At 34.2% G+C, this 63,265-nt stretch overlaps 1 pseudogene; it reads right to left on the reverse strand.

Moving 5' to 3' along the window:
• Positions 1-18,960: 18,960 nt before the first annotated feature.
• LOC110093583 lies at positions 18,961-59,452 on the reverse strand (annotated as a pseudogene).
• Positions 59,453-63,265: the final 3,813 nt, after the last annotated feature.

Below are 63,265 nucleotides of genomic sequence, written 5' to 3' on the forward strand. Positions count from 1 at the left end.
TTTACCACCCTATTTTTTCAAAAATATTGGCACATTATTGGTAATGATAGTTTTCATGCTATTTTAGATTTTTTTGCTGGTACTCCTATCCCTAAGTTTTTTATTTTTACTTCTATTATGCTTATTCCAAAAAATAATGCTATTACTAATTGGAATGATTTTAGACCTATCAGTCTCTATCCTTTCTTCAAAAAATTGATTTCTAAATTTATTGTGAATCGTCTGACTACTATTTTATCCAAAATTATTTCTCCAAATCAGATTGGGCCCCATTACTGATAATATCATATTGGCTTAGGAATTTTGTCATGGATGTTAAGGTTAGAGGTGGTAATTTAATTTTGAAGCTGGATATTACCAAGGCATATGATAATATTGATTGAAATTTTATTTACCTTATTTTAGAATTTGTTGGATTTAACTTTGTTTTTATCAAGCTTATCAAGAATTGTATTGAAATGTTCATTTTTCTATTATTGTTAATGGTTCTAACAATGGTTTCTTCAAAGTTTCTCATGGTTTAAGGCAAGGTGACCCCATTTCCCCTACTCTCTTTATTATTGCTGTTGAGTTTCTTTCTAGAGGTCCTACTAATTTATTTAATGCCAATCCTCATTTTTACTTTAAAACTTTGGGAGGTGTTCCTATATCGCATTTATGTTTTACAGATGATTTTATTGTGTTTGCTAATTGATCTATTAAAAAAATTTGAAAGCTTATGAATTTTTTTTATTATTTTGAGAAGGTTAGTGGTTTACCCTTTAACAAAAATAAATGTTGTTTCATTACCTCTAAGAAAATTGCATATGATCGTACTTTATCTATTAGTAATCTCATTGGCTTTTCTTAGGCTCATTTACCTATTAATTATCTTGGAGTGCCTCTTTTCGCTAGTAGAGGGAAATATTTTTTGTTTGATGATCTCATCTTGGAGTGCCTCTTTTCACTAGTAGAGGGGAATCCTTTTTGTTTGATGATCTCATTGCTTCTGTTCAAAACAGACTATTGTCTTGGGAATCAAATTTCCTTAGCTTTGGTGGTTGGGTTATTCTTATTAAAAGTGTTCTTTGTGCTTTTCTGGTTTATATTTTTCAATTTATTTTTCCTACTCAAACTGTTTGTGATAGACTTCACAAGATTAATAATGAATTTTTCTAGAGAGGCACTTCTTCTAGTTCTAAAATTTATTGGGCTGCCTGGGAGAAATGTTGTGGTGTTTTAGTTGAAGGTGATCTTGGGTGTAAGAACTTTAAGGACCTTGCTAAGGCTTGTTCTTTTAAACTTTGGTATAATTTACGTGCTAATGTTAGTCTTTGGGCTAATTTTATAAATTCTCAGTATTGTAATGGAAAACATCCTACTAATTGTTTTTCTATACAAGGTGACTCTAGAGTTTAGAAAAGGCTTTGCAGGATTAAATGGCAGGTTGAGCCCTTCATCTCTTGGGGCCTTGGCAATGGTAATATTTTCTTTTGGCAGGACTGTTGGTTAGGTAAAAATTCTATTGAATCTATGTTGAACTCTTCTTCTACTTCTTCTATAAGGTCAATACCTTTTTTAATAATAATTCATGGGACTATAATAAGCTTGACAATGAGGTCCCTGAATGTATCCTCCATAGTATTTTAAACTTACCTATCAATACTTCTTCTAGAGATATTTTGTTGTGTGATCTTTCCAAAGATGGTGGTTTTCATTTAATGAGTGCTTGGCATACCTTCAGAGATAAAAGAAATAAAGATAACATCTTCTATAATATCTGGCATAAAAACATTCCTTCTACTATTTCTATTTTGTTTGGAGAGTTCTGCATAAATTTATTCCTGCGGATTATAATCTTATTAAGAAAGGGTGTATCTTGGCCTCTAAATGCCAATGTTGTTTTCATATGGAGAGTATGCACCATGTTTTTTTTAGCTGGGCCTGTTGCTGTTAGAACATGGGTTTATTTTGATGATTTGTTTCAACTGAACTATTTTAACTCTCATTTGTCTCTTAAATCTATGCTTAAGTTATGGTTTATTAACTCCAAAGGTCACATACGTAACCTTAAACCATCAGAATGTTATTCAAAAATTGAAGGACATGGTGTTAGCTCTGGTGGTTGTTAATTTAATTTCTATTAAGAACTTTAAAAATTCTTATTTTGTTGGTAATTCTTTAGGTTTAAAGTTGGAGGGTGTTCCTGCCATTTCTAATGTTATCTACTAGCATAAACCTCCCATTAATTTCTTTAATCTTAACGTGGATGGCAGCAATACTGATCTATTTGGTGGTTGGGTGTGGTGTGATTTGAGATAGTAATGGTGCCCTCATTGTTGCTTTTGTGGGTCCTATTCAGAGTAACTATTATACTGCTATTCTTAAGGCCATTTTGTATGGTATTCAATTGTGCATCTCTCTTAACATTTCTAATTTGCATATTGAGGTAAATTCTTACTTGGATTTTCACCTCTTTCAAGATGAAGTTGAGATGTGTTGTTCCCCGAACCTCTTCTATATGGTTAGAGATATTAAAAATCTAATGTTGTCCCTTAACTATTCTTTTCACTATATCAGTAAGGATGGTAATGCTTGTGTCACTTGGTTGGCGATGTGGGGTTGTAGTCGGACTAGCTTTACTGATTTTATTTGGGACACTTTCCCTGCCCATCTTCATGGATTACTTAATCTTGATGCTTGTGGTTGTCCCTATGTTAGATCTTAACTTCTATTGGTTGGTCTTTGGTTTTTATTTTTTCATTTGGTTGTCTGTTAGCTTGCCCCTATTTTATGACTGGGTTTATTGCTTTAGCCTGCTGTTTGACTGGGATGTTGTTCTCTGTTCCCATAATTCCTGGAATTTGCCTTATGTTGGTTAGATTTTCTGTGGTGAGGAGACCGTTTACATTTTATTTTGGCCTTCTATAACTGTTGCTTTTATTCTTCTTGTTTCTTTGTCTTTCCCCTGCTGGGGGGATCATTAACTGGAAGATTTTTTTCTGTTTTTGCCTGAGTTTTTCTTTCTAGGCTGGGCTTCTCCTTGCTATTTTATTGTGGTTTGGGACTCTCAGTGCTGGTCCTTTGCATGTGTTTTGTTAACTATGTTCTGTTGCGCCCAGCTTTTGGATCTCCCCTTCTTAACTGCTTTTCATGGGGTTCCTTTCGATTTGTTTTGGTTGGTTCGGTCAGATTTGTTCGTTGATTATGTTGTATGTTTGGTTATGGATATGAACAATGATTGTAATGCAATTTGTGCTGAGAGAATTTTCCTTTGGTGCTCTCCCTCCCTCAGGTTTCTTCTTTGGTTAGTTGGGAATGGTTCTGTCCATTTGGCTGGGGTTCTTGTTTCTTTCGACTGTCTCTTTGCTGGGAAGTTGGGGGAGCTGATTCCTCAGTTTAGTTGCTGGAATGACTTTGGCTGTCCTTATGGTAATTCTGTGGAGGGTTTAGTCTTTGCTCTTCATAGCTGGAAGTTGTATTGCTTGACCTTGGATGGTCTGTTAAGGTGCTATTGTGCTTTTGGGTTGGATGATTCCTTTTACCTGTAATGGATTTCTGTCAATTATGCTTCCTTCTTAGGCTTGGGTCATTTAAAGAACTGGATGATTTATGCTTCTGAGGGTTGGATCAAATGGCATGTGGATATTCTTGATTAAGCTAATTATATTATTTTCCTCAGCTCTTATAATCTATATCCATGGTCTGACTTTCAGTGGTGCTTTGATCATTTCTATTTAAATGGTTTTGTTCATCTTTTTTATCTTCTAATTTAACTTTATGCATTTCTATTTCATATACTATTTGTTGTTATAATCTTCTCCTTTGAGCATTTTTGTTTTGCAGGTCATTTGGTTTAAAGCTGTTATCAACCCTCTTTGTAGCTCGAGCTTCATTTCTTCATCTACGTCTTTTTTTTTTTGGATGCTTCCCTGTAGCATCTGTAGATTGTTCCAATGTTCTTTTGTAATTTTTCTTAGTGGAGACTTTTTGCTTATAGGTCTTTTCTTTTTTGTTGCTCGTTGGAGCATAGTGAGCATTTAGTCTCCCTTAAGGACATTATAATTGTTTTTATATTGTTAACACGTAGGCCCCTCTGCGGGTTTTAACAAAAAAAAAAACACTATAATTCTATAACTAATTCTATTAATTTTAAAAATATTATCCTTCGAACTCTTATGTATAATCATACTTACAATACTTTTAGTATGAATCCTACCATAATACCTTAGTTTAAATCCTAAAATATCTATCTCCATAGCCTTCTCTCCAACCCATTTAATTTTTTGAATGCATAGAATATTTATCCTCTTATGAATCATAATATATGTTAATTCCATTAATTTTCCTATAAGGGAACATATATTCTAACTTCTTATCCTAATTTTAGTTTCATGTACTAACTTAGTTGCCTACATTTGTCGATGATGTGGGAACCCTTGCCTATTTAACACTACACCCGAGCGCAGGTGTAGCGGCCCTTGCACACTTGTTATTGTATTCAAGATATACAGTATGTCGCTTCTAGGGAATGCCCTAACATGAACACAAATATTTAAGAATTTATGTCATGAATATTTGACATGTTTTATGTTGGCCATCAACAAACTAACGCAACCCTACACTTTTCTCATCTATGACTTAAGACATGACAACGACAGTGTTTTATACAAGATTTCTACATTAATGAAACTTTTTATTTTAAATATATAAGGAACTTGCTACTCACCAAATTTACAAGATAGAAAAGATCACCAAATCTCTTCTAGTTTAAGGCATTCAAGCCCCCTCTTATTGCAGGAAACTCCAAGGTTTGAAACACAACCAACGACTCTTTCTTTTTTATTCCATAAAGCTTTAAATAGTCCTACAACATTAATTTTAAAATACATAACTGGAAGGGAAATGGAGACAGAGGGGATGGCAACCCTAGTGTAATATATATATATATATATATAGAGAGAGAGAGAGAGAGAGAGAGAGAGAGAGAGAGAGAGGGAGAGAGGGAGAGAGAGAGAGAGAGAGAGATGCAACCTCCAATAACAATTCCCTTCTTATTTTGGCTAACCAACCATGCATTAGCAACAGGTTTTGTTTAAATTATTTTATTCAAAAAAATATGTGCACATATTGAATTATCACATTCCCTCCAATATTTGAATATCAAAATTTTAAATATTGAAATATTTTTTATTTTCAAAATTCAAATTCTTAATTTTTTTTTTTACATTTTCACTTTATAATTTCTACTACATCCCAAAATCATAAATTTTTAATTTTGATTTGTACCTATAAATTATTTCTATAATAGAGGGAAAGTCTAACCGTACTCAATTGAAGTAGAGAGTTAATGGTCTGCTATTGTTTAGCTTGTATACCTAATGTAAGATTATGGGTTATAGTAGTGAATTACTTGAGTGGAGAGATTGAGTTTACCTTAAGGTTTTACACCATTTGTGCTCCTCATTGCTACTTATTTCAATAAGTACTAAGCACCTAGAATTGATAGGAAATGAGGTGTGGTTCACCCAAATTATGTTGAATGAAATGATATCAAGTTCTTGGTTAAGGTTGGCTCTTAAAAGTATGTGTGTTGATATCAAATTCATGACACTATTTTATCCTTACACATAATGAATATAAAGAAAATACGTCTCCTTCTCCAACCTGCATCCCTAGCCACTATTGTACACCTCATGGTATTGACTTGGCCTTCAACAGGATGATCTACGTCTTTATCTATAGTGATATAGGGTTTGTGAAAATGCTAAAAAAAGATTCTACGAAGGTGGGAGAATGTAAGAACCGATTGTATAATGGACCAGTTCAATTAAACTAGCCTAATATACATAAGGTTCTTAAAATTTGAAAATAGGTATGAACTATTTTATTATATATTCAAATTAAAAAATAATTTTAGTGACTCCTTAATTATATTTGGATTAGTTTATTGAGTAATTTTTATTATTGAAGGAACTTTAATATTAGTTCCACCGTCTATTCCTGCCCATTAATTTGAGCTTCCGGGCTTGGTTGTGACAGAGAATATGCTAAAAAAGATTAGAAATTAGGTAAAAAAAAAATATAAAAAAGATAATTTGGTCTTCCAACAAGAAGAAGCTAAAGAAGGGGTTGGCCACCAAATTGTCAATCTTAGGTACTCGTTAATTGTTGTCAAAATATAAAAACAACTTTTTTAATTCATTCATGAGAATATTTAAACCATTACATCAGTTCTATAATTCAAAATAGTATTAAAATAGTTATGAAAGATGACAAATCAAAACTAGGAAAGTGAATAAAGAAGTAGAGAGACAACAAATGCAAGCAAAGCCCTCATGTTTGCAACCTTAACCGATAGTCGCGTGGGTCGACATGGAACTGCTTGTAGATGCTTGTGCTAGTGAACAATCCTACATGTGTGTGGAAATCCCAAATTTAGCCACCAAAGAGATCAATGCTACAGGTTCTTGCACTTTAGGTGCTTGTGAACATTCCCCAAAGGTGCAGAATTTAGTTTTTCTTCATAACAAGTGTCCCAACCCCATTGCCTAGTAGTATGATTCTATCTCCAAACAATCTAGCTACTCCTAATGCATGGAAAAGGAGGTAATTCATCAGCATTTTGATTCCAAACAAAGACAAAATTATGGCCCATGATGGTATTATGATCTCCCTTGTCATGGGGGCGGTTTATGACAACACACAGAAGTTGGTGGGCGGTTTATGACAACCTAATCTTCTGTGATAAGGTTATTCGGCAAATGAATTCCTCTATTCTATCTCAATGTTGAACTAAATAAGAGATAGTTGCAATTTGGGTATTTTAAAACTTTATCTATTTTAGCAGACTATTTATTTTTGTGTTTGACATTTGTGATGCAAGAGATGCAATGCTTAGCATGGTCCTTGGTTTGTGAGTGGTTATCTTGTTGCTCTGGATAAATGGGCACCAAACCTTTCTCCAAATTATATGAGTGGGGTTTCTTCACTAGTTCGGGTCTGTCTACAAAACTTGCTACTTCTTTATTGGAATGCTTCTAACATGGGAAGAATTGCAACTATGCTTGGAGAACCAATCTGGATTGATAGCCACACTAGTGAATGGGGAAGGTGTGCATAAGCTAGTGTATGTGTGAAAGTGGATATTTCAAAGAAGCTTTTAACCAGGGTTTGGGTTCAAGGGTTGGGGGCTAGATTCTTCCAACCAGTTGCTTATGAAGTCATTGATCAACTTTTCTTCCATTGTGGCATGATTGGTCACAAAGTTGGATAATGCCCCTCCCAACAATCTCCCACCGGGGGCAACACAATTAACGTGGTTGAAACAAATATTCAACCACATCTATAAAAAGTCAATAGCAGATCTACCAACACACTTGGAGCTTCCTCTAAGGTGTAACAATAATAGAAAAATTATTATAAATAGCTGGGCAACAAATTTTTGAACCAACAAGCATGTAGTAGCCATCCTCCAACTGCTAGAAATGAGGACTATGGGTCATGGACCCTTGTAATTGGAAGGAAAATATCAAAGTAAAGAATCCATAGGGTGGATAGTAGGAAGGAGGCTATGGCCTTCAATAACAATAGTGATTGGCTATAATCGATTGTGTTTTCCACCGAAAAAAAAAAATCAACAGTTGAAGGAGCCTTTTACCAAGATTTTTAATCTCAACAAGCGACAGAGCAGCATCTCCAAGGCACACTTTGAGAAGGAGCTTCTTCAATTGGGGTCTGTTGCCAACTTGCAAAATAAATTCAGTGTAATTTAAAATACACGATCTAGTTAATTTTTTGTGTATTTTAAATTCTTCTTATTTGGGAAAGTTTCAAATACACCAATAAAACATCCAAATTGCTTTTGTCCTCCGCCACCATGAGCTGGATGTCAACCATAGCCGGCCTAAGCTGAATCCAGCTGTCCGCCAACAACCATCGTTGGCCGCCACTTACATCCCCGCCACTGTCATCACTAGCCACCATAGTCGCCACCATCAGCCATTGGGTACCCACAACCGCCAATGTCGGCCACTGAACACTAGTTTTTTCTACATTACATTGTATTTATTTTATTGCAAATCAAATAAAAAAATATTCTTCTACAATTCTTTTACAATTATCTAAATAATTCCAAAATATTTCTTTTACACTGTATTCCCCTTTTAGGCAACCAAATAGCTATTAAATTGGGGCAAAGGCCATATATTAAAAATTAGCTACAAATAATGTAGAAAAAAATATAACCCAAAACAGTGAAAGAAAAAACTATAAAAAAAGTTACAGGACACAAAAAAGAAACCCAACAGTCAACTCAAAATACCAAAGGAAATGGCAAAAAGAGTAAGATTAGATAAAAGTAGGACACAAGAAATAGTGGCCTACAACCCATTCATCAGAGATCAGGGAAAAATGCAGGAGAAGGGCAGCAGTGATGTGGAAACAAAGTTAGTCGATCCGAATTGGCAGCATGAAAATGAAGGTAGCCCAGATTGTCGTATGGCTAGCCAAAACATCTAAATGGTTAGCACGAGGACCATCACATGAGAACCAAGAAGAATCAACCAGCAAAAGGCCATCAATAAAACAAATGGCTTCTACAGGGGTTATCCAAAAAAATAGGATGGTAGGGAGAGGCCTCCTTCATCATAGTCCAAAAGAAAATTCTTAGAAAAATTGTACAAGAAGCCAAAAAATTCTAGAAAAACTCTGTAACAATCTGGAAAATGATCCAGAAGTTTTTCAAAATGCTTCCATCTTTGAGTTTTAAGTTGAATAACATGTTTAATGGTGCAAACAATAGCTATAGAGCTTCTTATATGTTTCATGTGCATTAAGACAAAAAAAGCATTCAGGTTGTATAGGAATAGATCTCTTAATAAGTAAATTAGTGCATTTTAACATCTTAATTATTGTCATCCATGCATATGAGGGGAACCTAATAAAATGTTGCTTATGCCAAATATATTTAAACCAATGAACCTCCTCCAAACGAAAGAAAAGTTGTTAAAAGAAGGATTATTAGAACCATTTCAGGCTAAAGTCATTTGCTCTTTGATTGGCACTATGAGTATAGCCTCACGAATATGATTCGGGATTGAATCAGGAAGAACCCATTGATTGTCCCTTATATAACCATTAACAACCTGGCGAGAGTATCTTAATGGAAAGCTTCATTCAAAACAAAACAAATAACAAAATCGATTTTTGTTAATTATTAAATATTTTAAGCACTTTTCAAATAAGAATTGCCAGAGATTTTATAGGACCATTCTATCAATATAATTTTTCAATAAATGAAGCAGAATAATAGAAGTAAACTTAATAGGATTACAAACCCAAAAGTTAAAATCATCAGTGATGGTTCAATCAGCCTTCTTAGGCTTCATTTGGAACGGCTTTCTTACCGCTTTTTAAAGCAGCTTTTTAATACAAATTTTTAAATTTTTTTACTAGGAAACTGCTTTAAGAAGCAATAAGAAAGCCATCCCAAACGAAGCCTTACTTGAGCCAAAAAAGTTTTCAAAGCACCTTTAACTCCTTCACAGTCTATTTACAAGTCTCACAAGAACAAAATACAGCAAGCTCACAACAATGGTGGCATTATCTACTTAATCCTACTGATGTGAACCGCCATTAATACACCTTCCTGAGCTTCCAACATCTCAAAATAACAGACATCACCTACATTCAACTGATTATATTGAGCAAATTCCTTCCATCTAGAAGAAAACCCAACTGAATTCCCCTGAACAAGACAATGAACAGGCCAAGTTCTCTCCTTGCCATTTAGTTGCAGAACTCTGCCGCTTGCTCGTGGAAGATATTGAATGGAAAAAGCTATGGGAATGGTCTACAAAGGTAATATGAAAGCAGATGTAAGTATTTACAATGATATCAGAGGGGAAGAACAAATGAAACAGTTTGGTTCATGTCCAGAAGCAGTGATTGAGATGTTAGTTGATTGGAAAGGCCCACCACGAGGTAATATGAGCTCTCTCTCTCTCTCTCTCTCTTTTCTTTTATATTTTCATGCAAAGCTCCATCTATAAATCCTTTTTGATTACTTGGATTAACTGTAGAGAGTTCAGGCGAAGCAGGAGAAGAGAAGATGAGGCTCAACTGAGTGTTGCTTTATGGAAGAAATCAAGAGTTACTTCTGTAAAGAAGCTCGAGCACAAAGGAAGAAATGAGAGATTATTCTGTGCGGACACCGGACAAAGCTTACCGTCCAGAGACCAATCAAGTGCAGCCACGTCATCAGTACCGAGCAATACCTAGCCGCAGTACATAGTAGGGGTGATGTGGCGCACTTTCATTGGGCTCTGAACGGCGTTTGGTATCCACACCTAATAATTTCACGAAAGAAAGAGGAGTAACAAGAAGTTCTCAAGTGGTTCCTAAATAACTCAAAATAATAAAACCATTCAAAAGCTTGTTTCCCGATGAGCAGTAAGAATTGGTGGCATGATTTCTTCTGATTCATGTTTATCTCTCTTCTTCTATCTTCAACAAAGTGATTACATGTACTAATCCCTTAATGTATGAAATTTCAGTTGAGAAAGCTTTCAGATCAAAACATGGATAACAAAAAAATCAAAATCAACAAGTTAGATGACAAGACATTAAGGGTTTTAGAATATGCATAGAGAAAACTCTTCCAGAGAAGACTCCATCAATAGTTGAAAGGGCTAAAGCCACAACTTGTTAAAAAAGAAGAGTATGAGTTGATGGAAAAATAAGCCTAGAGAGTCATCGGACCAGCCATTAACATGAACATCAAATCCCAAAAAAAAAAAATTAAATATTGTACATAAGATCAACCATAGATCCATTCTTCTTAAAATTTATGTATTGCAATGGTTGCACAGATTATTAGTTGGATATTTGCAGTGGTTAAATTAAATTTTTTATTTTCAGAACAAAACAAATAAACTAAATAGACTCTGATATAATTTTAATTTAACAAATCGATGTTTTAAAATGATTATTAATTTTTTTGAAAGAATATAACTTAAATATAAAACATTAAGCCTTTAAACGTATTTTGTATTGCAGCAAAATGGTTAAGAGTTTAATATGAAACTGAATTGGACAGAGTTCGAATCCCACCATGCGCACGGGCAGGCGGGCAGACCAGCGGGGCAGGACGTCCGGGCAGTCATCTGTCAGGGTGGGCATGCAGCGGGCAGCGTGGGATTGAGTCCGGGCAGTCGGGTAGCGGGCAAGCTGGGCGGGTCGTCCGAGCAGTCAGTCAAGGCAGGAATGCAGCGGGCAGTGTGGGATTGTGTCCGGACAGGCGGGCAAAGAATTTTTTTTATTTTTTTTTTAATTTGACCGGCAATTTAAGACTGCCGGCAAGCCGCAAGAATAATTTGCTGCCGGAAAAAACCCCAGAATTTATTTTTCGGCGCCATTTTTACCGGCGGAATATTAACCGCCGGAAAACCGCATGAAAATTACAAAACCGCCGGAAAAGGCTCAATTTCTCCCGAAAAAGGCTGCCGGAAATGGGTGATTTTCATGTAGTGAACAGCTTTATTATTGCTTTCTAAAGCAGCTTTTTTGTGCAAAAATTTCTAATTCAATTAATTTTTGTTTTAAAAATTACTTTAAAAAGTAGTAAAAAGTAGTTATATTAAATAAATTTTTAATAAATTATTATATTTAATTAAACTTATAAAGGTTTATATATTTTTAGTTTAAATTATTAAATATATGTATTTAATAATAAATATTAAATATTATATTTTTAAACTATGAAAAATTTTAAGAAACAGTTAATATACTAATTTAATATTTAATTATGATTTAAAATATAAGTTTAAATATTTAGTTATTATTTAAATTCTCTCTCCCCCCCTCTCTTTTTCCACTAACATCTCTCTCTCTCTCTCTCTCTCCTTCTCTCTCCACACATAAGGGAATTACACCAAACCTAATAGAGTATTCTCAGTGCGCTAAATATTTTGGCGTATTATAGAATACGTGTTTTTGTTGTTTAACGTATTTGCTCTTATTTAAAAAAAATTTAATCGATGCTCGTTTTACTAATTTTGATGATTATCATGCTTTTTTATAAAATTTGTCCAAATAAATATAATAGTGCTAGAAAATTTTATTTTGTTAAGGTTTTCATCCTTGAAGAAATTTGATGCATATGAACTTTTTTTTATTGTTCTTTTTTATTTTTTGAAGAAAATCATCTCTTTATCATCATCTAATAATAAATACCATTCTGAAATAAATCAAACATAAAAAAGTTGGGCCAATATGCTAATTTGGATTAAATTTAAAATTTTGAAATTTGTTTGAGTCATGGCCTAATGCCAAATCTAATTAATGGCTCAATTGATTATTCATAGATAAAGATATATATAAGTGTAATTACATAATATAACACTTAAATTTTGATTATTTATAAAACCAACCCTCACTATAATTTTTGAACCATCAAATTCCAATATTTGCACATGCCACAATCAAATCGTTGAGAATTTGACAAAAATCAACATTAAGCTGCCAAAATTATATTTTAACAATTTATTTTTTTGAGATTTTCTTAGCAAATTTAATTATAAATTTACACATATAGCATATACAAAGTCTCAATATAAATTTTTTTTTAGGATAATTAAGGCAAACTCACTCACACACATCACATACATAAGATTCAAACCCAAGACCTCTTAGTTATTAGTCAAAACTCCCAACCAATAAACCCAGATGAGCTATGTCAAAGCCTCAAACTTAATAAACTTTTTTTTTTTTAGACATGTAGGCCAATTAAGGCAAATGGACACACACATACGCAAGACTCAAACCCTAAACCTCTTGGTTGACAATTAAAATTCTCAAACAACAGATCAAGGAAAGCTACGTTAAAGCCTCAAACTTAACAATCTATATTAGACATTTAGGTCAATTAAGACAACTTACACGCACATCATTTACGTAAGACTCAAACTCAAGACCTCTTGTTTAGCAGTCAAAATTCTCATCCAATAGACCAAATTGAATTGCGTAAATAAATAAATAAAAACTATAAAGATATCATAGATTTTGGATCATCTAAAACCTCCATTTCAATCTTCTACATATGCTCCAAATTTTGCGTTCATCTTTATGATTTTCTTGAAGTGATCTGAGTAATCAACACCTACTTTAAAGTTAGTTGCATTTTGTCACATAAAAAGAAAATAAAATATCTCAGACGCGTCTATTTGTCAGTTCTTCAACATTTTCCAATAGAGCAACAGCTCTCTTCCTAAGGAGTAATTATTACGTCCGGACAAAAAACTGAAAATCCGAACGTATACCGAGCAATACCGAGTGCTCAATATCTAGTTTTAGGTGACGTGGCATGTGATTTTTGGTCTCTGGACGCGTCCGGTGATCTGACGTAATAATTGTTCCTTCCTAAGGCACAGTCGTGTGATGGGGCCTCACCCAAATCCTTCTCAATGTTTATTGCACTAAAAATGATCGTACCTGAATATAAAAAATAGCTATTTTGTGAAGAAGTGAATAAACAGCCAAAGAACAAGAGAAAGAAATCAGAAAAATTAGAAAAAAAAAAAAAAAGTCGCGTTAAGCTATAGAGAACTATCAACTATCATTTCCTTTCCTTTACATAATTATTTCATGAAAATTTTGTATAATATTATTATTATATATATAATTGGCCCATTTTATAAAAAGCAAAACTTTGATTTTAAAAAATATGTTGCAAGAATAATAAATCAAATTGATAGGGAGAAGAGATTGTTTGATTTAATGACCTTATATCCATCAATTTGTTAAGTACAAAAAATGTATCAATATTTAATCTCCTCATGTATCATTTCTAAGTCTAGAGCACATATGTATAATAAGCGTAAGTTTCTCGATGTTTTAAATATTTCAGGAAGTACATTGCAAAGATCTCAATTAGAAATTTCATAGTACCAAGAACTAGAAAAGAGAATACAAGTATTTAAACTTCCCAATGCTTTGTAAGTAGTTCGAACAAATAAGTGTCGAAGAGTCCCATGAATTACAAGATGCAACTCTTCATGACCCATAACTTTAAGGCATTCTCGTGCAAAAATATTATGTCCCAACTCATGTAGTAAATCATGCATCTTGTACTATCCTAAATCTTTAAACTTGTCAAAGAAAAAATTTTTTGACTAAAATATCTAAATATCTTTCTCTCATATCCTCCATAGTCTCTCCTTGAATATGAGACGACTGAAAAAAAACCAATGCAATCCACATTCAGACTAAGGCTTTTTTGGGACGGTTTTTTTATTACTTTTTAAAGTTGCTTTCTAGTTAAAAAATTAAAAAAAAAATTGTGCTAGAAAGCTGCTTTAAGAAGCAGTAAGAAAGTCGTCCCAAACGAAGCTTAAATCATCTTTATTCAACACATGATTTTGTGGAAATATAGAACAAAATGAAAAACAAATTTGTAGAGATCTGGTAGACCTATATAGTTCAGTCTTAAGATGAAAAAGATATAATTCTGACCCATTGTTGTAGTACTTAATTGCTTTCTAGAACTGTCATCACCTGCCTTTCATCCGTGTTAGAATTTAGAACACCACGAATGACCTTTGCCGCCAATGGAGTTCCTGAAAGTTTATTTATTATCTCTCCAGCAATGGCTCTTAATTTTTTAAGATCATTAGGGTTCTCTACATGAGTTGAGAAGCTCCAAACACTAATCCTCCTTCAGGCCCTCTAATCTAAATATTTCTATCTTTTTAATGACCTTTGAGATTCATCCTTGATTATCCATTAGAGTTGCTTCGGCAATCATGTTGGTTAATTCTCTCGTTTTGGTCGTACAATTGTTTGGGAATTGGTTGGGACTTCTTCTGCTTGATTATCTTGTGGTTATCCTTTGTATGATTTTGGGCAGCTGCTTCCAATGGATGATCCTTAGTAGCCAACAGGGCGGCGAACTTTTCTATTTGTTTTGCAGGAAGCCTCTTGTTCCTAAGTCTGGTTTTTGGTTATTTTTGCTACCCACAGAATGTCTAAATTTTTGTTTATTTTGTCCTTTTGAGGTTGCTTTGCAACCTTTAGTTTATTTTGGTGATTAAAGCTTTGTGATATTAGTTTTGGCCTCCTTTTGGGCCTATGTTTATACATCCTTTTTTTATTTAATGAAATTTATAGCTATAGTAATGGATCTATTTATTTTTTTTTTTTCCATCAACTTATCCAAAAAAAAAAATCCTTGATTGCAACTCATAGTTATGGAGTTCAAACTAGTGGAGGGCATGTCTTTGAATATTCTTTTGCTAGATGGTTGCTTGATTTGTTATTTTTTTTTCTTAGATAATTTAATTAAATGTGGGATTATTACTGCTATAGAAGATTGTGAAATTTAAATTAGTGTTGCAATTACCTTAGTTCTCTGGTTTATATTTTTGCTAAAAAATTTGTTTTTCTTCTACTGATATGTTGTTCTATCTACAATAATGTGCTTGCTCAAATTAGGCTCCCATTGATTTTATTTTGTTATTAGTTGATGCTTTATGGCTATAAATAATAGAAATTAATTGGAATGTTATCCTGATCAAGTTCATTTATATATTTTCTTATCAAATTTGGATCAAATTTAAAGATTACCAGATTTTAATCTAGTTAAAACTTATTTTTAAGTTTTCTTTTCAAATAAATTTTCTTTTCAAAGTTCATGTCAAAAGCTAGATTTAATAAAACTAGTCAATTATACATTATTTTTAAATAATAAAAATATATAATATAATTACCAAACATGATTAAATTTATGAATTTTAATAAAAATGGATAATTATAAGCTTTTCAAATTAAGTCACCATCAACCAAAAAGAGAATATTCGCATTATCTTGCAAAGCTCCAAAAGCACTTCACATTCAGAAGCTCCAAAAGCACTTCACATGCAAAAGGTAGCATTGTCTGTCACTTAGGGGTTGTTTGGTTGCTTGAAAAAGAAATGCAGTGTAAAGTAGAAGCAATGTAAAGTAAATGTAGTGCATTCTAAATACTTTGCACCTGTTTGGTTGTCTGTAAAATAAACGCAAGAGAACTGTTTCTTTTGTTTGGTTAGGTAGATCCAGAATAAAGTAAAATCGATTTTTTTTTAATAATTTGAAAGAAACTATGGAAACTCATGCATCCATATGTTAGTATACCTTTTTAGCACAATTTTGTTATTGCTAAATAGTTTTTGAACTTAAATCTTGTTTCTTGTTTGACTAAGGCTTCGTTTGAAACAATTTTCTTATTGCTTTCTAAAGCACCTTATTAGCACAAATAATTCTTGAACTTAAAAATTTTTATATTATAAACCTGCTTTAGAAAGCAGGAAAAAAACCATCCCAAATGAAGACTAAAATTTTATTCGACTTACCAATTATTTAGTATCTATCCAACTTAACTAGAAAACACTTGAATCTAAATCTACAAGAGACTGATCAAGTGAATACGTACATACTTATATTTAGATATTTGAAGTATACTCGAACTATATGGTAGTGATATTATTTTTGAAAGCTAGCTTAGAGGATATTCTCTTACGAGCCTTACTAATATCACAAAAAATAAGTTAAAAATAGGTTTGGTCCCCATTAGCATACACTTCTTTATACAATTTGGCATTATTATGTATTCCAAATGTTCAACATTGCCCAGTTCAACTATAGCCAGTGAAGTACGAGCAAGCGACAATGCCAAATGGCAATCAATGCAAATGAGAGAATGAAAAACAAATGAGATATGAGTACCAAGAATAGGTGGATGAAAGAAAAACAATGTCAATGCCCCTCATTACTTTTAAATGATGTGATTTTGTATAATCCAATTTAACATATGACCAGGCATATATAAAAATTATTGGTTACAACTTATTTTTCTTATCCTTTGATCTTAAAGTAGACGATATAGTTTGCCTTTTAAACCAAAAAAAAAAGAGTATTTCAAAGATTCCATACCACTATTAAAAATCTATTAATTGCAGCATACCAACACCATAACTGCCTATAAACACATTGTTTATGATTGTTTCAGGATCACATGCTATTGTTACTCCAAGACGCATTAAATTTTACAATTAATTACTCCATACAATAACTTTTCAAGCTAAAATATTGAAATTTTAATTAAACATTCATCAAAATGCATCTATAAAACTGCAATGTACTTAAATACCAATAAGCTGGCAATAAAAAACTATGTATGTTAAACTCACGAGCAGAAAATTTCAAGAAAACCAACACATTCAAGACAAAAATCAGGAAGCAAGAAATGGCGACTGTATCTGTAGATCATTCCTGGCGTCAAACCATTAGAAGAAATGGCGTGCCCATCCAGGATAGAATCATAACTCGAACAGGCTTGATTAGGTTTCATTTGTACAGCTTCATCAGCCTTCAGCCGAGCCTCAAGCTTGCTTATACGATTCTCAATCCCCTTTTTATCAAATTTCAGCTTCTCAATCTCATGAATAATATCAGCAGACCCATTACCCACGATTTTGTAATCTATGCTATCGTTTTCTTTTTCACTTAAATCTCTGCATACAACAAAGCCAGCTTCAAATTTCAATAAGAAAAAAAAAAACTATTTTACTTACTATTTTACTCTCTGCCATGAAAAATAAAATAGAATTAGTCAATTTTACTGCAGATATCTGGCTTGGAGTAAATTAGAGGTCCAACATACAAGGAATCGTTTTGATGAAAAAAGAGTTGAGGAGAAGAAGATGCGTTTCCCACCTTTTGCTTCGCCTTCTACAGTGCAGTTTGTTCTATATTAGTCGCAGAGCGATAAATCTGGGAAGGAGAATACAACTGGTGGGATTCAGGTTTTGGCATCTGATCTTTGTGAATGTCACTTCAATTCGTTGTCTTTGATTTCTGTTTGATTGCAAAAATCTCATTTGTGGCTTGTTCTTCTGTTCGGATTGGTTTCGCCATTTGAAGCCGAACAGCAACTTCCGATCGGAAGGGTAAAGGCCAGAAGCAGTGTGATAAGAGCCAGCAGAAAAGAAGATATGGAGGGGAAGATGAAAGAACTCGCGAAAGGTAGAAAGTGTCGTTCAGAGATAGCAAGCTCTCGTCTTGCCTTCCGATCAAAATGTCGCAACTTCCGATCCGGTAGGAAAAGGGACGTCGTCGAAGGAGCGAAAGTCGAACAGAACGAAGGAGCCAAAGAAGCCACTCGTGCAACTTACACCTCTAAAAAGTTACCTTCAGAACCTGCGAGCTCCCGTCCTAACTTCAGATGAAAATGTCGCAACTTCCGATCGGACAGGCAAAGGGAACGTATCGAAGGAGCGAAGTCGAACAAGAACGAAGGGCCAAAGAAGCCTCTCGTGCATCATACACCTCCTGCGAAGCAAGAAGCCGACCAACACGACGATGATGCGAAGATATCTTCCAATGAATTTATAACCCGCTCAATATGAGCAGATTTCTATTCGCACAAAACAAGGCCGTTATTACACGCCTAATGCTTCCAAGTGTTTCTGTTTGTTCCGCTCAAAACTAATCAAACAATCAAATTTAGTAAATACGTGTTAATTATTTTACTTTACACTCCTAATTCGGGCAAATTCCTGCACGAATAATAAGACTCGAGAGAGAGAGAAAGAGAGAGAGAGCATCCAATGTAGGGGTGTAAACAAGTCAGAGTGGGCTCGAGGTCACCCCTAACCTTGAGTTTGAGCTGATTAATTAATCAAGTTTGAGCTACTCGTCAACCGGCCCGAACTTGTATAATAAAGTCGTCAGCCTCGAACTTGTAGAATAAAACATATCAATTTGGCTCGTCAACTAGCTCGAACTCATCTGTGAGTAGGCTCATATCTTATGAAAGAAAATGATTATGATTTAAACAATTATTATAATAAAATGATAAAACTAACGATAAATTATAAGAAAAATAATGAAAAATCACTTAATATAAAGAAGTGAAATATAATTTTACACATTTTTTTTCACAATATTATACTTAAAATCAAGAATGCTAATATATTTTAAGTGCATTTTATACTAATATGTTTTTAAACGAACCGGCTTGCGAGCTACCGAGTCGAGTCAAGGCTGACTCAAACTTGGTTCATTAGCTCATCGAAGCTCGACACACGAGCCATTGAGTTGAGCCCGAGCCAGATCACGAGTCGACTTTGACTCACTCGCACCTCTCCAAAGTGTTAGTCCAGCTGGGTTATATGAATCAATTTGTGCCTGCTACCATTCTGATGAGGAAGGCGGTTTCCATTGCTAATTCTTTGATCTGCAAGTATTTGCTGTCCTCAACAAGATCAGCCGAAAGATTGAGTACCACTGGATGTAATGGATCATATCTTGTCAGCTCACGAACTCTTGCAACCCATTTGGCTGCTTCCCACACTCCAAATCTGCAATACAAAAAGCAGATTAGATTAATAACAGTGAACTTAGATGACCGAATATGAAAGGAAGGCCACAATATTTAGGCTTCATTTGGGACAGTTTTCTCATTGCTTTCTAAAACCCTTTTTCAGTACAAAAAATTCTAATTCAAATTTTTTTTAACTAAAATACTATTTTAGAAAGCATTAAGAAAGTTGACCCAAACGAATCCTTAATGAGCATCAATCATCAAGAAAAATGAAACATTATAGAGTACAAAGAAAAACATATGGAGATGGGCCTTCTAGCAAAGCTTAGTCAACGAACCAGCACCTAATGAGAGGCCATATGGGAAGGGACCAAATCAGGTAATACCAGAATGGTAGATGCCAAAAAAGAGACCATTTCTCGATACTGGCATGCAAAGCTCCTTTGGATCTATAAATACTACATATATTAAGTGATCTATTGGATATTAGGTAGTAATTAGGTGTCTTATTGGGTAATAGGAGTCCTTAAGATCAATAAATACTGCTGATGTAAAGTATTAGGGAATCAACTAGAATGTAAGAAGAAACTAACTGGAATCACTGGCATCCTATAATAGTTATAATTGCCCAAATCCCATCTCTCTGCATAGAGTTTTAGTTAAGCCTACAATTGCCTAGTTACTTTAAGTATAATGTTATTCTCTGTTTTTCAATAAATTTCTACTTGGGTTCATATAAATGGTGCTCACCATGAGCCTTGTCGCTATTGAATCCACCGCTTGGGTGATAATAGGCGATTACACTATCACAGTCATGAACGCCCCTACTTTTGACCGAATCTTGTTTCATTCTCCAACATTCACCACTTCCATTGTGATCCCCTTTCAACCATCCTCGCTATGCTAGCCCTAGTGCCAATCAACTACATCATATCCGATCTCCACTCTCATTAAATCCAACACCAACCCTAGTTATCCACTTCCTCCACCATTTAAATTCAAGATCACCATCGCTACTTCTTCATTCGCCACTTTTGCCTACAAGCCTTGAATCAACATCTCCACCTAGATCCTCCAAACACGAGTTCACCAAATGTCCTGTCTCTCCATCTAGATTTGCCCATCATCCATCAATCGCTAGGGTTCAAAAGCACCAAAAAGAACCGCCTCAACTCAATCTCACAATAATTTGCTTGACCTTAAGGATAAGGTCATTGTGAAGGGATGACTAATGTTAGGAATAAATACAATAAGTGACCTAGTGGATATTAGGTAGTGACTAGATATTTTAATGGATAGTGAGAGTCCTTAGGATTTATGAATAATCCTTATGTGGAGTATTAAGGCATCAACCAAAATGGAAGAAGAAAATAGAACTTCATCGCATAGTTGTATTTTAATATAATGATTTTCTTATTTTTGATATATTTTTATTTGGGTTCATATTAATATACTATAAAGCAATAATATAATGATCTTTAAAAACTAATTTTGGGTCTATAGGACTTTAATAGAGAAGAAAACAGCTTGATTTATGTCTCCTTTGGGTAGTAATGAAAGGATTATTTGAGTAATGGTAAAATAAGAATTTAGATTTTTGATAGATTTGGAACTGAAATTTTTTAAGCCATCAAAAGATAAATTTTCCTTCGAAAAAATAAAGAGAAACTCAAGATTAAAGGTTTTGGATCTTAGAGAACTAATGGTAGTGTTTTTATAGATTTTGGATCAATGGTTAAGTAGTTACGATAGTTTTAATCTGGTTGCTCACTTTAAAAATTATTTCTCTATATTAGGATTTTGGCTGTGAAATCTAAATATTATTAGGGAGTTAGAGCCTTTGAATGTTATGAGGAATGTGTTGGAATATTTGGGAGAATTTTGAAGGGATTGGATGGATATGGAGGTTGGGCAAAGCTAGGCTCAAGGTTATTTATAGGATGTCACACCCCTAAAATGCATTATTTTAACCTTCAATTTATTTTTTTTTTAAAAATCATGATATCTAAACGAAGTACAAAATAATATCATTGTTCAAACCATCATTCAAAAGTTGAAGCCGACCAAAAATTTTTTATTTCCAAAATTTTCATCTACAGAGCAACAACAAGAGGAACCCAAAACATTTAGCTATGAATATATTATTAACCTCATGTCAGACTCTTCTTACATTGACAAATGTAAACATAAAATAAAAAATGAACATGATATATTCTAGCTCAACCTTATTCTTCTTTTTTCCAGCAATAACAGTTTGAATAATAATCTAGTGAACTACAACACCCACAAAGATATGCAACTCTAATGCAATAATCATGTATAATAATTCACTAATGAATATGAGCATCAGTAAGTAAACAACCTATACATGTAAAAAGCATGTATAAGCTACCAAAGTTTATAGTAAAAGTAATATGGAATAATATATAGGGTATGATTACTACCATGTAATATGTAAGAATGATGCTTGCTTGAATTACACATTCAATTACCTGCTGTATAACATTAATAGTATCACTTTAAGTCAGTTGTAGTTGTATGTGATCTCTAATTCATCCTATCAAAACATATAGTTATAGTTATAGATTTCCGTTCATTTGATAACTTCCTCTTTCAACCCCAAAAAAAGTCATGTCTAGATGTCTGTGTTTAGGTTTTTCAACCCATAGGCTTCCGAGGTTGCACTATCTCCATAGCCCTTCGGCTCTACTAACTATAGGTCCCATAGCTTGAAGGCTTCATTATACTGAGATCACATTGCCTCTACTGGGTGGCATTGCCCCACCTACCTATCTTCTAACATGACATTATCTTAACTTATTTAATCACGACTATTTCTTCTCTTCTTACAACCACATGATATGCATTACTTATATGTATGTTTACATGTATACATGCATATAGATAAATACGATTGAAATTTATATCAATATATAAGCAAGCATAGTTGTATAATTCATATATCATATTTTAACAGGATTACATGTGATAGCGTATATACATACTCACAGAACACAAGGAATGACATGTACAATAGCTGTATAAACCACGATTTAGGCGAATAATCACGATCACATAAGAGTTCATAAGTAAATGTCACTCATAAACTAATTTGCTACATAATAAAAATCATATATTACCTACTTGAGTCAAAGGCTGACCCAGTCAGACCCCTTGTACCTTCCTGCGCACATAGGACACCTATCAATCCAAATCATTAATTGATAATTCACACCAATTACCATTCACCTCATCCAAGTAAATTGGTTCTCAATCATACCTTCCAATTTTTAGGTAGCATACACGACTATAGACATTCACTCTTTCCGAATTATGAATATTATAATCAATAACAAAACACTTCCAAAATTAGAAATGTTAAATATACAACACTATAACTTGTTCTAGGACACAAATCTTTTCCTAAAGGCATGAAAACAAAATCATTAGCTCCTATTTATTTCTCTCCTCCTCCACTGATTTTCTTCCTTCTTTCTCCTCGCTCTTCTCCCAGTTTGCCAGCTTCTACCCAAGCTTCCTAATGCTCTTCCTAAGCTTGCCCCTATGGTGCATAGCCCTCAAACAATCCTCAAACAGTTCTCTAGCAGCCCTTAATCAATCTCTAATCCACTTCTACTCTCCAACAAACCCTCGACCAGCACACGCATATGCAAACGGCTAGCCCACCCAACAACTAGCTCCAGCCCTGACACCAACAAGCTCCAACAGTCAATAACCTAGCACAAAAATCTGCACTAACCTGAGAACTCACAAGGCATTTACCTTCAACACTTGCTCCAACCGCTCCTACGCCTACCAAGAGCTCCCACCTACTTCGGCAAGTCCCCATTCTAGCTCCTTGTGCGACTTCCAGCAGAACCAAGACTGCTCTTCATCCCACGCTGGTTTTTAATGAAGTGGCAATAAAATACTCTAAGGATAATGAATTGCCTTAACTACCCCTTCCCAAATCTTTGCATGCAAGCCACCTGTTAAAAAATTTTGCCCTTGCTACAGTATTTTAATTTTTAAATAATAAACCAATTTCTTAACTAAGAAAAAAAATGCAATTTAAATTTAATTCTCTAACTCTCAAATCACATTTAGACATGATGCTATATATCAAAATGCTCCATTTAACGAGTAAAACTCAATGACATACAATTTGTTAAATTTTGTGAAAGTTGAGAATTTGCGGTATTTCAAATTATGTCAAATGTGACACATATATAATCAAATGTGGATTTTACAAAGGAGACGAAATTTGTATCGAGAGAAAAGATAACTAATTACTCAACAAAGATCTGAGAATTAAACACAGTTTTACCAAAAAGGCCACTAAGCCTTTCAATATAAAAATTACACAAACAAAAATAATTTTTATTAAATGAATCAAAAAGTATAAAACAAAGTCCTATTGCAAGCCTAGACAACTTTAGAAAGTCTTTGGAGCCAAAAAAACACTATTGCATAAATTGATTACTTGTCCTAATACAAATGGAATAAAAATATGAGAAATAAATAAAAAATAAATATTTTAAACACATGAAAATTCGAATTTGTCCAATAAAACAAGTAGAGTGATCACAAAATCAATCAATTTATGAAACTATATTGCCTCCTTGACTAGTATGGCTCCATCTACCCATCAAAAGATCTTAAACTAAGCTTCTTACTTATTCTCCCTAAATCTATTCATATTGAAAAAAATGTAGTTTATTAATATTCTTTAAATGAAAAATTACATGCAAAAAATTATTTACACTTACAAAATGATTCTACATTGATTTTAATAACATTGAGAAATAATCAAAATTTGAACATGAGATTGTTTATGAATCTAAATCTCAATTAGAGTTTGCCCTAATTTTAAAACAAAACAAATGAAACATGTTAAAGTTAATAAATTAATCAAATAATTAGATAATGAATTATTTGCTAAAATTATATGTACACCTTTGAATTAATCTTATAGCGATTTTATTTTTGGTTACTGATTTTTTTACTTACATTTTCGTAAAAAGAACCTAATGAAAAAAATAAAATTGTACATCAGGATTTTACTAATAACAATTGCCTCAAGCAAACTTCAAAAATTATTCTATCAATCTGGCTGAATTTAAAGATAATTACTTCATCAAAATTAATCTTTATACCATTTGGATTGCTTTTCTTCAGAGAGGCTATTTTTCGTATGGTAAGAATTACTTATTTAAAGAAAATATATTTGTGTGATTTGCTAGTTATCAAGAGAACTTTACAGAACAAAATTAATATCGATTTACCTTTTATTCAATATCTCCTCCTCTAAGAATTAGTAATTTGAAAATATATAAGTATTTTAGCATGTTCCTTATATGTATCATATCTTTTTTTTTCAATTATTATAGTTCCATCTCCAATTAAGGAAACGTTTCTACGAATGTAGGAATAAAGTTTTCTACATCAATCCCTCCCTCGGCCTTGCATTGGTGGGAGCTCCATGGATTGGCTAAGCCAACTGTTTTAACCTCCAATACAACATTTGTATATTTTTCAGCTGCATACCGATCTATTTCATAAAGCTACTAATGTAAAGGAAATCATGCACATTACATACAGCAGATACCAAGGTATTTATGTCATGGAAAAGCAAACTCACATATGATAATTCTTAAATATCTTTATAGGAGATCTAAAATTTTCGCCTAGATATATTTGAAGCATATCAACTAAACAAATCATCCTAGTTGAATTTTCAAATTTCATTAGAATTGATGAAATGACTTCAATTCCTATTGCTAAGGAAGTCCTATTCCATGGCTTCTATTTCCCTATTTATAGGTAACATCCATATCGATGTCCATATGAGATATAATGTGAATTATCATTGTGGGCTTCTCCGTGTAGTTGTTCATATTTTACAGGCTTCTTATGGTTTTGGCAATATGTTCTATGGTTTCTTCCTTGACGGTTATATTCCTTTCATATTTGATGTTGCATGAGGATTATAAATAGGTATTCTTTAAGACTTAGACATAAAGGAGAATATAATAAAGACTATTTTTATGTGCATATCTTTTTTTTCTTTTCCATTCTAATATTTGATCAATTGTAATACTTAAAATATTCCAAAAAATTTGAGACATTGACGCAAGGTCTTCCAAAAGTTGAACTATTCTCATATATCCGTTCCGTTGACTTAATATTGATAAAACTCAAAAGTAGATTCGAAGATTGTGAGAATGTATTCATGAAAAATCATTCTTTTCTTTCAATATGCTATAATCTATTTTCTTTTCTATGCATGAAATTTCAATCGCTTGCATGATAGTCTTTGATTTCAAACAAGATGCTAACAAGTAGATAATTGTTTTGAAATTAATACTTTTATTTTTGCGTGAGTTGTGTACTTTTTTATCGGTTGATAAATCTGCATTGCTTAATAAATATGCATTAGGAATCCTATATCCTAGAATTTCCTACCCCAAAAAATTCATAAATTTATTTTACGCTCAGTGGTGATCACCTTATAATGTAATAATATATATTTTTTACATATCCAAAAGGAATTATTCTTTTTAACTTTACTTTAATCTTTTCCCTGATATGAACTAAATTTAAATCATTTTCATTGACTGTCGTGATCTTTAATTTCTCGTTGCTAATTTGTGTAAGAAATTAAAAATCTCACTTTAATGGAAATACAACATTAATAATTTTTATTTAATAAATAGTTGTTTTGATATTAATAGCTTGCTTTATATCATAAGTTGATGTTCATTCATCAATTGATTGGATCTAAACATGCATTGTGTGATATATTTACATCAAAAACCCTATCTCTTAGAACATCCTTTACCAAAAAGCTTCTCAATTTTATTTTACTAGCTTTTCACTTTTCTATAAACAATCAGAAAAATTCAATTAAGTTATCATACAATTGAAAATTCATTCAAGTGTCATGGAATAGTGAACTGTGTAATCTATTATGGTGATGACCGACATCTCAAAATGTGCACCAGTGATCACCATTAAAGTTGAGGAAATTAAATTAAAATGTAGGATCAACAAATTTCCGATGAAAAAGTTGTCTCTAAGAAAAACATACAAAAGCAATAACGAGATAATCTATTCATAAAGAGAAATTAATATACCTTGTATTAAAAGATGAAGTCACCAGCACAGATGGATAAAGGGCATCCTTCTTAATATTTTCATAAGGAGAATATTTTCTAATAGCAAGAAAATCTTCAACGTCCAAAGGATATCCAAACTCTTCATAATCAACTGCGTTGAGAGGCAAAATAGGATGGAGAAGGGTGTTTACTGCATCTAGGAAAGGAGCCTACATATGGACATGTGGAAACAAATAAATTCTGCAAGTTAAAACCAGTAATTGAAGTTTGAAATGCAAGTTAAGATGAATTGTTGAGGTATAAGGAATAATATATGAAAAAGCACCATTGCCTGGACCGAAGCAAATATTTAGCTACCATTAGGGAACATTGTTCAATTAATTAACATTTTAATGCATATTTTGAAATTTGATAGAATCGACTGAGTTAAATAGCATGAGTACAGTTGAGAGGGAAACCTTTATTTTTTCTTTTTAATTTCAGGAGCAACTATAATATGAGAAAGAATACAATATGGAACACCAAATAAACATGAACCATTAGCCAAAATAAGAACAATTTCCTAAGACAAGTGATAACACTAAAACTCCCCCATCAAATTAGAGCGTATATATCAATTAACTCTAGCATGTTACAAAGCTTTAAGCATTGAAGTCGTTTCAAAGCTTTGGCAAATATCTAAAAAGCTGCTTTGGAAACATGAAAAATAACAATATTTTTTGATAGCGCAATATCCCAATCATTCAGCCTCAATATATTTGACTCTTCCTTGAAATATAATTTCACGGGCAATGTAGATAGTGCATTCGTAGTGTAAAGAGTCCCCTCCCTAGGTACTTACAGCTATATTTGAGGATACAAATAACAACTTCCCTAAGTCTTTAATTGGAAGCTAGTATGTGCTGACTTACAACTCTTATAGCAAATGGTATATCCAGTCTGGTAGCAATATGGTAGATCAATTTACCAACTAACCTATAATAATGACAATAATTCTCAAGCAATTCTTCAATAATAAATTTTTTAGTGTCAAAACTAATGTTTGCAAGTTTACAAGCTAAAGACCAATCTCCTCTAATATATCAGTGTCATTTTTATATAGAGATAGTGAAACATCTATTTTATTGTAGGAAAACTCAACTCTATAAGTATTTTCAACAACCCAAATAAACGGTCGGAAAACATTTTTAAAGACTGTCTTTGACCTCAGTCACCATTTCTTGATCACTTTCTTTAAGAATATCATCAACATAGACTACCAAGCTAACACAAGTTGAGATATGTCTAACAAAAATGGAGTGATCTACAGTATTACCATGAAGGCTAACCTAAACAAAAACTTCACAAAACATATCAAATCATGCACGAGGGCTTTTCTTAAGCTGATAAATGACCTTCCTAAGCTTACAAACTCTAGTTATACCATGAACAAAACAACCTAGAGGATGCTTCATATAACAACTTTAGTTAGGTAATAAAGGAAAGCATTGCTAACATCCATTTGAAGTCAGAGATAACCTTGATTGACGAAAAAAGATGCCAAAATTTGGAAGGAATTAAATCTAGCAATAAGGAAAAAACTATTAAAACAATCAACAACAGCAACATCAAGCCTTTCTCCCACTACTTGGGGTCGGCTACATGAATCCTTTTTCGCAATTGTGTCCTGTTAAAAGTAACATTCTCATTTAAATCTAATAAAGAAAGATCATTTCTAATATTTTCTAACCAAGTCTTTTTAGGTCTACCTCTACCTTTCTTAACATAAATCAAATCTAATACCTCAACTTTCCTAACCGGGTCATCAGAAGGCCTCCATTTAATGTGACCAAACCATCTAAGGTGACTCTCTCTAATCTTATCTTCCACTGAAGCTACTCCAACCATTTCATGTATATGCTCATTTTGTATCATAACTTTAAGGGTAAAGCCACTCATCCGCCTAATCATCCTCATCCCTGCAACACTTAACTTAGTATTATGCTTCTATTTTAATGGCCAACATTCGGCACCTTAAAGCATTGCAGGTCTCACCACCATCTTATAGAATTTTCCCTTAAGTTTGAGGGAGACGTTTCTATCGCAAAAGAAGCCCGATGCATTCCTCCACTTCAACCATCCAACTTGAATGTCAAAACAATCAATCTCATAAATATAAATAAATGATTTGACAACTAATCAAGCTTCATACCAATCAATATATCTATTGGGATGAAATTTGATGATGCAAATCCATCAATATGTGAATCCATCAATAAGGGACTACTTTAATGTTGGAGCGACATTAAACAAAATTCCATGTGTAACATTTGTGTAATGTAGCCATTTCAATATCCAAAGACATTTCCATAGGGATTCTTATGGCCTCTTGATATGGTCTTAGGAATAGAAACTAAAAACATTAAAAAAAAAATCATCAATGATGTATATGATTGAATAAGATCAATACATGGATGCTTGTCTTTTTGAATGGTAATGAGCAAGTGGAGATCTAATAACTGATTGGGAAGTGGATGCTTGACTAGTTGGGACACATGAGAGAAGAAGGTATCAAGTGTAAACATTAAAAGTAGTTATACGCGTCATTGAAAGAAGAGGAACAAGTGATGAGGATGGTTCAGAGAAAGAAGAAAAAGAACTGAATGGACTCATGAAAGGTCAAATTTATGTAAATATAGGTGTGTTTGGTGAGCGGTTCAAAATAATAAGTCTTTCTAAGAATAAGAGTAAGCTAGAAAGATACTAGTAAGAACGCTTGTCGCCTGTATGAAAAGAATGCATAAAGAAAACAAAAAACATGTGGGTGGAGAGAGAACAAAGATTCCAGGTAGATAGAGAATACAAACAGGTGAAACTTCCCAAAGAACAATAAAGGAGAACGATTAATAAGATAGCATGCACTTAAATAAGACCAAAAAATAATAAGGAACATTCCGATGATACATCACAATACAATCAACGCCAAGTAGATGCTATGCTTGCACTCAAAAACCCTATTCTATTGAGATGTATGAGGATGGGAAGTTTGATGAATCATGCCATTGTCAATATACGACCAAAAATGAGAATGCATATATTCAAGAGCATTATCAATACAAAGAATTTCAATTATAAAAGAAAACTAAACTTTTATTTCTTAATAAAAAATATGAAAGGTGGATAAAACCTCAAATCCACAATTCAACAAATATACTCATGTAAAAAGAGAATGATCATCAATGATGAAAAATAAAATACTTAAAATCAAAATGGATAAAAATAGGATTAGGACCAAAAATTCGGAATGGACTTGATGTCAGTGAAGGAATATACTCAATGATATTTATAAAGCTCATAAGCGTTACATTCAAATTTAGATAAAGAGGACAAAACTGTCACAAAGTCTCAAAGTCATTGTGGGCTCCGAAAATTCCATTTGTGATGATGTGTGATCCCGGCCTCTCTGTGCCATCCATCTTTTTTTTTAGTGTTTATGTGACGATGACAGTAGAGAGTTTTTACAAGATAAGGTTCCGGGAGTTTCTATTCAAGCCGTGGAGTTTGTCAGCTATACAGTTATGGGTCAACAGCATGGTGGTGGAGGATGACCCACATGAAAATGTCACTAACATAGAGTAATGGTAGGTGAGAAAGTGAAGGGGATCGTGCTCATCAGGCAGTAAATTCCTCCAACTTCAACACCTACATCAATCATCTTCCTCGCACTAAGAATCTAAAAATTACAAAGAGGACATTAAAAGGTCACATAGCAATTGTGACAAAATCACTCGAAGCTAACAAATATATCATCGGATAAAACTTATAAATATATCATCGGATTTGGTCTTACTAAAAAATTCAATTAAAAGAAATCACCAAAAAGTAGTAATGTATAGGGCTTGAATAATATAGTAGACAAAGCTCTAGATTGTCAATTCACCAAATCCTTTTTGTGAAAATTCTCCTCTAAACAAGCAATAGTATTTTAAAAACTAAAAGATTCCTTTCCGGTGCTTAGTTCATCTTATGCCATTGTACCAATTGTAGTACAATACGACTATTTGGAGCTACACTTACCTCAACCCTCCAATTCAGGCAATAAAGGATAGTGTGCATTATTTGGTTAACAAAATATGGCACACTCAATAGATTAAAAATGGTTTGGTTCATGTTTCATACTACAGCTCCATATTCTTGGGTTTATTATTTGCAGGCTCAACTATCAATTGAACGGAGTCAACATGAAGAAAATAGATATATGTTATTTAAAATTCATGTTAAGTCAGGATACCTATAGATATAATGAGGTTATGATTCATTGATTGTGTGCAAATATACTAAGGTCATGACCTGACTCTTACCTGCTAAAATATTTCACTCCAAGAGAAATTATGAATTCATTAAAAAATATACATACGCCACCGGATCCGCAACATGTGTAAAAGCGGATATAAGGCGTTCATAGGCCCTTAAAAGAAATCTTGGGCATTTTGGGCATTACTAAATGAAATCACTTGCGTCGGTTGCTTCGTGAAGAGAAGCATCTATTCGAATTCTTCAACCCCCCCCCCCTCTCTTTTAAGTCAACATTCTCAAAAGCAAATAATGCACTATTTCTTGGAGCCATAACACATAGCATGGCGCATATTATTTTAAAATTGCTCAAAGCATTAAAAATATGAATAATTTATCAATAATTCTATAATATAAAAGAAAATATCTTGAAAGTAAAAAAAAGTAATGTCATATACATAAAATAAAAAATCGCTTTAATAAACATGAAGATTAATGAAAGATAATCATACTAAAAAGTAAAGTATCATGACAAACAATGTAATTAGATCTATAGTAAAAAATAATCATGGTTATAATAATGAATGATATAAGAACAAAACATTAAATTTAGAAAAGTTGTGCTCAAAATATAAGAAACTGTTTGCTAATAGTTTCATATTCATAAAAAAATTAAACTAGTCCTATTGAGAATCATCACCATCGGCATAAATAAAAATAGTCTTAACTCCTGCATCATTATCTCCCAAATTATATCCTTTCTCATCACCCTCATCATTCCCTTATGCAACTATAAATGTGTTAGACCTATCTGAAGACTCATTTCATTTTCATTTAGAACAATCTTGAATGTTGTAATTCCTCAAAGACGCCACTAGCTCTCACAACATTACTCCGTATCAACTTTTGCTCATCAAATACTTATTTATACTTTTTATCCAACTTAACATTCATTTTCCCTGTTAACCACTATTAGCATCATCTGTGTTATTAAAAAAATTGAGACTCCAATCAAAGTACTATCATACCTCACAAAAATTAAAAAAAAAAACACATGCTTGATTCCCTTAAAAAAATTAAGAAAATCAATAAAAAAAAAAACCAGTGCATGCCATTTTGCCATTGCACATGTCACTATGAAATAGTCCAGAAGGTGTGTGCCTTGTTGTACTATGGCATTATAGTACAAGTACGCAACTACCCAAGTGGAATTTGATCTATTGATAAGAAAGCTTATTGCATGCAATAACATTGAGAGTCAAAGATGGTTTGTACCTTCAAAATTGCCGCCCGAAATAAGTCTGGACGAGCATTGATTGTTGAAGCAACTAGTAGACCACCAGCACTATATCCCCACCCAGCAAGCTTATCTTTATGAGCAATACCCTTTTCTATAAGAAACTCTGAACATGAAATGTAATCCATGATAGAATTTTGCTTCTTCAAACCCATTCCATCATGATGCCAATTTCTACCGCATCCACCACCACCTCTAAACCATAGAAGTCTATTAGACAACAAAACAATTGGAAGGACTTTCAAAAAAAAAAAAAAAAACAACTGAAAGGAAAAAGAGCTTAGTGTTAAAAATAAAGGAAAAATGAGAAGATAAAATCACATAGTAGGAAAATCATCCTTTCAGAAGACGGTAATGTTCTGTTCTTTTTCCTTTCCAAAACAGCAGAAAAAATAAAACATGTGTTGAACATGTTGGCTCATTTAAGATATCCTTCATTATTTAATGACTAACGTAAATGATGTTTATTTTCACAGAGGTTCGGTAAATAATCTCCTTAAATAGCATGTTTGAAATTAACTGAACAAAATTCAGTTGAAATAAGTAAAGAAAAAGCTCAGTTGAAATAAGTAAAGAAAAAGCACTTGTAACTTGAAAAAAAAAATAATACAAGAGAATATTGTGGAGTTGCCACATTACATTTACAACTTCACAACAGCATATAAGTTAAAATAGTTACAAAACAAATGAAAGCAAGTTGTTCACCCAATCCTTAAAAAACACCAGAACGACTAAATTTACAAAAGAAAAATATTCATATGTTGCTCACTAACAATGATAGATTGTAAGTTGCAATGTTACAAAAAGTAAGATGTCAACAAACAAAATCAAAATTGAGTTTCAAAAGGGTAACAAGTGACATAATGGTTTTATAATCATAAAAATGCTCTAATGTCAAATGTGAACATACTTTACAAAGCTAATAAACCTCAAATTACGTACCTAACATCAGCGTATGCAACCACCCAACCCCGATCAAGAAGACTCTTTAACTCACTTCTCCACCGCTTGTCTAATAACTCGCCATAAGCCCCGTGTCCATGAAGTAATGCAGGACTACCCTCTTGCTTGTGCCTCTGTGAATAAACAACAGTCAGTGGAACCATGACGCCATCCCTGGAAGAAACATCATAATACTCGCAAGCATAAAACTCAGTCAACTCATTCCATGTTCCATTTGAACTGTCAGCATCATCTGCAACATGGAAGCCCTTTGAGTTCTGAGGTTTCGTACTTATGGAAGAAGCAAAACCATATAATGTTTTTGATCTTTCAAGAAGCACATTTTGTTGCTGGACTATGTTCCAGTTTCCATTTAGTAAGTTCTAGTCAACTACAGCATCAGGCATCTGTTAAATCAAGAGAAAAGCACACTACATTATATAAAGTTAAGGACAACCAATTTATCATATAACACTCGAGTTTAGATATGCAAAAGACAAACTGACTGTATGGAAGTTAACAGAAATCCTTATCAGTTAACATGCAATTAAATACAAGTTCAGGTTCAGAGTCTCAGCCAAAAGAGAAACCTACACTCAAGACATTTATGTTGACGTTTAAAACTATTGAAAATCAGATATTATTTTATTGTTGCATTTAATACTTTTAATAATATAATTTTACTGAGTTATGTTGAAGTGGCAATGTAAAAACATCAAACATATTAAGTATCACGTGAGTTAGGCTTTAGTCCAAGGAAAACTTAAGTCATTTTGTCACCTCATCAAAAGTCTAACTCATACAAGCTTGATCAGTCTCTAATATGGTTTTATGAAAACTACAAAATGACGTTACATCGTCCAATGAGCTAAAAAAATCAATAAGTCAACAGCCCTTGAGTTTCAATGGAGAGGTATTGACGCTTGAAACTAGTTTCAAAGCATTTTCATTAAGTGAATAGCCACCCCAGGGTATTCTTATGATATTTTAATTTCTCCGTGATTTGTAATGCTTATAAAGATCAAAAATGCTGCAATGAAACAAACTTTGACGAGCTTAAATCAAATTTGGAGAAGTATCTCCTTCCTTGCAAGTTTGTTTGGTGACAACTACATTGACCCTAGCTTCGTGTCTTTGATCACCCTCTTTGGTGAGAGGTTTTTGTATCCTTCTTGATGTTAGCATTTTATTTATTTTCTTTGATTTATATCTCTTTCACTCGTCCTTTTGATTCAGAGTTGCACTCTTAACTCATTACACTCTCAGTGCAAGTTATCCGTGAAATATTAACACCACTCAAAATCTTCAAATACCAAACAGTCAGTTTTCCTTTACCTTCACACAAAATCTCCATATAAACACCCAAAATAACTCTTTAGTCTTATTCCTAACATCCTAAGCTTTCCAAAAAGTATCCATACTCTTCCTAAATCTCAACTTAACACCCTTTACACTCCACATAATATCAGCTTTCCAAAACTAAATCAAATTCCCGCATGGCTCAAAATCATAATTTGATGCTCAACCTCCCAAAAGTCCATTAACACCCAAATCACTTCAACAAATAAAGTGATTTAGAAAGAGCTACTATCAAATAAAAATAGCTACTATCAAATTCCACCCCCCACAACACCATTATACCCATTGCATCACCAATCCATCAAACTTGGTGATCCTAAGTATTGATCCTTTTTCTCCGGTCATCACTCTCAATCATAACCAAAATGTCTAATACCAAAATTTGGGAAATAAGAAAAACTACGCAAACACAAAGAACAAAAAAGAATAACCAAAAACAAAAAAAGATCAACACACAAGAATTTTATACAAGTTCACACAATTGATGAAAATGTCATGTTTTCATCATTGTCTGAATCGATTGTGGAGAATAACAATCCTAATTCCTCTTACACAACATAAAATGTCCTGCTTCTTTACAAAGAGATTTTTTTAGAGCTAAAAAAATGTAATAAAATTTCTAAAAGGCTCTTAATGAAACAAGAGTAAATAATGGATACATTTCAAAGGCTCTGCCCCAAAACCGCTTGGAGATATCTCCCCCTTCCAACCATTATAGCAATTTTACTACAAAGGTAGACCTACAACTAAGTGTGCATAATACATCTTTTTCATAAGGCAAAAATTGGGCTTTAGAATATAACACTTCACTATCCTCCACACCTAACACATGCACTCTACTCACTACAACTCTTGATTCAATAAGGGTCCCCTCCCCCCATCCCACAACTTCCTAAATACTAGAAGTTCGTCTCTTCCCACATCCCCTTTTTCACTATTTCTCTGGAATCATCGTGAAAGCTAATTCACTCTCATTAATTGAATAACATGGGAAGACTAGTCTCATAATGGATGTAGGAACCTTTGCCAAACCACTTTAAATTTTAGGTGTGGTTGTTTGTTTGTTTGTTTCTCTTTATAATTGACATGCATGAATTAGAAATTTTTGAAATTAAATTCAGGATCATTCAAACTCTGATTTCAATAAACTTCTAGTCGAACTGAATGTCTCAACAAGACGAACCTAACAATACTAGAAATTATTTGATCCAACTCCAAATGAGCTCAAATCAAACACTTAAATAACAATTGAAAACTTTTGAACATTGATACCAATTGACCACCAATTATAGCATTCTTATTGTCAAGCCGGGACGCTCGATGAGACAAATCTAACGAGCTCGTGATCACTCAATTATGATATCATTAAGGTATTTGAATGTTTAATAAACAATCTATGATTAAGGGGATCAAAATGTCCATCTCAAAAAGACTATAAATAAAACTCAACTCTCTACAAAGGGGGGAGCTTCAAGAGCTGAGAAAACTAAAGAGCTCTCTTACATTTTCTAGCTATCATCGCCGACGACCACCACCAATAATTGCTATTGCCAAACTTATGTCATTATTTAACGTTGTTTGGTTTAACTTTTTTTTGTGGACATAAATTTATGCAATCCCTAAAAGGGAAATCACATATTTATTCTAAAATAATCACATCATCTTATGAGAAAAAAATGATTTTTGTACTGCTTAATATATAGTGGACTATTCAATTGGGCTAGGCCGATAATTCTTTCCTTTCCGGGTTATTGACATAAAAATTTTCTAATCTCCTGCAACTTTTTAAGCACATGTTGAATTTTTGTCAAAAGCTAAGGTATAAAACACCAACTCTACTGAAGCAAAGTTTTTAGCACGTAACAATAATTATTAGTTCTTCATATCTCATTCCCTAGTAGCACAGATCAAACACCTCTTTAAACTCCTAAGCAACTTAGATTTTTATCACTAATCAGTCGAGTACAAAAGATTAGTTTATTTGTGATGACTAATGAATTGCTTTGTAAGAAGCACAAAATTTATGTACTCATCTGCTTAATGAAAACCAAATGATAAATTTGTCGAAGTTCAATTTATCAAGCAGAGTTAACAAAGATCTATAAGTTTACATTAGGGGTGTCAACTTTTGACCCGACCCGAAAACCCGACCCGGACCTGACCCGGAAAATTCGGGTTGGACCCGACCCGTTTTATAAACGGGTCGGGTTCGGGTTCGCAGATTCGACCCGTTTGATAAAACGGGTCAAGTCGGGTTGACCCGGCGGGTTGGGGGGTCAACCCGACAAAAACGGGTCGGGTTCGGGTTTGACCCGAACCCGACAGGTTGACCCGAATTGACACCCCTAGTTTACATTCATTTAAAGCATCAAGAAAATAAATGATCAAATCAAAATTAAATAGTATCAATTTTTTTATTTTAGCTTGCAATGTTCAATTTCAACTAATTAGGACATCCATGTGATGATGTAGCCCATGAGATCAGGTCGTACTCTCTAATATGATGAAATTACATAGTTTGATTTGCCTCTAAGACTTGGATTGCCTTAGAAGCTAGGTTTGCATATATCCATCATAGTTTATGGTACCATGTGCAGGGGTGCCGTGTTTTGATTTTAGAATCTACTTTGACTACTTTATGGTTCATGTAACACTTAGAAAAATTAAGTATCGTTTCTTTACATGTGCGGTTCTCTCAGCACACAGTAGTTGCGACTTTTAGAAAGCCTATGTTTCTCCCTGTAATGCATGTGTCATCCCCGTGGCTGTGATTTTGTCATAACTTGCATCTCGCTTTGTAGCATTTGTATGGGTCTTTCATCACCCCTGTTTTGACTTCCAATAGCACGCAATTTCCATTATTTTCATCATATCGCCTATTATTGAGCTTTGACCTGATCTCGAGGGTTCAATTGGTTTCGTGCATTATACTACCCAATTAAGTTTGAAGGGGCGGTTCAATTTTGGATATTGATGACAATAAATAGATAAGTTGAGCCATATAAAAATAATAATATTTGGTTCAATAAATCTATTAATTTTCCCTCCTCAATTTTGGGTGCTTATTGGACGATGAATTCGTTTGAATGCATTCCAAGTACTAAAAGCAATTCTATAGGGAATATATCCACCTACATCTACATAGGCCAATATTTTCTTCTATTTTTCCTTAATTTTTCCTTAAATATTCATTTTTATCAAAGAGAGTATTTCTAATATTGATCAAATTAATTACAAATCAACTTTCAACTGTGGTGTAAAATTTCAATTGACTTGATTTTTTGTGAGTTAAATTCCTAAAAAACTTTATTTGCTTTAATCCATCATTTCTATTCTTGAATTTTTTATCTTACACCGAAAGAACGAGTCTTCAATCCATGAATCCTAGTTCATTTTACGACCTACATCAAGTGCTCACAAAGCCAATCAACTAGCTTATTAAATCCGTCTAAATTCACAACCAAATAATTAAATAAAATAACTTAAATTCAATCTATTCAAATTTAGAATATATGATATTTGCATTATTTAGAAATATATGGTTTTTCCTAATGAAAAGAGCATTTGATTCATTTAACATGAGAAATATTCAAGATTCTTTAGCCATTAAGATACATGCCCACCAAGCTAAGATTAAGTGGAATAAAAGTCATTCTGAAGTTACCCATCTCAAAGTATTTAATTGGTTTAAGTTCTTGAGGCTCAAGCAACTGTAAATTATATTTAGTAAGATGATGAATGAGCTATGTAAAAACTGCAAGAAACTCAGATCATGCCATTGACAACTTAAAACCATCTGGATGACTTTAAAGAAAGCATGTCATACCCAACATTTACTATTAATCTAAAGCAAGAAATAGTCTTAAACATAATTGCTAACATACCACTGGCGAGGAAATTGTAAAACGCATAATGGATGAGTAATAGTCATAGTTGGGTCCAGATTGTATCTGACAAACATGATTTGGAAGTGGCAGGAAGCATGGATGGAGACTTTCCAAATGCGCAGGTCCCTGCAAATGGGTGGCAACATTAAGTGAAGACAATTATTGAAGTGGGTAATGCAAGATCTCTCACATAATTCACTAATATTTTGTAATACTCAAAAACGTAAAAAGATAAGATCAAAATATAACTAAAAATTTTCTTCCAAATTTTCTCATTGCAAGGAAAAAATTAATTATTTTTAAAGGTTCTACATTTAAATTAACCATTTGGATATGTGTGCGCGCAAATATATATATATATATATATATATATAAGTTTATATAATTATTTTATTAAATAACTCATTTGTCCTAAAGTAATATATCATGCATTTGCTTTTCACCTAAAGCTGCAAGCAACAGCTGCTGCATATAATGGATGGTTGTGGTGGCTTAAGGAAATTTTATTTTATTAAACGCACAGCATTAACCCATCCTTATTTACTGTAATAAGCAAAAGGCCAAACAAAGGCCGTTGGAAAAGGGGTAAACCAGAGCGCTAAAAGCTTGTTTTTATAAGAAAATCCATATTTTGTGTTGTTTTTTCGCAAATCAAATTTGATTGGAGATTATTAAGCTTAAGAACCTTAATGACATTCCAAGCAAATATGTTTTGTGACAATCCAAGCAAACATGTTTCCAAATCACTTCATCTAGTTTTGTAAGAGTTAGGATGGGTGTTGAAGGAGAAACCTAAAACACTATTACTCAAAATGAAAAACACACTCCTCGGCATTATTAGGTAATTAACTTCCACTTCAATGAGTAAAATGTTAGGCCAGTTCAGCGAGAACCCTGAACCGGCTCAACTGGCCAAGTGGCCGGCCCGACATGTCTACAGGAGGCGGAAGTTTCCGCCTCCCTCTCCTAATCCCACCCAGTGGGCGGGCCCCACTGCTCAAAAATAATTTTGAATTCAAATGGAGGGGGCGGCAAGGGTATTTTGGGCTTTTTATGTATTTTTATTAATTGTTTGCTTTAAGTATGAGAGGGAGATTAGGGTGAAAGGACTTTTGGAATTATTGAGATTATTTCTCTCTTGTTGTTCTTTGGGGTGCTAGGGCTCTAGATCTGAGATCTAGAGATTTGGAGAGTAGGATCCTCCTCTCGAATAAAGGATCTTTGTATCTTTACTATTTTTCTTTCATCTACTAGTAAAATACAAGTTGTTTCTCCACTAATCTCTCAGATTTGCTGTTTTTTCCATTGTTTTCGCTATCATTTCTGCTGTGGACAGCAGGTTTCATTGAGAATAGCTTCAAAAGTTGTTAGGAAATACTTGATCAAGTATTTCCTATCAAATTGGTATCAGAGCAAGTCTTGGGACCAATAGTGGGCTGTTTTTGACCAATTTCAGTGGCTGAAATTATACCGGCAAAGGAGAAAATTGCTGAAATTTTTTTTCAAATCTTGAGATCTTCTCATAAATTACAAGCCGTAGGAGATGGCGGCTAAGAAGGTGGGTGCTTTGGAGGAGAGGATTGAAGGAGAGATGAATCAAATAAAGGAGATCGTGGAGGAAAGAATGTCTTCCATAGAAGGGCAAGTGACCGATCTACGGGATATGATGAAGAAGATGTTGGAGTTTCAAACTCAATCGGTGGCATCTGATGCAAAAGGTCCTGCAGCGAAAAATACCAACTCTGAAATCCATCGAGAGGAAGAGGAAGTGGAAATCGTGGAAGGGAGCCGGGAAAGGCCTCTTTTGGAGCCTTTCCAGAGAGAGGAGAGAGGAGGAAGATATGGGGAAAGGGAAGGCTATGGAGGAGTGGAACCAAGAGGTGCTGGTGGGGAGCATCGGGGGGGTTATCATGGACACCAGGAAGCTGTTTTTGAAAACCAGAGAGGAGATCTTGAAGGGGGATGGGGGCATGGTAGAGCAAGAGAAGATCGAGAGACATGGGGGGGCAGCACATGGGAGAGGGGAAATTATGAAGGATTAAGGGGAAACGGCGGAGATCGGAAGGTGAAGAAATTAAAAATGCCCATTTTTGAAGGGGAGGACGCCTATGGGTGGATTTACAAGGTGGAGAGATACTTCGCCGTTAACAGCTTAACGGAAGAGAAACTATCGGCAGCGGGCTTATGTCTGGAAGGGAAGGCACTCTCCTGGTTTCAGTGGAGAGATCAGAGGAGACCTATCCGAAGCTGAGAAGAATTCAAGGACAGTTTGATAGAGCGTTTCCAAACCGACCGGGGAGGAGACTTCTACGAGCATTTCTTTGCCCAAGTGCAGGAGGGGTCTGTGGCTTACTACCGAGAGACATTTGAGCATCTAGCCAGCAGGGTAGAGTGCTTGTCCGATACGGTGCTGGAGGGGAACTTTATGAAGGGGTTAAAGGCGGAGGTTAGAGCAACAGTGAAGGTTCTGATGCCCAGGGATCTAGGGGAGGCCATGAAGCTTGCACAATTGGTCGAAAATCAAAAGAATCTGGAGAAGGGAGCTAGGAGCAGCAGCTCAGGAGGCACTTACAGGTGGACGACTACCCACCCAGCCCCCAAGGGAGCATCCACAGAAGGAATGAAAGAAGTTCCAAAAGAAAAAGCAACATGAGGAGAAAATGGGGGGCAGTTCAAGAAGCTTACTAAGAAGGAAAAGCACGGGAAGAGGACAAAAGGACTGTGTTTCCGATGTGACAAAAAATACGTGCCAGGACATAAGTGCAAGGATCGAACTCTTCAAGTTCTCCTCGTTTATGAAGACGAGGAAGACGAAGAGGGAGGGGGAGCGGTTCTGAGGTGGAGGAAAAGATGCATCTGGATGTGGCAGAAGTCTCTCTCAACTTCGTAGTGGGATTCACTCCGAGTCACACTATGAAGGTGAAAGGAGATATAGCTGATCGTGAAGTTGGGGTGTTGATCGATAGTGGGGCAACCCATAATTTCATTTCCACCCAGATTGTAAAGCTGCTGGGGATGAAGTTAGTAGATACATGAGGCTATGGGGTGATGATGGGCACGGGGAAGGTAGAAATGGGAAGAGGAGTCCGTAGAGGGGAGGTGCTGAAGATCCAAGTATCCAATTGAAAGAAGACTTCCTTCCCCTAGAATTGGGAAGTACGGATGTCATCATAGGGATGAAGTGGTTGCAGACCTTGGGGGAAACCAAGATCAATTGGGGTACTCTGAGGATGGAGTTGGTGAAGGGAGGAAGGAAGTGGGTGATTCAAGGTGATGCGGGGCTGACCAAGACAGGGGTTTCTCTCAAATCCCTAATCAAGATAATTCAAGAGGGGGAAGGCTATTTGGTGGAATTACATAGATTATAGGGAGTGAGTTTGGAGGAAGGGAGAGACATACCCCTCTCTGTACAGCCTTTGATCCAAGAATTCTATGAGGTTTTTCAACCATCTCTAGGGTTTCCACCACCCAGGGAGCAGGAGCATACCATCACTTTAAGGGAGGGAGTGTCACCTGTCAGTGTACTACCTTACCGTTACCCTTAGTTTCAAAAAGACGAAATAGAAAAGTTGATCAGAGAAATGCTGGAAGCAGGGATCATCAGGCCCAGCACTAGCCCTTTCTCTAGTCCTATTCTATTGGTAAAGAAGAAGGATGGCAGCTGGCGGTTCTGTGTAGACTATCGCGCACTCAACAAGGAAAGTGTACCTGATAAGTTTCCCATACCAGTGATTGACGAACTGTTGGATGAATTGAGTGGAACAATGATTTTTAGCAAGATCGACCTGAAATTAGGATATCATCATATTCGAATGAAAAAAGAAGATGTACCCAAGACCACCTTTAGAACCCATGAGGGCCACTACGAGTTCCTAGTAATGCCCTTTGGCCTCACCAATGCCCAAGCCACTTTCCAGGCACTCATGAACACGGTCTTCAAACCGTAGCTCAAGCGATTCATTTTGGTATTCTTTGATGACATCCTAGTGTATAGTAGGACAGAGGAGGAGCATTGGGGGCATTTGAAGCAGGTGTTAGAGATTCTTCAAGAGAACCAGTTGAGGGATAATTTGAAGAAGTGCTGCTTCGCACAAGCCAGTGTAGAGTACTAGGGGCACATGGTATCTAAAGAAGGGGTAGCTGCAGATCAGTCCAATATTAAAGCCATGTTAATGTGGCCACTGCCTAAAAATATGAAAGCATTGAGGGGCTTCCTAGGGCTGACAGGATACTACATAAGGTTCATGAAGGGCTACAGTACCATAGCATGGCCACTCACTGAGCAGTTGAAGAAAGATGGATTTCTATGGGGGGAGGCCGCCATGGCAGCATTTGAGAAGTTAAAGAAAGCCATGACCACAGTGCCGATCTTAGCTCTACCAGATTTTACTCAGGTCTTCGTAGTTGAGACAGATGCATCGGGGTATGGTTTAGGAGCAGTGTTGATGCAGAATCATAAGCCCATTGCTTACTTCAATCAAATGCTGACGGCAAGAGCCCGACTGAAATCGGTCTATGAGGGGAATAGATAGCAATTGTGTTGGCCATCCAAAAGTGGCACCCCTACTTACTCGTAAGACATTTCATAGTCAGAATAGATCAATGGAGCTTGAAATGCTTGCTGGAACAACGAATGGTGACAGAAGAGCAACAGAGGTTGCTATCAAAATTGGGGGTATGATTTTGAGATCCAGTATAGGCCAGGGGTAGAGAACAAAGCGGCAGATGCCCTGTCTCGATGCATGGAGGAGCTGCAGACAGTGGCTGTATCAGTCCCAATGATACTAGATTGGGAGGCCATCAGGGAGGAGAGTGCTGGGAATGAAGAACTAGGCAGGATCAAAACAGATTTATTGAAGGGAGAGGGAAACCATCAAGGGTACTCATTAGAGGGGGAGAGATTATTGTACCAGGGGAGATTTGTGTTACCCAGAACATAAATTCACATTCCACAGTTGCTCCAGGAGTTCCATGGGATCGCAGTGGGAGGAGATTCTGGAGTGCTAAAGACCTACAGGAGACTGGAGGCAGAACTATACTGGAAAGGAATGCACAAGGATGTGGAAGAGATGGTGTCCAAATGCGACGTCTGCCAAAGGAATAAGTACCTAGCTATGTTATCCCGAGGGTTACTGCAGCCCTTGGCTTTACCAGGTCGAGTATGGGAGGAGGTATCTATAGACTTCATTGATGGGCTTCCCCGTTCTGAAGGATTCACTGTGATACTGGTGGTAGTGGATAGATTGAGCAAATACACTCATTTCATTCTTTTACGCCATCCCTATACTGCGGTAACAGTAGCGTCAACCTTCATCAGTGAGATAGTCAGATTGCACGGGGTACCAGAAGCAATAGTATCCGACATGGATAAAGTATTCCTCAGTCATTTCTGGAGAGAGTTGTTCAGATTGCAGGGGACAGTGCTGAAAAGGAGTACCGCTTACCACCCACAAACGGATGACCAAACAGAAGTAGTCAACCGGAGCTTGGAAACTTATCTGAGATGCTTTGCGTCGGAGACGCCTAAGTTATGGGTCAAATGACTATCATGGGCCGAGTATTGGTACAACACATTTTCATTATGCTTCTCAAATTACCTCGTTCAAGGCGTTGTATGGAAGGGATCCACCCCACTTGGTGAACTTTGGGAGCAGCAGCACTCCAGTTTCCTCAATAGAGGAGTTACTTGGAGGAGAGTGATAAGATACTGGAAGAGTTGAAAAGACAGCTGTTGCGAGCTCAACAGATTATGAAGGAACAGGTTGATGGGCATCGGAGGGACATCAAGTTTGAAGTGAGCGAGAGGGCATTCTTGAAGCTCCGACCATATCGATAGAGAACGATCGCCAACAGGAGGAATGAGAAACTTGCTCCATGGTACTTCGGTCCTTATGAAGTACTGGAGAAGATTGGAGCCATGGCATATCGTTTGAAGCTACCACCGACGGTGAAGATCCATCTTGTTTTCCATGTATCTCAGCTGAGAAGAGCCATCGGAGATTATGCTACCAGTTCGGAGTTACCAGGGACACTAACTGATGAGATGGAGATGTTATTGGAACCATTGAAGCTTATGGAGGTTTGCCAGAAAGCAAATGGAGATACATAAGTCCTGATCAAATGAAAGAACCTCCCTGACTACGAAGCCACATGGGAGCCATACGAGCGAATTACAAGACAGTTTCCTGATTTCCACCTTAAGGACAAGATGGTTCTTTGGGAGGCGGTATTGTTAGGCCGGTTCAGGGAGAACCGGCTCAGCCGGCCAAGTGGCCGGCCCGAAATGTCAACAGGAGGCGGAAGTTTCCGCCTCCCTCTCCTAATCCTGCACAGTGGGCAGACCTCACTGCTCAAAAAAAATTTGAATTCAAATGGAGGGGCGGTAGGGGCATTTTGGGCTTTTTATGTATTTTTATTAATTGTTTGATTTAAGTATGAGAGGGAGATTAGGGTGAAAGGACATTTGGAATTATTGAGATTATTTCTCTCTTGTTGTTCTTTGAGGTGCTAGGGATCTAGATCCGAGATCTAGAGATTGGGAGAGTGGGATCCTCCTCTCGAATAGAGGATCTTTATATCTTTACTGTTTTTCTTTCATCTACTAGTAAATACAAGTTGTTTCTCCACTAATCTCTCAGATTTGTTGTTTTTTTCACTGTTTTTGCTGTCATTTTCTGCTGTGGACAGCAGGTTTCATTGAGAATAGCTTCAAAAGTGGTTACGAAATACTTGAAATCAAGTATTTCCTATCATAAAATTGGTCATTCATAGCATAACCCGCTAGTAATCAACATTTTCCCATACCACTTTTGAGATACAAAATCTTTCAAATCCTAATATTCAAACATGAGGGTTGTAAGGTTTTAAGAAAGAAGATGACTTCTTATAGAATAAGATTTTCTCTCACTAGAACTTCTCTATGTTAAGGTTTTCCAAATTTGGAATTATAATTATGAGTGTTAGCCAGGTTCACCATATTGCATGAGCAATAATCATCAACCTTCTAATCAATCAAATCCTCAATTAATGTTGCGCAAGCCTCATAAAAAAACTCGAGCCATAAGCATCGAGGCGTTTTTTACTGGAATTGCGCATTGGCGAGCCTCATATTGCGCAATTTTAAACCATGCAGCACACGAGTCATTTATTGAATTGAACCCAAGCTGGCTCACGAGTTAACTAGACTCGCTTAGATCTCTAGTTGTCCGCAATTCGACCATAATTGAGTGCGAAGAAACCGACCTTCAAGACCCACTCAAGCCCAATACTTTAGCAATGGGAAAAATTATACTTTCCCAACATGGCTAGTAGGAGTTGTAGACTTCAAAGTCTCCTCCTTTGAGAAGTAAGATCTTAGTAAGCCAAGGAGAGAACCTCATGCATTTAAAAGTTGTTTTGAGTATAATTTGCTAATAAAATTATTCCTTTTTCTTGGCAATTAGATGAGACTACCGTTAATGATTTTAAATATTTATCTAAGGATCTCGACATGAAGCATAATGGCAACCCAAATAAATATTTAAAAAATATCCAATGTCTTTAACGTTGGCATCAAGCAAAATTTTAGCAATCTTTAACATTGGAAATTTAAATGTATGCCATCTCACAGGGGTTATCAAAAATTCTAAAATATCAAATTTTAAAAATACCTCGTCTTATAGGACAACTTCTATATAACTTAGAAATGCTTCCTTGTGTTACAAGAGAGTTTTAGAAAAATTTAGACATATATAATGAAATATAAAAATAATGTGCTTCCTATATTTTATGGGAACTAATACATAATAACTATTGATTAGGTCGTTATGCATAATATATTCTTAAATACAGATCATTAATTGGTGGCATGGGTTTTTGATCTTTCAAAATAATAAGTTAATAGGCCCCTCCTTGATATGTCTTCTTGATGGTGAAAGGCTTTCTCAATTAGCCTCAAATTTGCCGTCAATTTTTAAACGAGAAAAAATTGGTCTTTCCAGTGCCATGATTAATTCTCCCTTTTGGAATGTACAAAAATGCATCAAATAGACAAAAGATATAGACAACCTTGCTTAACATATTTCAATTTTTTGTTTAACTTAGGTTTTAATCTCATTAAGTACATCAATTCTTTCATTCACAAACGAGCAATTTGCTCTTGAGTGAGGTTAAATTAAATAGATACTCAAACTAATGGCAACTCAACCTCAAGTAGTAATATTACTTTAACTACAAATGTTAAATATTAGCTTTAGTTGGCATTTCATAAGTAGGCCAGTATACCAATAACACTTCTATCATATTTGTATATCATTATCTTTTATTCTTAATGAGTATCTTTTTTAATAGCTTAATACATGTCATGTAGAAAGCTTCCGCTAAACCATTTCCAATTGAACAATAAATTATAATTATAATCAATCAATTTTATGTCGATTGCCAAATCTTTAGAGCTATATACTTTTAAAAACTAAATCATTTCTTAGATGACACGATATAGCACACCAGAGTCTGTAAACAATTTTGTGGGAAAGGAAATTGATAAATTACTTGATAGCAACTTCTTTGAATGGAGTGGATTCAACTCATTCGGAAAAGTAATAACTTGTTATTAAGCTGAAGCGGTATACAAAAGATGATGGTCAATTGATGGGCTAAAATATATCAGTGTCCCAACATTCAAATGGGTAGGATGCTACCATTAGATGTAATAGATTTGGAGGTTGTGTATTACATAGTCATAGACTTAACATTCATTGCACCTTTTGGTATCCTTTTGAGATCTAAATAGGGTGCACCATAAAATCCTTCATGAACTTCAACTACGACCTTCTCCGCCCTTTTAATACCCAAATATCATAGCCAAATTTGATCGAATGATCTACGATAAAGAGTATTATTAACAATAGCATACCATAAAACTCTTTTTTCTATTTGTAAGGCATAAAATTTGTTTGTTGGTAATTTGTCTTATTTAAAGTGGTCAATGAAAGATCATCTCTAGTTGATTTGGTCATCTATCATAAAGGTATCTTGTTATAGTTATTAAGTTATCAAAGGCATGTGTTCTCCTTGAATAGTATAAAGCTCCTCTCTTTGGTTTTGAAAAATAGCTCATGACAAATAGTGAGAAACAATTAATGTTATATATAATGTTGGCTTAAATTTGATGACCCATCTACCTGCAGAATTTTATATTTACTTGTTTGAGAACTCGCGAGTGTGGACACCAATCAACACAAGCTAATCATTCATATTTATCATTTCTTTGGTCAATTTAGCTAGGGTGTTTGCCTTATTATTCTGAGCTTGAAAAATTTGAGTTAAAGTGACATATTGAATTTTCTTCATAAGCTCAAAAACTAACTTATGATAAAAGGTAAACTCAGGATTATTAATCTTATAAATACTTAATACATGATTTATAATAAATTGAGAATTAATGAACAAATTAAAATTTTGAATCCCTATTGAAATAGCTATCCCAAGCCTACTATTAAGACTTCAACTTCAACTTCATTATTGGTGCAAATATAAGTCAAGCTAAATGAGTATCTTATGATACCTCTGAAGAATTTCTTAAATGCTTATTCTTATTTTAAAAAAAAGTACTATATCTACAAACATATATATGCTAAAGAAGTGCCTGATAAACAGGATTAGAAATGAAATCATAGGAGAATAATTCTTTCTTAAAATTAGGAAATAGAATTGTAAGTGAAGATCATAATTGATATCCCATTTTACTCCTAAAAATATTTTCCTAAAATAAAAATAGAATCATAGAAGAAGATCGCAATCGATCTCTCGTTTTATTCTTAAAAATATTTTCCTAAAATAAATTCCCTAACTTTGACTCTCAAATATTCAACAAACTCCATCGAATGTTATAAAAAAAAAAGACCAACGCCAGTTCACAACTTAAGAAGATTTGAAGGTACGGCCGTTTTGACTAACAGTGCATCAAAATATAACTCCAAGATTCGCATATTTTCTTTCCCTTGAAAGAGCGTAATCTATTCATCAGGTAAATTAACATTGAGAGGCGAGTCTGCGAGAAAAGATGCACAGCAAGAAGGTCTGCTAGAATTTACCCTTTCACCGCCTTTTAGGGAACATATGTATTGTCAAATTATAGGAGAAAGACTCGCCATCTAGCCAAGCGGCAAGTCAATGTTGGTTTGGCCTACAAGAACTTCGATGAGATCAAAGTGATTTTAAAGTGTTAGAGGGGATAGGAGTATAATGTAGAAACCACCACTTGTGAGGTCTATAATGTAGAAGAGTCTAATTTTGGGGTATTATTCAAAAAAACAAATTGGGGTATATTACATGTCAAATAAAAAATTGATGAACTAATTACATTACAGACCTCACAAGTGGTGGTTTCTTTAACGTGTTAGAGGGGAAAGGAGTAACTGTGAATTTATATTTCAATTTTGGCAAATTTACTTCATTTTCCTTAAGGAGATATATCACGTCTTGCTTGCATAAACGGGCTCAAACTCAAAATCTCATAATCTGAGTCTAAATAGCCTTCTTCATTCTTCGCTTTAGTGAAAGGCTTGCATGTATATTTGCGTTTGATAAAAAATATGGAGAAAAAAAGATTCATGTTGTCAATCCCACGTAGTGGGATAAAGGCTTGATGTTGTTATTGTTTGTTTTCTAGAAATATCATATTTTTTTCCTCTGAATTACTTCCCAAGTGAGGAACAACTCTCTTCTTCTTGAATGGAGCATTGGTTAGTTTAAGATGATTCCTCACTAGTTTTTTTCTTCTTGTTTGCTTTTTATCATCCTCCCTTTTAGGTTGCTTCACAGCACAGCCTTTGAGGATGATGTTGCAGCTATAGAAGATTGTGTTGACTTCAATTCCTTTGGAATGAAGTTCAGACAACTTGATAGTTTTGTGCTTCGTGTACATCAAAAGGTTGTATATCACCAACAATCCTAAACACTTCTTCATCCCTCACATACTTCAAGCACTACAACAAAGTAAATGGAACTATACCAATGTTGATAAAGCCATGGTTGGCCTAAAAGAGCTTTGAATGACGTGTTAGAATCGACCACATAACATCTAGCTTTCGTATATAGCTATCCAAAGAGAAAGAATGAATGATCCATGATCTCTTGAGTTCTTTCCTTAAAAAGGTGCACCACATCTTATATCTAACCGAAGGTGTTGAACATCGAGAGATAAAAACTTCAATGATTGAGAGTTCATTAGATTCACTGAAAAGCATGGGGCAATTAGGATTCAACTTACCGTGATGCCATCACACTCAATTGTAATATATAGAGGTTGACTATACTCTATTGTCCCAAGTAGGAGATCCTCAAAGAACATATTAATTGGTGTGTTATAGGTGTTTAAAACTTCATTCATACATTGTTTAAAGAAATATACTTCATAACTCTCTGAATCATCAGGACTTGACTTAAAATTTCTTGAAAATCCTTTGACATTGAGAGTGCTTCACAAACACTGAGTTGTGTAGGAATTTTTGCATATATGATAACAAATTGTCCACTCCTCAAGTTTGAAGTACACTTCATCAAATTCTTAGAGATTATTTCTTCATTTTTTACTATATCTTTCTCCATATTTTTATTTGATAGGCCTTTTTTGGTAGGGAGAGCAACACCAGCACCTCAATTGTATTTGAACGGGCACAGATAATTCAAATTCTGATAAAATAATTTCTCCATAATCGGCCCTCATCATTTCAAAAGATAAGTTAGTATGTTTAGAATCACTACTCAATTCCATGTGTTCCATGACTTCCATCCGTGAGGCCATTGTGGGTTCTGACTCAGTCCTTTCGGGAAAGCATAAATCCTCCGAACTATAGTCCGTCTAAAACACCATTAGACGAGACTCGAATGTTGCCATATATGAATCTCCTCTTTTTGCTAAGGTAGATCCTTTGATGTTACTCTTGCACATCATACTTGTTGGAGCTATTGTTCCTCTACTCCTACATTAAGTTTGAAAAAGACTTCATTGACAAACATTCGATGTCATCCAAATGACTCAACATGTTTTGATTTGGCTCTTCATTTTCTTCTCATTCTTCTTTCTCATTTACTTTGTCGATTTGAAGTCCAAATATAAAATTTAAAGCTTGATAAATTATATTGCTAGTTGATTATAATCCTCGAGATTATTAATAATCTTTTGAACTATCATATTCTTCTTCTTCTTTGATTTCTTCGATTCAGTTGGCTTTCTCTATTTGTTTGATAGGACTAAGATGGACCGCAACGAGCTAGCTTGACCGTGTAACTTTTGATTGGTAATCTAGAAGTATATATTTTTGAACTTGGCTTTTCTTTCAACTCAAATATGGGCTCGATTGGTGACTTCCACTTGTTGTCGAGAACTTCTCGAAGTTCTTTTAACATTTTTACTACCTTTTAGAGACCATGGTCTCCCATTCTTCACTTATTTTATTATTTTTTTCTTTCATTTCTTACTTGATGGATCGTATAAATAGGTCGTAACCATCTTTATTGATACTCTCTTTGGGTTAATTAGAACATTATTTAACAACACGAACTCACCCTTTCAATATTTTCTCTCTACTGTCTTTGAAACTATAACAATCTTCAATAGGATAACTAATTAGTTGGTGATGTAGGCATTAATTAGGATTAATAGTTTAACCTGTCGCTTCAACCCTTTTGCATTCTAACAATTATATGTCCACCTTAAGCACATGATAGAATAACTTAGTCAAAGCTCAAGTTAAAGCTCAAGTTCAAGACAAGAATGTCTCAAGCTTGACTTGACTCGTTTATACCTTTAGCCTAGTTTAAAAAGAGATCCTAGTTTAAAAAGAGATGTGGTATGCATTGTTTCATAATATAGAACTTCTAAATTGCTAGGGAAATAAATACAACACTAGGCTTAATACAACTTTGCATATTGCATATAAGCTTGAGGAGAACCTTAGTTTACCTGAAAAGATGATTCTATTTTTATAATGATTGATTATTTTTCTAAAATAATTCATTTTACTTCAAGACATAAAATTGTTGATGCAACTCGCATTATTAAATTATATTTCAACGACGTGGATAAATAGTAGGGGATACCTAAAAACTTGTGTCTAACATGGTTATAAAATTCATATATTATTTTAGGAAAACTCTTTCAAAGAAAATGGAAACATAACAAAAATTTATATTTCTTATCATCCACAAAATGTTGAACAAACTAAGTAAATAAAATTTAGGTGGTCTAGTATGTCCTTTTATAAAAGGCCATGAAACTTATTGGGATTAGATATTGCAAATACCCGACTTTGCTAATAAGTAATGTGCCAATAGGTCATGTTCAGCTGCCTATTCAGCCTATGCTTGATGAATTCAAATGACAAGAAGTAATCATCTCGTATAACCAAAATAAAATTCAAATGTAAGACAAAAGCTAGCTCAAGCGCAATAGAAGAAGCTCCGCGTGATATTATGAAGTCAAACAAGGAAGGAAAAATGCTTACATTCTTATACCTTTGTGTCCAAAGGCAGCAAAATTGAGCAAAGCCTATATCTTTTGTCTTCTTTCAGAACAAGCACCATATGCGTGTCACAGAAATCAACATCCTCAAGAGAAACAGCAGGTTCCTCGAGAATTACATTCTGAGTGGTGACAATGAAAAGAATAATGATTATATGTAAGAAATAAAAACCTTTCTCATTATTGAAGTCATGGATTTAGCAGGAAAATTCTATAAGAATTATCCTAAGAATCTAGCATCAAAACACACTTGAGCATATAAGTCATGGAAGTTATGCAAAATAGAATGAAAAACAGCTTTTATTTAACATGCTTAAAAATTATTTCCACTGATCATCATAAAGTATATGCATAAGTTCAAGACAACGCGACTGGCTTGAAGCACAAAATAAGCTTTATAAAAAAATAATAATTATAAAATCATCATTGTTTTCAACATTGGGAACTTGTAACATGGAGAGAAAGAATAAAATATGTTCTTGCTGAGTATCTCAAGAAGAGAGAGAGAACGTAGAAGACACTTGTTCAACAGACAAAATTTCAATTAAGAACTTCAAAAATCATACGTGGCAAGTTCAGTTTTTTTTTTTTTTGGAAAAAGAATAAAAAGCCAGTATCTACATTAGAAAGTAATTCCTAGACAATCACCATTCTCCATATGCCTTGTGGAGTACAAGCCCTTGCACATTTGGATCAACTATAAATTACTTGTTACTGATGAATCAAAAGTAGACACAACATAAACAGATAAACGGAAAGATATTGTGATGTATAAAGAAGATATATCTGATGTTAAGTTAATATCAAGCCTTCAGTGTATGTCACCTTGCTTTATCTTCAGTTTTCTTCTTCTCTTGAATTCTATCCTTTGGATGTGCATTGCTTACTTGGTATTTAGGTTGCATAGCAGCTAGGAGAGAGAAATTATGCAGAAAAAAAGCCTCAGGATGCGTGTGCCAAAGAGTAATTCAGTGGGTAAATCATGGGATATGATATATGCGGATGGAGAAAGAGAATATAGATCATGTGGAGAGAACAAGCTGATGAATAGAGAGGAATTATTGGGGAGTGAAAGGAACCTTGATTCAAATTGAACGCATAATTGGATTAATTCAATAACAAGCAATAACTATTAATACAAATAGAATTACAATTTAAAATTAAAAATAAATTAAATCTTCAATCTATAAGTCAAATAAATCATATCATCTAATTTAATTAAGATACTCCTAACAATTAAATACACTAAAGTTGAATTAAAATCCTAACATTACTTTAAAATAAAGGAAAATTCAAGAGAATGTTATAAAAACTTTTGCATGCCTTGTATTTCATCAACTCCCTTGGGACAAATAGAATTATTCTTCTAAAGAATCATATAGAAGCCTTTTCTTAGTTTTCATGATGCAGAGAATATCATGCATGTGTGTAGGTGGAGGGAAGCACAGAGTGAGAGAGGAGCAAAGAGAAAAGGAATCTTGATTCAAAATGAATGTATAATTGGATTAATTAGAAGAAGCAATAAAACCCCTATTTATAGAAATTAAATTAAATTTAAAATTCAAACCAAATTAAAACATAAATCTATACAAGTTTATAAAAAGTTCATCAAATTTATTAAAAAAAAAAGATAATCCTAATAAATTAAATACAATAAAACTAAAATAAAATACTAAAATTACTTTGAAAATACTAGAAAATTATCAAAAAATACAAGAAATTTTTTTATGAGTGTCTCGTATCGCATCAAATGGAAATTAAAAACATGGCACAATCAGCATGAACAGCCTGAAGCACTGAGGCCAAAGATTTACACAAACATCTGAAAGTTGATTACCTCCCAATTCCCATAACCGGACGCTTCAAGCCTCGAACAAAGCAGATAATGTGAATCAGCGGGCACAGCTCCTTTAGCAGCATTCGTAAATAGATACAAAATTTTATGATGGTGCTCAATTATGCAATTAGAAAGAGGTTCACACTCCCACACTAAAGTCATGTTGTTGAGCGGTTCAGCCGCATTTATCAAGTACACCTAAAAAAGATATTCCAAATGAAGAACAACAATGGATGAAATTGAACACAAGGTGCGTAAATTTCATGATACCTTGGAAGAAGTATTTGAAAAGATATTTACAGTAATAAACTGAAAATCCTTGGTGTTTCTAATGTTAACATAAGCATTCTCATCGGACTCTTCCAGAATCAAAACATCATCTTTAGTGGACCCAAGCATACTACAGAAGATCCTTAAGATAACAAATATACAATTACAATAGAAAAAGAAACTGAAAAAAAAAATTCATTGGATCATAACTTTCTGGCATACTTACCGATGTGGCCTTTTTTCACTGTTTGTAACAGTGTAAAGCAGAGCCTTTCCATCCATTGCCCATGACAAATTTGCAACTCGATCGGCCCTTGGTTTGTCGAGTAGAGTACCACTAGCTAAATCCCTCACGGATAAAGTGAAGGAGTCCTTTTCTTTGTCATACATGGTATATGCAAGGAAACGATGATCTGGAGAAACTTCAGATAGTTCTTCATAAGAGTAACCTATAAATGGATGGGGAAAATCATGTCAGTAAATAGATTAACCATGGTGAAAAAGTAAAAGAATACATGTTGTACTCCATAAATTAACCATAATTCTCTAAACTACGAGCATTTAAGAATAAATTAAGTAAATATAAGCTGGTAAAATTTAAGCAAACAACAAATGAAAATGACTCAAACAGCTTTCCACTGCAAATTTGTCCAAATAATACTAGCATCTTCTATTAAATATGTAATTCAAGCAATGGAAATAAATAGATCTTCTATAAAATAACCTAAAGAAACTCCTTGCATAATATAATCTGCATTCAATACTATCATATAGACCAGGTAACAAAAAATAAACATCCTCGAGCAATGGTTATTGACCACGAATGATTGGATTGACCATCAGTGTGTGTTTTATTCACTATACCATGGCTTGGACACAGAGGGGAGAATCACCTAAGACACCATAATCATAAAAGTCCGCCTTAAGTAGCAATTCAATCAAAAAGAGAGAGCATAAGTGGTTGCTTAAGTATGGGGGAAGGGATTCGTAGAGGGGAGGGGCATTATGGGGGAAGGGATCAGTTGAGGCGCATATTGAAGAGAAGAAGCGGCTGCATAAGTATTGATCAAAGATTGGGAAGAAGTATGCGGTGGAATAGAACTAGGAGGGCAAGAGCAAAGCACAAGAGATAATGATGGAGTGATAGATGAAGCTGAGTGTACATAGGAGATAGAAAGTAGGCAAGTAATCTTGAAAGGCAGAATGTGTTCTTGAAAGTGAGCATGGCGGGCAATTATTACTTTTCTCGTGAGAGGATTAAAATAGTGATAACCCTTACGCAATGGGGGACAATCTATGCTTAACAATAGGAGGTGAGAGAGGTTAACAACAACAGCCGAAGACACAACGATAATTATATGTGAGAGCTTGACGGAATAGTAGCTGAAATGGAGGCAAGGAGTGAGTAGTTGGAGAGGGCATGAGATTTAATAAATAAATAGATGTTAAGGTAATAGATACCCAAAATTATATGGTAGATTTGCATCTAGTAAAACGGTCATAGTAGTTTCAATTATAAGTCAATGCTTGCACTCAGCAACCCCATTATGTTCAGGTGTATAAAGGCAGTTGAATTGATGAGTTATGTCATGTTGGCCCGAAAAGAAAAAAAGTGAATGCTTTACTAGTGAATTCACCCCCACAATCAATTCTAAGGGTGAATATTGAATGACCAAGTTGTTTTTAGATTGAATATTTATATTGATAAATATTAACAAACGATTCAAATTTATGCATCATAAGAATAACCAACAGTTAAGGTTTAGGATATGTATGCAGGGGCTGTTACTTGTGTTCAAACACAAGGTGGTTTAACCAAGTATCTTCTTATTTCAATTGGATTACAACAAGGATCAGCTTTAAGCCCATATCTTTTTTGCCTTAGTCATGGATGTTCTTATTAAACATTTGCAAGAGGATGTACACTGGTGTATATTTTTTGTTGATGACATTCTTCATGTAGATAAGACTATAGAGGGAGTTGAAGGAAAACTTAAATTATGGAGGTCAAACTTAGAGTCAAAATGCTTTCGTTTTGAGTAGATCTAAAACTAAATACATAATGTAATTTTAGTAGTAATAGATATAATGGGAGGATTGTGACTTGAAGTGATCAAGTCATTAATAAGAATGCATGATTTAAATATTTTATTGTTCAAAGTGATGGTGAAATAGATGGCGATATGATTAGTAGAATTCAAGTTGAATGGTTGAAATGGAGGAAAGTATCAGCTTTGTTGTTTGACAAAAAAGTACCCTTCAAACTTAAAACATAAGGGAAAATTATATAACATGGTGACGAGGCATATAATGCTTCATGGCGCAAAATGTTGGCCATTAAAAGAGAAGCATAAAATAAAGTTGTTGCAGAGATGAGGACGCTTAGGTGGATGAGTGGCACTCTTAAAGATGGAATGTGAAATGAGTATATACGTGAATAGGTTGGAGTAGCTCTAGTAGCAAATAAGATTAGAGAGAGTCACCTTAGATTGTTTGGACACATAAAACATTGGCTTTTCGATTACCCAGTTAGTAGAGTAGATATATTAGATTTCGCCTATGTTAAGAAATGTTAAGGTAGATCTTAAAATATTTGGTTAAAAATATTAGAAATAATTTTTTTTATTAAATTTAAATGAGAATTTGACTCTTAATAGGATATAATGAAGGAAAAAGATTCATGTAGCCGATCATACGTAGTGGGATAAAAGGTTGATGTTGTTGTTATTATTGTAAGAAATAACCAACAATAGTATGAGAAGACATTCACAAAAATAGCATAATAACAAAACCCATGAAACAATGAGACAGGTGAATTGGAAGAAGGAGATTGGTAATTTAGATCACTTCAAAATCAACAGTTAACAGCGGTATATCCCTTCTTCTGACAATTTTCGTATTCACTTAAGGGAATATAAGGATGAGCAACTCGAATAAGGAAGATCATCCTCCACGATAGCCTGATCTACTACGGTTAAAGTAGAATAATGGAGCACGACCATAAGAACATCCTCGAGTGGTGTTGAGGGCAGCTTGAGATTCAGTGGATTCAGCAATATGCAGTTCACGTATATCATTAATGGCAAGATTGACTTCTTTGTTGCATAGGAGAGAATAAAGATCATCCAGACTAAGAGGTTGCAAATTTGTGTAAATAGACATGTTGAATGCATGATATGATGTTGGTAGACTGTTTATGGTATATAAGATGATGTCCTCAGGATCAAGGGTATTGGAAACAAACTAAAATTGCATCCACTTGGGCCTTAATTGTAGACATAGATTGAGTCATAGCTTGATCTTTCATAGTTAAGTAATGCAGTTCACTTTTGAGTTTTGAGTTGTAAAATGCAAGATCGATTTGAAGATTTCAACATTTATCAAGAGTTTGCATGAGTTCATTGTAGGTGTCAATATTCAAAACATAAGGTAATAAAGGAGCTGAAATGACTGAATAGAGAGTTGATGTCAGATTTTGGCTGATCAATAACCACTGATTATAGTTGGGATTAGGAGCCAGAATGCTATCTGCACCAAGTAAATATTTGGGAGGTTGAGTAACAGTTCCAGATAGGAACCGTTGAATCTATTTGCAATAAAAACTTCATGAATCTGAGATCGCCAAACAAGGTGGTTACTTGAGGGTAGTTTATCATGCTCTTCACATTGTTCATAAGAAACTTTTACCAAGCCGGAATGTGAAGCTCAGCCAGCAGAGTGCTAAGACTGAATTTCCCTGGTAGACCACAGTGAATCAGCAATGTCGGAAATGTTCATTTGTGCCGTATCAAGAAGATGAGGCTGTTAAGCTGATAAGCTGTGTTACCATATAAACTTTGTTGAAGAACAGCTGTTACAGAAACTAGATAACTAGCAAAAATAGAGAAATAACTACGAGAATTTTTACTCATAATGTAAATTTGTATTTTACAACACAAATTTACAGTATGAGTAGAAATTATTAGAAATGACCTTTCTTTATTAGATTTAGATGAGAATTTGACTCTTAACAGGACACAATGGAGAAAAAAATTCATGTAGCCGACCCCTTATAGTGGGATAAAGGTTTATTGTTGTTGTTGTACTGTAAATTTATATTTTCTTACTCTCGAGAACAGTGCAGTGTTGAATCTATTATCAAGAGCTATACATCTAACGGCAGAAATAAAAGCTGTTAGTTATACTTAAATGGTAGAGATGATATTACTGTAAAGTGATTTGTTGGCTGTGGCAGAGGTAGTGCGTCAGAAAAGATGAGGAACCATAAGGAAGAATATAACAATTGCAGCATGAGTTTAATTTGCCTTAGTATGTCCAATCTGAGGTCTTGGCTTCGCGGCCACAAAGGATCCATTACATTAATAGTGTACTATCATGTTATCAAAAAAATCGATCATTATGAGAAATTTACTCTCCAATGCAATATTTATGAACTTCTCTATCATGTTGAAGTGTATTATCATGTAATAGTGTACTATCATGTGTAGTATATCGATGTCTAAATAAATATTAGTCTATTATGGTGTCATATACCCTTTCTGCTTCTACTAGTTTCTATTATATGATGTCATGTTGAATTTATTGTGTGGCATAGAGTTATCTTAAATTTATAATCAACGTATTGATGTAATTCAATATTATTCATTCATATTTAAATTTTTAATTATTTTAAATCCTGGAATCTATTGTCAAACAATTTCAGGGTTTAACATCCTCAAGATTTACTAAATAGGGATTAACAGAATTTACTAAATCCCACCAAAGTTAAATCAAATCCAATACCAAAACAGTCCCAAACAATGGGATTTGGATTTATTCGGATTTACACACATTTATGCCTTAAATCATTAAATTCAGGATTTACAGGCGCACAAAAAATCGTTTGGCTGGATTTAGGTTAAATCTTGCTCAAATCTGATGCCAAATAAGATACCAAACAGACCTAAAAGTAAGACAAGTTCGTATTCAAAGAAACATTTTATGCTGGCTTACCTCCAAATCGCTCAGATTCAGCGTTATAATCAAGCAGCTTCTGCTCAATTCTCTTGCCGGCAGTTAAGTCGAAGCCGACAGATCGCGTGTTGTACGAAATGAACTCCTCCTGCAAGCTAGCTTTACGTCGGCAGAGCACCGGAAATGGCTTCCCCTCCTCCACGCGGCGATAGTAAAGCCACGGACCCCAGCGAACGGGCGGTGAGCAGAGTTCAGAGGACATACGAGGAGCCATCTCGATCTGGATCTTGCGCTGAAGGCGGTCGGCGTCAGCGGCGATCATCACAGCCTCGGCGTACTTCTCCTCTTGCTCCATGTACACGTCCATGTGGCGCATCGAGACACTGTCGGAGAAATTCGACATCCAGCTGTAAGGGTCGTGAAGGTGAAGCTGTGCATGGTGAAAGGTACCGGTTTCTGCAGCGGCCGTGGAGGGGCCGGCGGCGGAGACGGAGGTCCAGAGTGAGGTTTTACCAAGGTAGCGCCGGCCACCGCTCGCCGGTGGGTGAATCTGCAGCCGGAAGGACCCCTTGCGCTAAGAAATGCACGCAAGAGAAGCATGACGAGGTTGGCGGTAACGAAGTGTTAGGGTTTCTAGGTTAGGGTTTTTGGTGCCATGGGTTTTCTGAATTTTCAAAAGCTCATTTAAAATTTAATGTGACTTTTGAGATAGTTTTTTTTGTTGTTGTTTTTTAAAATAATTTTTTGATACAAAAGTTAAAAATTTTTAAATAGATAATTGTGTGCTAAAAATTTATTTTTGAGAGCAATAAAAAAATTGTCCCAAACTAAATCTAAATCTAGTGAAACTTAAATTTATATTGTATTAATATTTAATAGTGCAAATTATATAAATATGTATGTTATTTAATTTTCTAATAAATATATGTTTGAATGTTCACTTCATATCAAATTACAAATAATTAGGAACAATCCACACTATTTTTTGAAGTTGAAGCATATAGAATATAATCAAATATGTTTCTATCATTGATATGTCTTGATTTAAATATAGATAATTTGTGATTCTAATATAATATGAAGATAGTGTGATAATTATTTAACTATGAATCAATGATTATTTGATGAAGCTCGATCATTTTATGAACATTACTCGATCTTTTTTATCATGGCTCTTAGATCATGCAAATACTATATGGAGATGGATCAATTACGACTCGATTATTGTTTGTTTAATGTTTGATCATCGTTCAAAAATTGTTTGATCATAGTTGAATTTTGGATTATAACTAAGATTGAGGCATTAAAGGGTACAAATTATGATATTATAGAGGGTTTATCTCTTAACGAAGCAACAACAATAACACGTTGTGTAAATTACAATAAGTAAAACACAACAATAATAACACAGTTTCATAAACATAGAACAAATTATAAGAAAATAATATAATTGATGTAATGTATAAAGCATAATGTCAGAAATCATCACAACTTCCATAACAAAGAGAGTTGTGATGATAAAGTACATTATAATTAGAGTTGCAAACGAGTGATACCAAGATGCGCAGGTACTTGTTTATATTTGAGCACTTTTATTATCAACTTGTTCAAGCTTGATTCAAACTCGATTCGAGCTTTTCTGTTTATTTTCAAGTTTAATTCTTCTAAAATGATTGATGTTCATATTTGGTTTGTGTTCAATTTATATTCAGTTTGTTTCAAGGTTCATTTTAGAAATTTGAAGTAAATTCATGAAACCGTTAACAATATCTACAACTTATACAGAGTTATGTTAATCTGAGTAATAAGTAAACACAAAGAATGACTATTTATATCAAAAATATTAATTAAATATATGGATTTGCATTAATGTGGAATAAAGTTGTGTATAAATAGACCCTAAAGAATTGTAAATGATTATGTGTAAATTTTAGAAGATTTTTCCTTAAGATCAAGCATATTGTGTGTAATATTGCATACACTCCACAATAACTATTATTAAGATATAGGGCAATCATTAAATTGTATGTGCGATGACTACTTAACAAAGTTATGTTTTCTTGAAATTTTACAAGGATAAACTTACTATAGCACTTAGAACATCATATGTGGTAGCAGGAGAATCTTTTATCTTTTATCAAAACCCTTATCTACTAAAGCAACTTAAAAAGTAATTCGTAGATGGATTCAGCATTTCATGTGAGGTCTATAGTGAGGTGTAAAAAGGGTTATAGTCATACAACTGAATTTATGAAATCCCCAATCAGATACTTCTCATTTTTTTGTGATGTTATTTTTAAACTTTATACAATATACGTCACTCATTTCTATAATTATAACAAATGGATTATATATATAATGAAAAGGGGTTGATCCCTTAACTCAATGCCCTTCTTAGTTGTATATACAATATAAATTGGTTAATCTTCTAACTCTTCTCTACCATTATATGGAAATATAATGTTAAGAGGTTAATCCTCTAAATCCACCATCTTATTTCTATATATAAAAGCAAGGGGCTGGCCACTTAACTCATGTAACTCCTCAAAACACTTGTTCCACATCCTTCTCATGATACACCTCATCCCTAACCTCAACAAGGTCAAAGGTAAAGTTAATGAAGTAACAACCCTTATTATTATTTTCCTTAGACTAGGTCAATCTACCCAATCAAACTCACCTTAATAAATTCCCATCACCTCAATTCTATTTATTAGGATCATATCAATACCCTTAGGACATCAATTTATTAAAAGATATTGAGAGAGAGTAATGTGCACAAGCCCAAGAAAACACACGTGTGTTAGTTCTTAGTGCAAGAAACATAGCCCCCAATCTTGTACCTGATGATTTTGGCTAGGTCGTTTGATCGGATATTAAAGGAAGTGCAAAGGAATGAAATGTCTTCTTTTCTTTTCCTCTTATTATTCTCCTTTTTCTCCTCATATTATCATCCCCTCCATCTTAATATACTTAAGTAATATAAATGCTAACCCTAAAATTTTTATCATTTATTATTATTTATTCTAAGTAAATATAAATTAATTTTATTCAATAATTAATTGAGAGTTCATGGAATTCTAGAAAAAATTAAACTTGAATCAACGTTAATGTTTGAGTGATATTGTTTAATATATTTAACCATGGGGTTTGGGATTTTAAACCCAATATTGTTATAATTGTAATGTATGCATTTGATTAAAATGAGTAATCTTCATTGCATTTGCAAAGTGTGCACATATTCTTTTTTTATTTACTTATGTGCTTGTGAAATGGTGGCATGCTTTTTGGACTAGTTTTATATTTATCGAGGTAATTACATGCTTCTCACGATAGTTACATGTTTTTTAAATAGTTATAAACTTTTCAAGGCATCAAGGCATAATAATAAAAATCACAGCTATTTAATTTCTTTAATTAATAAATAATCAATAGAAATAAATATATTGATCAAAATATTAATATACATATGTATTCATTACTCAAAGATCCTATACATTTGACAGGAGTTATACAAATACGACATAATGCTTGCCATTCTTGTGCTCAAAATAATAACTAAAAAATAAAATGACAGTGAAACTTGAAGGATCCTATATATGATCAGCCTTACACTCCCAAATTTCTTCCATGATATGAAATCATTAAACAACCTGTATTGAGCTTGTAAAGCCCAACAGGTCAGTAGAATCCTACTATCAAACTCAAAGCATGAAAAAATAAATAATATGCATGAAATCTTCAGTTCATAATGGTAGCAATTAATATGATCATACCTACTATCATCCAATCTCCTACAATATTAGAGTGTAGAGTACATACCCAGATTTGGAGTTCAACATAATTGGATGAAAAAGGTATCTTTTAGACATTACCCTACTAAAGCACTCGAGTACTAATTTAATAAGGCATAATCTAGATTTTATGCATATTGATAAAAATGTATTCGATAACATTTTCAACACGGTGATGGATGTAAAAGACAAAACAAAAGATAATTTGAAGGCAAAAATAGATCTTAGATAGTATTGCAGGAGATTTTTTTTTTAACTAAGACTGAGTGCTAATGAAAAAATATTGAGGCCTAAAGTTTCTTTTTCATTCACATTAGAATAAAAAAGAGTAATGTGTCAGTGTGTCCATTATCCCCATCTTATATGCACTTTCATGTGCAAGTTATTTATAAGTTCACTGCTTATAATAGATATGAAAGTTACTCATAGAATAATTGCTAATGAATACCCAATATGATTCATAACATATGTGCGCCCATATAATCTTATTATATATATCAATTTTCCACAATTTATTTTTTTTTTATTATTTTATGTTCATAGTCCTTTCAATATATATAATGAAAGTTAATGGGTTGCATTAACTTACATGGGGATCAATGATAATTATCAAAATGTGGTTGATTTTTCTTGTCAATAGTTTTAGATTTCACGTCAAGTCATAGAGTGAGGGAAGAAAAACTAAAAAATATGGTG

Source organism: Dendrobium catenatum, unplaced genomic scaffold (assembly GCF_001605985.2).
Source record: "Dendrobium catenatum unplaced genomic scaffold, ASM160598v2 fragScaff_scaffold_173, whole genome shotgun sequence".
Lineage (NCBI taxonomy): Eukaryota > Viridiplantae > Streptophyta > Magnoliopsida > Asparagales > Orchidaceae > Dendrobium > Dendrobium catenatum.